A 72,089-nucleotide genomic window follows, 5' to 3' on the forward strand; every position below is an offset into this window, starting at 1 on the left:
TGTTCAAGAGCCATGACCTCACCATAGACACAAAACTAAGGCTCCTTAAATGTTATGTGTACTCAGTACTTCTGTACGGAGTAGAAACGTGGACATTGAAGGTGGAAACTCTATCAAAACTTCAGGCTTTTGAGCCATGATCATACAAAAGGATCCTAAAGATACCATGGACTGACAAAATCACAAAATGGATGAACACAACTGCGGATTTGGTCAAAATCGTGCAGAGCCGTAAGCTGCAGTACTTGGGACATATAATGAGAAATCAAGGCAGATATGAGCTACTTTAATGCATTTTGCAAGGTAACTTTAAAGGAAAAAGAGCCCCAGGACGAAGAAGAATATCCTGGCTTGCTAACCTGAGAGCATGGTATAGAAATATCTCAACACAGCTGTTTTGTATAGCAACCAACAAAGTCATCATAGCCAGGATGATCGCCAACGTTCGGAACGGACAGGCACCCTAAGAAGAATAATAATTCGTTATTTATTACGTATACGCTTATAACTGTTTACATCCACATAGCGTAAGACAGTACTTACTTCTAGCTTTCCAAGTTGCTATGAAGTTTCTTAGTCTTATGTGAATCATCAAACAAATTTCTTGTTGTGCTCTACATTCTATTGGTACTGTACTATACAAATGGTCGTATTTTCTTAAATTTTCAGAGCCTTTTTCTCTGTTTCAATAATAACTACTATATACATTTTGACTTCTGTTAATTCATATAATACTTTAGCTTATGTCGTCTTTGTTATTTCATCCTATTCAAACGCGTGAACTTTGGTATTTCACACTTTTTGTTTTTTTCACAAGTACTGAGGAGTTAGCCCAATGCTTACCGACCAGGTGTTTGAGTCTATATCTCTCTGAGACGGATTGTGGAATCTATCGCTAATAAGTTCCGTCCACCCGGTCTGTTGGTCTACGGGTGGTATATTATTTCCCACCAACCCTTCGTAAAATTCCAGTGAGAGCATTTCCCTATATTCCACCTAGGGACATGCTTCTAGGGGTTACGTGCTCCTAATTTATTAGAAGAGTATATAAAACAATTATAAGAAAGCATTCATTAATTTAAACATACAATATACAGCACAATTTTTATAAGAGTTTTTTAATGTATGTCTTGGTTATCATGTGATAAACATTTCTGTTCATCTTTGATTTTAAATTTATATTCTACTTACTCTGGGGATATTTTAAACCTTTTTAAACTTAAATTTTGTTTGTATTGATTCCAGCGCTTTCCCATTACCAATATAGTCGTTTGTTATTTAAAATCTTTCATTAAATTTCCTTAATTTTTAATAAAATCAATGCAAATTATCGACAGATACAAAAATTCCATTGAAATTAATAAACGAAAGCATCAAAAAAGTTCAACCCCGTTCATGCTCAAGGCAGGAATCGGCAACAAAAAAGCGCGTGAGAATTTGGAGAAAGCGGCCCGGAATTTGTATTCAGTCGTCTGTAAAAGTTTTCTCAAAATCCCCTGAAGCTAAATCAATACAGGTACGCTTGTGATGTAAATGGGGTAAGTTTTCAACAATAGTTGTGGCTACGGATGCGCCTCGGGCCCAACCACTTAATGGCATGCGGAATGCGAAGTGTCTTATTTTCGATATTTTTGCTTCTTCGGGGTTTACATTAAGATACTTTGATATATTTTTAAGTTAGAAAGGCAAAACTCGGGAAATTATAAGGAGATAGTGTACAAAGTGTAAACTAAGTTATAATAGTAGACGATACAGTGTATTCTATTTTAAAAGAAATTCAGGAGTTCACGTTATATAAAACATACCATCTTAGATTTCAAGAATATTTTTAGAAAAACTACATTCTGTGTAATAAGATCTTTATTTTATTAATATTTACACCTGCAGCAACTTTTAAAATAAAGGTTAAACAAATATATTAAGGACAAAATAAAGTACTTGCCAAAATAAACAGTACCGAAAGTGAACATTATATTCATTTTTTAATTTCTTGAAATTAGCGCTAATTCCTTCTTAACTATTGTCACTCCATTAGAAAGCTAAATAATTGACATAAAATTACAAAATTTTATTTTTTAGAATATTGACAAAGCTTCAAAATGCCGATTTTTGAAAGTTGAAAAGTCAATTTGTTGCTTCGCAAACTGCAAAATAAGTGACAATTGATATTTGTTAAAATCTTTTAGTAAACTTAAACTTTAAACTTTAGAGTTCCACCCAAAGTTGGGCATTGGAGTACTTAACAAACCCTCAAAATTTGGGACCGATATATTAATTAGTTTAAAAGTTATTGTATTTGTTTATCTCAGAGACCTTTTTTTTACAATAACAACAGAGATAGAAAATAATAAAGATAGGGTAATTCTGTGGGTGACAAATGAAAGCAAAAGACTTATACTATCAATATGCATTAAAAAAAATAAAAGAATAATTTATTATAGTCAAAAATCCTGATGTCAAATTTTTGAAATTATGTAGTTTATAAACATTTAGAATAACTTTAAAAACATTATCCCTACAAAAATTCTTTTTTTACATTCGAAAAGCTAGTATTTTCACCCGAATTTTCAAATAAAAAAATTTGGCCTAGGTTAATTTGGGCCAAAGTTAGCCATGTTTTTTTGTTAATTCACAGCTAATTTGATTATAATAATTAAGGAACCTTTGCTAAAGAATGGGATTTGTATTTTTTGTTAAAAAATTTGCTCAAACATTGTACCTTTACAGGACCCTCTACGAATTTTCAAAAATGTAGTTCAAATAGTGACTAGGAAGAACCCACAAATCCATGGCGTTTAAATACAGAACAAACAATTTTAAACTAATAAAATTTTCTATATCTCCAGATCTACTCAATGGATTTTGATCACTCTTTTTTTAATTTGTATGTAATTTCTACGTACATTACAAATATGTAATTTGTTTATATATTAATTAATTAATAAATGGTCTAGTTTGTTTAAAGTATTCGTGAAAAAATAATTTTCTTCCAAAAAATTTTTTTTTAATACCTATAATCATTAATAATCATAGAAAAAATCGCGTTTTTTGCATTAAATTGTTAATAACTAAAAAACGGCTTCAAATTCAAGGCAAGAAACAAGTAGGTTTTCTTCCTATAAGGTCTACAATAACTAAAAAAGTTGTCAGCGACCTGGATTATTGAGTGTCACGAACATGGTCTATTTTTTGCTTATTTCCCTGGAGTATATATTTGATTAACATCTGTGTAATTTTTCTGTCGCTTCCTCGCTGGTTTTGCATATTGCTATGATAGCAGTATCATCGGTAAATGTTGCAATTTTCTAGAACAATAATATAACACGTATACAAAAGGTAAAGACACTTCTTTGTGGCAGCCCTGCTGTAATTTCTTTCAGTTCCGTGCATGTATCTTTCTGTTTAATTCTGAAATATCTTTGGTAAATATAGTCTTAGTTTATAGTTATGGCGTCTTTGCCATACTTTATCATATACCTGAGTCACATCCTAAATTGTCCATCATATTATCCTTCATGATCCATGTTTCACATCCATATAGTAATACAGTATATTTACATGTAACAAATTAAATCCTTAGTTGTAAATTTTTGAAATAATTACTCAGTATACATCCAAGTTTAATAAATGCTCCCCATAAATCTCATAAGACATGGTGTAGACTCATAAGACATTGCTCCGCAAGCCTTGTAAAACACTACACCATGTTTCTCATGGTTCTATTAAAAATAGTAACATTCATTCTAATATTTAATTTTCTGGTTGCCTTTTCCAAGGCAACATTAAGGAGGAGACACGCCAGAGCCTCCCCCTGTATTTGACCATAATTAACGTCAAAGCATGTAGAGTTTTCTCCTTCAATTCTAACGCACGAGCTTACGTTTTCCATTGATAGGTGGGTCAACTTAACCAACTTCGGTGTGATCCCAAACAAAGTCTATCATTGCATTATATAATGCAGTTCTTTTAACACTGTCATAGGTTCCTTTGAAGTCGAAGAAGAGATAGTGTGTATCTATGTTATATTCTAGTGACTTTTCTAGAATCTGCCCATGTGCTTGCATTTGATGTATAGTTGACTTTTCAGCAGTAAATCCTCATTGATATTGACCAACAATATCCTTTGTAAAATGTTTAAGTCTTTCAAACAATACATTGCCGAAGATTTTATACGCAGAGTAATACCTCTATAGTTCTTACAATCCAGTTGATCGCCATTTTTATGCAACGCATATTATTTCATTTAGCCACTTTTCTGGTACCAATCCATTCTGCCATATAAGTACTAGGTATTAGTTTATGGATTACTGCAAAAAGTTGATCACCACCTTTTCATACATTTCCCAACAGATTTAATCGATTCCTATGGCTTTGAGTTTTAGGACGGCATTTGACACTTCTATTATTGTTGGGTCTTCACTGTGTAGTTGACAATGTAGATTTTGTTGATTGTCTATGTTGTAACCTTCTTCAATATCGTGTATATAATATATTATATAAATATATATAATATGATATAATAATAATGTACCCATAATATGATTTAATCCGTATAAAACGTCTTCCGACGTCCATTTTTCATTCAATTCGTTTGTTCCATTCTTCTTTAAGTTCTTTCGAGCTCATTGAGTTTTTTATTCCTTCCATCCTTGTTTTCTACGGTAGTCCTCTCTTCTGGATTCCTATAGTTGTTCATACAGGTACTTATTTCGGGAGTCTACTGTCTTTCATTCATTGGACATATCCGTACCATTTGAGCACCACTAATAGACGTAAATCCTTTAATTTTAATTTCATGAATGTTTTTATTCGCCACATCTCAACATTTTCCATTTCAGAATATTTATCGTCAAACTGTAATCTACGTTAAAAACCAATTTGTCAGTAAAAAAAAGTAACAAAAATAAACAAAAGAAAATATAAGACATAAAAAAATATCTTGTTACACATTATTTTGTAATAAAATTTTATAAAACTTTGTCTTCGATTTGATTGTTATGAATCATTTACAGGACGATTATTTGTTACCTGTATGTACCCTTGCTAAGTTGTGAAGTAATTATTTAATAAATAATATTACTTTGGTATACTCGTATTGTTCTAATTACCCCATAATCGCACTGAATAGAAGACCGCCCGATCGCTTTATTGTATAGACCCAAGACTTTTCACCACAGGGGGTTTTAAGTAGGTATAAATATAAAATCTAGTACAAGGGATGACGTTTAGAAAATTCTTCGTGAATGGATTTGGTTTATGTAAAGAAAGATATTTTTGAAATAGATATCTCACTGAATTTTACCGTTAGGATTTTCGAGGATAAGCCTTAACAACTGAAAACCATAACGTTTTGTGAATAACCCGGACGTTTTGCTACGTATGTGGCGAACAGTGCCAAAACTGAACATTATATTCATTTTTTAATTTCTTGAAATTAGCGCTAATTGCTTCTTAACTATTGTCCGATAAGTAAATAGTATTTTCTCTGAAATGACCTTGAGAAATTCTTATAAAGTCGACTGCATTCCATCGTAAAATTAAGTTTGAACTTGAGTTTCGTTGCAAGAGTTTGTCTTTAACAACTAAAAACCATAACGTTTTGTGAATAACCCGGACGTTTTTGCTACGTATGTGGTGAATACTTTGTAAAGGAAAGTAGAAAACCAGTTTGTGATTTTATAAAAAGGGCATATCAAGCCTATTAGCCTATTTTGGTGTTCATTTGGGAGACCAAGATAAATCGTGGGCTCCACATGCAGTGTGCAACCTGCCCTGTCTTGAAAACTTACGACGGTGGACGAAAGGACAACGAACATGTTTTAAGTTTGGTATTCCAATGGTATGGAGGTAACCAAAAAATAATTTTGACGATTGCTATTTCTGTCTTGTAAATATAAAGGGAATTAATCGTAAAAATTGTTATACGTGGACATATCCTAACCTGGATTCAGCAATAAGACCAATTCAACATCAGCTTGAGAATATACCCATTCCAATATTTAGCAGTCTACCTACGTTACCAAAGGATAATGTCAAAATCTGACGAAATACAGACTAATAGATTTAAGAAAGATGACAGTTATTTTGAAGGATATTCAACACGCCCTGAATGCTTTACTCAGGAAGAGCTAAGCGATCTTATTAGAGATTTGAACCTTCCAATGGATTTCTCCGAGTAGCTTGCCTCCAGACTAAAGAAAAATAATCTGTGTCACCCAGATACCCAAATTACATACTACTGTAATTAAAAAAAAGATCTTTTGCCTTTTTTTTTCTCAGCAAAATGAGATGGTTTTTTGTAACAATATAAAAGGACTATTAAAAAAATGGGTGTATCGGAGTATACACCAGATCACTGCCGTCTTTTTATCGACAGTTTCAAACAAAGTTTAAAGTGTGTTCTTCTACATAATGGCAACAAATATGGAAATATACCAATTGTACATTCTACAAAAATGAAAGAAGAATATAAAATAATATCGCTGGTGCTAAAAAACATCAAGTATGATCAACATCAAGGGCAGATCTGTGTTGATTTTAAGATGGTGAACTTTCTCCTGGGGCAACAAGGTGGCTATACAAAAATCCTTGTTTCCTGTGTATTTGGGATAGCAGGACTAAGGACCATCACTGTAGTAAAAGAAAATGGCGTTATATAGATGCTTTAGTTCAAGGAGAAGCTTACGTAGTTAACGAGGCATTGGTTGGCCGAAAATAAATAATATTACTTCGGTTACATATTAAACTAGGGTTGATGAAATAATTTGTAAAGGCCCTCGACCACGATCGTCCTTGTCTTGAATACTTGTCCACCAAATTCTCTGCACGTAGTAAAGAAAAATTGAAAGTCGAAATATTTTATGGGCCTCTGATACGACAACTTATAAAAGATTTGCCTGTTACATAATCAATGACTGAAATTAAATGTAATGCATGGTGCTCTTTTGTGAAAGTTGTGGAAAATTTTTTTGGAAACAATAAATCGGAAAACTATTGGGATATAGTGGAAGGAATTATCAACAATTTTAACAATCACGGTTGTCATGTAAGTATTGAAATTCATTACCTCCATAGCCACTTATACCGTTTCTCAGAAAATCTTGGGACCTTAGCAAGGTACAAGGCGAATGCTTTTACCAAGATATTAAAACGATTTAAGAAAGGTATCAGGGGAGATGGGACACTCACATGATTGTGGATTAATTCTGAAGTCTTTAAAGGGTTTGTCTGGAGTCTTCAAAGTGAAGTTTTTAGGTGACGCCGAATAACATATTTGTGCTACGATGATGGTTAGGTTAGATAAAAAATTAAGTTTTTTGACAGATATGTGTGACGATTTTTGTAAGTATATTATTGTACAATAAATATCTTACTTTTTATTCGTGTTTTGTTTATTTGATGGCTAACAGCACGACATATGTAGGTAGTGCTGCGTTAAATTATCCTTTATGTTGTATTTTCTGTGATCTGTGATCTGTTGTATTTTCTGAAAACGATCTGATGAAGCATATCTGCCTAGAAACAGTAAAAAAATTTTGGGCGGCAAACTGAGTGTTTACCAGTGTTATTTAACATATCTATAAATAGTGGCTGCTGCAGTTGTTCAAAATAGGTTAGTTTTTTGTCATAGTTCGCAAATATCTTCTACCGGAACTTCTGACTTAAACATTGATTCTTTCATGATGTCCCAAACGTATGCATCAGGTGTTGTCAGATCAAGTAAGTGAGCTATATACTTAAAGTTTGTTCCATGAGAAAATCTACATATGCACTGCCTGTGTATCTGCAGATTTCGTGCACAGCAAAAATTCTAACAAAATTTGTAATAAGATTTTCTCTGTAAAGCCGGGTACACACATGCCAGTAAATTGGAAAAGTAGCTGGCATGCTAGTTGCTGGCATAAGTCAGTTTTTGGCAAGCATAAAACACATTTGCTATCAATTTGCATGCCAGTAGCTCGCTTGCCTATACTGACAAGGCGAAAAAGCAAGGTAGACTTTTACACATGACCGTGCTAGTAAACAATCGAGTGGTTTTCAAAAGTACTTGTTTTGTAATTAATAAGGTATTCGGAATAAATTAAACAAGCAAATATTGCTGATAACCACGGATATTGTTAGAAATTTATTAATGAATACGAAACGGAAGTCAAAAAAGAAAAAAAATTGGGATTTGTATGTAAGCATTGTCACGGGCTATTTTATTTTTATATCGAGATGATTTAGAATTTCAAAGACACTCAAATTCTTTATATATAATAATAAATTGGATGGTTTTTTCATCAGCCTAATAAATAATTTTTTGAATTAACAAGTTTAAAAATAAAACGATTAATTTTTATAACTAACATAACAAATCTGACAATTCTCTGCTAGCTACTGGCATTCACACTGGCGTTCACACATGCCAGTTACACTCCCCACGCATGCGCTTTGCATCTTAATGCATGCTACTATAAAGAAAAATCAAATTCTTTTTGATTAGCTAGCATGCCAGGAACTAGTATGCCAGTTAACGTACACACTTGATAGTTTGGGGACAGTCGCTGGTGCTTGCTAGGTACTGGTATGCCATTGTGCTAGTAATAGGTATGTGTATCTCCGGCTTAACTCTCTTCGTTAACAGTTTTTAGTTGTTTTTATTCACCATTTTGAAAATTAGGAATAATTAAGAAAAATTAAGCAAGCCAAAGAATCCTGCCTTGAGAATTTATGTAAAGAAATAGAAGATCTCCAAAAAAAGCATGACAGTTTCAACCTTCATAAGAAACTTAAATATACTGCCGGAATTAGAAAACAGAACAATGCTCACATACTTAAAAACGCGGACGGAAAAATTTGTGATCACGAACAACAGTGCAAAGAATGGGAGAGATACATAACTGACCTTTTTGACGATGCTTCTAGAGAAATTGCTCCAAATACTGCCTGTGACAACCAGTTAAACAGAGGTCCCAGTATACTGAATTCGGAAGTCAAAAAGGCAATACAGCAAGCCAAAAACAATAAAGAACTTGGACCAGATCAATTCCCTGCTGAGCTACTTAAACTTTTGGATGAGGAAAGCATTGTTTGCTTAACCACTTTCTTCAACAAAATTTACAACGAAGGAAAAATACCAGACGATTGGTTGGAGTCTTTGTTTATAACATTATCAAAAAAAAGCAGGCCCACCAAATGCAGCGATTTTAGACTAATCAGTTTGATGACTCACACACTAAAGATACTCTTACGAATTATACAAAACCGAGTATTCCTTCTATGCGAAAGTAGGATGGGTAATAAGAAATTTGGATTTAGAGACGGTCTAGGAACTAGAGAGGCACTATTCTGTATGCGCGTTCTATTACAAAAAAGTTGTGCATTCCGAAACAATGATTATGTTTGTTTAATCGACTTCGAGAAGGCGTTCGACAGAGTACAACACGATACACTTTTCGATTGCCTACGGGCAGCAGGACTTGACCACTATGATATAAGACTGTTGAAATACTTATATTACAATCATGTAGCCTCTATCCAAATTGAAGACAGTCCGACTGAAAAAATATCCATCAAACGTGGAGTACGGCAGGGTTGTGTTTTGTCACCCACTCTTTTTAATCTGTACTCTGAAGAAATCTTTAGGGAGGCTTTGAATGACAGACAAGAGGGAGTAAGACTAGGTGGAGAAGGAATCAACAATATTGGATACGCTGACGATACAGCCATTGCAGAAAATTTACAAGATCTCCAAACATTACTATACCTAGTCAGTGAAGCAAGTTATCGGAGAGGCCTAAAAATCAACATTTCAAAGACAAAGTGGATTGCAGTTGGAAAGATCGATATAGATTAAGGTCTGATTTTTCTTAATGGAGAGGAGACCGAAAGGGTAAATCATTTCATATACCTTGGCAGCTGAGATAAGAGATAATAACCAGGATCGAAATATCACGTAAAGCTTTTATGACTTGGAAACCAGTTTTATGCAACAGAAACCTGTCGGTGAACATTCGTAAGAAGGTCCTGAAATGTTATGTGTGGTCCATCCTATTGTATAGTTGTGAGACATGGACGTTAAAAACTACAATGCTAAACAATGCATGCTCTTACACAATTTTTGTAATGCATTTCAATGCATATGTGTAGTACTTGAAAAAAATACGTACAATTCTCAAATGATATTGAAAAAAGTATTATTTTATTCTAAATTGGAATCTTTTATATTTACCTGCTACATATATAAAACGCATTATCATAGCGCTGTCTGATATAACTTTTTTCACCAACATGAGAAAATATAGGTAGAAATTCCAAAAAGCTGTCTTTAATACCACCCGAAAGAACATATTGAATAACGACGGTTAGATGATTTATGTGAGATATATATCAGGTATCGAATCCATAATTAGAGAGTAATATTTGGCTTTCTTTATTTTTATCACATATGAGGGGTGTAAAATCAAAGTCGGCAATCTCCCATTTCCATAATTTTGGGAAACCGCGAAAAACTGTAGAAACTAACAAACTTAAATTAAAATAATAAAACTGATGATGAATCATATAAAATTTGGTTTGTGGTCGGATGTACACATATAGGCGCTTAAAAAATTATTTATTTTCCTTTTTTTTAATATTTTAGTTTGGAGATTGCCGTTTTTGTTTGCAATGCTTGGAGATTGACGGATATGAAAATGATCTATAAGGATATTGCCAGTTTTGAAACTAATAAAACGTCATTATGTGAGTTAGATAATAAAAATATATTTTGATATTGAAAAATAATACAATATGTAAAAGTAATTTATATGCATATCACTTAAACTAAAATATCCGGAAGTTCAGGTATATATTCACAGGTTCGACAGACTCTAACTCTGAAACAGGATTCTCCAGGTTCTCGTTTTCTTCTTGTTCATAACGTTGAAAAAGCTCTTTATAATAGTTAAGCTGATCAAGTTGGGTTCAGTCTAAACCAAAATGTTTGGTCAAAAGATTTCGCACATCACGCAGTTTTAAATTATTTACTTTGTGAGCATCGGAGATAACTTTTTCTGGATTGATCATGCCAATCTGTTTTCCTTTTCGTGCAATACTGACAAAAGTTCCAAAATAATTTTTGTAATGAAGTTCACCTCGGATTAAAACATTTCCTGTCCTACATCGTTTTAAAATGTACCTTTTACAGTTCTTAAATTGAAAACCCCATGCTCCTACTAGTTTAAGAACCTCCTGAACAGCAGACTTCTAATCGTAAACACAGCTTTGCTTCATATCAACGATAGTAGAAGATTCGGAAATAATTTCCTTGTATTCGTCAGGTGCCGTTATTACTTCTCTTTTTCGTAAATTCTTTTCAATTTGTGTTCAAAATCAGTGTTATTAAGTCGATGAAAGACTGCAGAGGAAATTTCATTTGATCCTTTGCCAAACATGTCCTCAGTCCAACAGTATGAAAATACATTTTCCTTGAAAGTGGAGACTTTGAAGAACCTTCAACAACAGTAAAGTTATAAAAATAAAGCTGCCTTGAATAATAAGCACTCTGATCAGGAACTTTGGAGAGGACCAAATTTTTTTGGCAGTCAAACGACAAAGTAACTAGGTCTTCTCTGTTTTCTTGAAGAAATTGGAAAAATGCTTTGACTCGAAGTTTGTGGAGCCGTTTTTCAGTCACTAGTTTAATTTTAGATTGCTCATTTTTCTCGTATTTAATGCGTTCACTTAGCTCTAAACACTTTGAACAAACGTCTGCTCTTGGGGTTTTAAAGCTCAAATTGTATTTTCTGTTAAATATATAGCGAAAATACGATCTCTTTACAGTCTCAGATGGAATTGTCTGAGCAGTGTACATTGAATACAATTTAGAGACGCTGAGTTCAGATGGAAGGTACATTCTTTTCGTTACTGAACAGCAATAATGGGATTCAGTACATTTTAATTGGTTTATAAACTTTTGCACCCCTTCCAGCTTGTCCTGATATTTCGCAGATTTTCGATCACCACCTCTGCATTCAATCGGTATTTGGCCTGTTTCAGTAAATCGTTTTGTCAAGTAGGAAAGCCTATGTTTTGTTATTCCTAGCACGTTCAAAAAAGCTGATTGGCACACTGGAATTTTCTCCTTGGATAAAAAATTACTAATGAAACATTTTACCTGGTGCTTCTTGGAGAATGCTTTTCATTTTTCGACCGACGCCGGACAGTACGATTCACAGTGTAGTATTTCGGGCATCTTGAGTCGCTTTATCTTTGGTCTCATAGAATAGGCTATGAAATTTCTGTATATCGTTCATTTTCAGCAAGCAGCACTTATATGTTTTTGAATTGTGCCCACATGTTGGGTATTCTGGCATATTGTTCGCAGAATATCTACAACAAAAAATAGTTATGAACATATGTATTGAAGTGGGTTCAAATCTTAACAAATTTTTAAGAAAAATGAAAAAAAAAACAAAATTTACAACCGGTTTTAAATGGAATCATAACATTCACAAAAGTACTCACCGTAGACGTTTTGCAACATTTTTCTTCCATTTTTCAGGTTGTCTTATCCGCTTCCGTGCCTTTGTTGGTGTGACAGGAGATGCATTAACTTCCATGATAAAAAATTAATACTTTTTTTGTATGTAAAACTAATTTCTTAGACACAATATAGTTTAGGAAAAGCACAAAAACAATGTAACGTCTCCCAAAACTAAAACAAACTATAATATCACGAACACGATACGGCAAATCTAACTATGTGTTGATCACGTGCGAGCGCTACGTGGTTCTTATTGGCCGAAGCGGAGATTGTCGTGTTTGGTAGGCACTCAGCTATGGAGATTGCCACTTTTGATCCCAACACGAATTTTTCACTGCGATTTGTATAAAGATAAGACCGCTTTTGGTTCTTACAAATAGTTTTTCCTAACAGGTAATAAAAAAACGCAACAGACGGCGTCCCTAACTCAAAACAAGAAAAAGTGGAGATTGCCGCTTTTGATTTTACACCCCTCATATTGTACACGTCAAATAGTCTACTTTACAAAATAATATATTACCGATGCCAGAGTTTGCATATTTTTTTTATATATGTTCCCTATACTAACGTGTGGTAACGACAACAGTTTTCCTTTAATATATATATATATATATATATATATATATATATATATATATATATATATATATATATATATATATATTATCAATGGTCTCTGCAATTCAGTTTCAATGGTGTCATTAGCTGTATTTGCTTGAAAAATAATTTACAGTAACAGTAAAATAAGTTGTTGATTTTAGTATAAGCCAACCAATCTCTTTTAACGTCTTCTTTAGTATTAATTGTTTTGAAGAAGAAGGCAATAGTTAATTTTCTTGTGATTTTTTTGACCCATCGTTGCATTGGAAAAAAGATTCTTGCCATAATTCAATATCGTTTACAAAATTCTTAGTTTTATCATTAGTTTGAAACGATTTTAACTTTATATTTTCTCCTTTTATTTCATCTCCGTAATTGGAATTGCTTGATATTTCCGGCTGGTCTTTTTGCAGAATGACAACAAACAAATCGGACACAAATGATATTTATGAAGTTTGAGCAGGCGAGATTTATGAAAATGATAACGAGTGTTGAAATTGTTCTATATCTCCACTTAAAAATGTTTCCAAGATTTTTTTTACTTGTTTTGCCACTTTATCTCGATCTGCTAGCTACCTGAAAGAACATAGTGAATATTGACGGTTAGCTCATCTATGTGAGATCAGGTGTTGAATTCATAATTATGGAGTAACGTTTGGCTTTCTTTATTTCTATCTCATATTGTAGACGTCAAATACTTTATAGTACCGATGCCACAATTTGCATATTTTTTTGTTTTAATAATACCATTATTTTCACTAAAACAGGCTTCATTTTTATCAAAAAATGCTAAAGAATCTGAAGAAATAAATTTAATTGTCGTTACCACAAGATTAAAAACTTAAGGACAATATTTTCCCTTCAATATATATATTTTTTCATATTTCATTGGTCTCTGTAGTTCAGTTTCAATGCGTGTCATTAGCAGTGTTTGCTTGGAAAATAATTTACAGTAACAGTAAAATAAGTTGTTGATTATAGTATAAACCAAACAATCTCTTTTAACTTCTTCTTTAGTATTAATTGTTTTAAAGAAGAAGGCAACAGTTAATTTTCTTGTGATTTGTTTAGACCCATCGTTGCATTGGAGAGAAGAATCTGGCCATAATCCAATATCGTTTAAAAAATTCTTAGTTTCATCATTACCTTGAGATAATGCTAAATTTATACTTTCTTCTTTTGTTTCATCTCCGCAATCGAAATTGCTTGATCTTTCCTGCTTGTCTATTTGCAGAATAGTTTTGGACCCAAATGATGTTTCTGGAGTATAAGCAGGCAAAATTTATGAAAATGATGACGATTGTTGGAATTGTTCTATATCTCCACTTTGTCCAAGATTTTTTCATTTCTTTTTCTAGTTTTTTTTTTTCATTTTTTCCACTTTTTGCTTTTCGTTTTATTTTTTCACTTTCACTTAAATATGTATAGGAACTCATTTTAAAGACTACTAAAAAGACAGAAGAAAATTATCTTCATATAAATTTATGTTTATTCAATATTACAATTACAAGCAAAATACTAATTTATTATATATTATTTTAATTAAATAATGTAATACTATTAAAAAAACTTACATTTTTAATCTAGGTAATCATAGGAGTAATAAATTCGCATCTAAAACAATTTATTTACAATCAAATCTAGGTACTTAAGTCTTAATTGCACAATTTTTTTCAAAACTCACATAAGATGCAATACGTATAGTTCAAGAAATATTGTCTTTAAATACCCACGTTTGACTTGTTAATATCACGTTTTTCTGTTTAATTATAAAAATTAAAAAATTTAAGCCTAAGTTTTGGGCCTCAAACATTACGGACCCTAAGCACGTGCCTAGATTGCCTAGGCCTTAGTCCGCCCCTGCAGAGACCGATGTTAGCTTTGATGTTATTTAATCCTTCTGAATAACAGCATAAGATTAAATGGCTTTATTATGTCGAAATTGCTGTGTTGTTTCATTTCACACTTTTCTTTCAGAAAAAAACTACGTGCAGTTATGAAGCTGAACAAGAGAGACAAACGACTTTTTGACGAAGTCCTCTGATGTAACAGAGGATAGTGATTCCAGCTTAGATGACGACCACTTAGAAGTTTAACATGAAGTAGTGATTTTTAACAAGATATGTCCGAAGATGATGTGGCTTTTATTTTAACAGTTATTAAAACGACCCGTAAACTTTGTTTTGTTGAACGTGATGGTACTCGATGGAAAAAATATGTGGATCAACGTAAGAAACTGCGAACCCTAGCTGACAATTAAGTAACCCAATTGCCAGTAGTAAAAGGTAAAGCTAGTCACAAGAAAACAGCAGTGGAAATAAGGAGCTTACTTTTCACAATTCACAAATGAGATGTTAAAAAAAAATATTATTTTTTTACAGGACAGCAATGCTAACAGATATAAATATACTGAAATATTTTAACTATTACTTCAGAATTCGCGTTCCAACGACACTACTTCAAGACCAGAAAGATAATCTGTTAATAAACTGGCTGACAGACAGGAACTGTTGGACGACTTTAATGCAAATTAACCGATTGATACTTTTTTTACAAGCACTATTTCAGTGGATAAACTTCTGAAAGATTATAGGCCCATGATATTTGGAACGCTAAGAAAAAATATTTTTAAATTTCAGCTGTCATGAAAATAATTGTTCCGAAAAGTCTATCATGTTTGAATTTCAAGACAAAACAGCTTTAGTTTGATTTATTTCAATGAGTGATGATGAAAGAGACATGGAGGCCGGAAATTTAGATATAATTTGTGATTATAACAAGACGAAATGAGGTGTGGACACGATCCACATAGTCGAGTTCAGCTTAGAACTGTGGACGAATCACAAGACGTTGGCCGATGATGATTTGCTATGAAATAATACTTAGGACTAGTATCAACTCCTTTGTTATTAATTATGACTAGTAGAAATAATAATTATGACTAGTATCAGCTCTTTTGTTATATCTGACAATAACTCAACAGAAAAAAGAGTACCGAGAAGAAATTTTCCGAAGTATTTTGGGTACAGTTAGTTGATGTCCAGGTGAGAAAGCGCACTTACCTCACCGGTGTACTACGAACAATTAAGAATTTAGCAAGTATATAATATTACCAAAGTTAAAAATAAATCATCAAGACCCAAACCTTTAGTGTTTATTTTGTTCCAGTTAAAAAAAAAGGAAGACTAGATTAACATTACAAACTCCAGAACTCATAATTACAAATACCTTGTTCAAACTTCCTAAACGTAGACTATATACATGGAGGTCACTAGCTGACAATAACAACAAAATAGTCAGAAATCAAATAGAATATATCATCGTCAACAGGAGATATAGAAATTCTATAATATCATCTAAAACGTATCCAGGAGCGGACATATTCTCCGATCACAACCCGGTTGTTTTGTCGATGAGAGTGAAACTAAAGAAGGTCAACAGCCCTAGCACCAAGAAAATCATGGATACAAGACGTCTCAAACAAGACAATACATGTCATATGCGGAAATGAAATTTAAAATAAACAAGAACTTAAGAAAAGTCAAAGAAGACAATGCGGAAACTCTAAATATTGACCAAAAATGGGGAAAAATTCAACATTCCCTTGTGTCAGTTAAAAAGGAAACCCTCAAACTACTTGGAGAAAAAACAAAACCGTGGATGACAGTAGAACTTCTTGAACTTATGGAAGAACGAAGAAAACATAAAGCAAAAGACCTGAATAAATACAAACAAATTCAGAGAAACATCAGACAGAAAATTCGAGGGACAAAAGAGAAGTGGCTCTCAGACAGATGCATGGAAATAGAAGATCTGGATAAGAAGTATGATAGCTTTAATTTCCACAAAAAAATCAAAGAAATGACAGGTTCTAGAAGACGTACAAGAACGAATATCCTTAAAAATGATAAAGGGGATATTATAACTGATATGAACGAGAGAATATGTCACTGGATCAATTACATCCAACAACAATTTAATGATGAAAGAGAAGAGCTGTCATTAGAAATCACAGAGGATAACGGACCACCAATATTAAGAGAAGAAGTCATCTATGCCATCAAAAACACAAAAGAGGGTAAAACTACTGGACCAGATGATGTGCTAATCAAATTATTACAAGTCATCGATGAAGATGTTATTGATGTGATGGTTAAACTCTTTAATCTAATATATCAGACTGCCACAATCCCCAGACAATGGCTGCGATTGACCATTATAGCAATTCAAAAAAAGACAAGTGCAACAGCTTGCTCAGATCACAGAACAATATCTTTAATGAGTCACACACTTAAAACATTTTTGAAAATAATTCACAGCTGAATTGTTAAAACTCTTGAATATGAAAGTAGTGACACACAATTTGGCTTTAGAAATGGTATGAGTACAAGAAATGCTTTGTTCAGCTTGAATGTGCTGGCTCAGAGATGCATGGACATGAATCAGGACATGTACTTATGTTTTGTAGACTTTGAAAAGGCCTTTGATAAGGTTCAACATAAAAAGCTTGTAGATATATTAAAAAGCAAAAATATCGACAGTCGTAATATGAAAATTAGATTTAATTTATATTGAAATAAAACTGCCAAGGTAAGAGTTGACAACCAGTACATCCAAAATATCAAAGTACAGAGAGGAGTCCGCCAGGGTTGCCTGATGTCCACACTACTTTTCAATGTCTGCAGTGAAGCAGTATTTCAAAAAGTGCTCTCAGACTCAATAGAAGGTATATCTATCAATGGAGAAGTTTTGGATAACTTACGTTTTGCAGACGATACAGTAATAATGACGGATAACAACAATGATTTACAGAACGTAATGCAACGCTTTAATGAACGCTGTGATGAGTACAGAATGAAGACAAATTTAAAGAAAACTAAATGCATGATCATGACTAAATCTGCACATGCAAATATCCAACTGACTATTGAAGATACTGCAATTGAGAGTGTTAATATCTATAAATACTTAGGAACATGGATAACATCAGATCTAGACCAAACCAACGAAATTAGGACACGCATTGAAATAGCACGTGCATCATTTATTAAACTTAAAAAGTTCTTTGTTGTCGGGATATAAGGTTAGAACTGCGCCTGAGAATGCTTCGACATTACGTATTCTCTACTCTTTTTATGGCCTGGAAGCCTGGACCCTAAAACAAGTCCATCTGAATAGGTTGGCCGCTTTTGAATTTTGGTGTTACAGAAGAATCCTACGAATATCATGGATGTAAAGAATGTCAAACGTAGAAGTAACTAGAAGGATAGGAAATCAGGCGGAAATAATATTAACTATCAAAAGTCGAAAACTTAAGTACTTAGGACATGTGACGAGAGGGCAAAAATAGGCATTATTACAACTTATTATGCAAGGAAAAATCCGAGGAAAGCGAAATGTGGGAAGTGGAAGAATATCCTGGCTTAAGAACTTAAGGGAATGGTTTGAATGCAGTAGTGCAGAACTTTTTAGAGCAGCAGTCAATAAAGATTTCCAACCTTCGATAGAAGATAGAACTTAAAGAAGAAGAAGAAGAAGATTCACATTGTCATCGTTGTAAACACTTTATATGATTAAAATATGTGACTTGATTTTGTGAACAAAATGAATTCGTATAAGGTTGAATGCTCGAATAAATGAACTTTGATCAGATAAATTGGGAATTAGTGAAACACACTGGCAAAACTCTGGACAATGCGATATACTTGGATATAAAGTTTACTATGCTGGAAACGACACAACACATCACAGAAACGGCACCGCAATAATAGTTGCCCCACGTATTAATTCGGCAGTAAAATCTTTCACTCCCCATTCAGATAGAATAATGCTTTTACAAATTCAAGCAACACCGGTGAATATTAACATATTACAGGTATACGCGCCAACGGCAGATAAAGATGAGGTAACCAGCGAAGAATTCTATGAACAACTGGGAAGCCTGATGAAAATGACAAAAAAACATGAAGTAACAATAGTGATGGGAGATTTTAACGCAAAGGTTGGCAGAGGCAAGGTGAATGAGATCGTGGGTAACTTCGGCCTAGGAGAGAGAAACGATAGAGGTGATAGACTTATATGCTTCTGCCAGGAATATAACCTGCTATTAAGTAATACACTCTTCAAGCTCCCCAAACGTCGACTTTACACATGGAAATCCCCCGCTGACTCACCTGACAACATCATAAGGAATCAGATAGATTATATAGCAGTGCCAACAAGATATAAAAACATGATAAAATCATCAAAAACGTACCCAGGTGCCGATGTTCCTACGGACCACAATCTGTTGGTATGCAGAATGGTCATGAGAGTAAAACGGCTCGAGAAAAGATCTAATTTAAACACAATTGATATTAAGAAACTCACTAACCCAAAAACCGAAATAAAAGTACGAGAACAACTAGGAAAGAAAATAAACGACATTAACGAGAACACGTCGGACATAATAGAGAGATGGGATAAATCGAGGGAAGCAATCCAAACAACATGCGCGACTCTATTAAAGCGTGACAGACGAAAGAAGAACGAATGGATGTCTGATGAGATAATGGATATGATGGATGAAAGACGTAAATTCAAGAATAAAAATGAAGAAAAATACCAGCAGATCCACAAAATCATAAGAACGAAAATTCGAGAAGCCAAAGAAAAATGGTTTTCCAACGAATGCAGGGAAATAGAACAATACGAACGAAAATACGACAGTTACAATATGCACAAAAAAATAAAATCAATGACAAACAAGAGGAAATTCAATAAGTCACCCAACAGCATAAAAGATGGCGATGGAAATCTTATCTCGGAGCCATCAACGATCTTAGAAACATGGAAATCATACATAGAAAAATTATTTGCATCTGACAGGACTGATGATCACCTATATGGAGAAGGAGAAACAGGACCTTCAATCCTTAAATCGGAGATAGAAGATGCCATTGCAGCACTAAAAAACAATAAGTCAGCAGGTCCGGACAATGTACCCTGCGAAATATTAAAGATCCTATGTAAATCGGACAAACAGTTCCTTGATAATCTAGTTGAACTTTTTAACAACATATATAATAGCGGTAAAATCCCGGAGAACTGGCTGCAGTCAACATTTATTACAATCCCGAAGAAACCAAAGGCCCAGATCTGTGATGACTACCGGCTTATAAGCTTGATTAATCATGTCACTAAAGCGTTCACTAAGATCATTCATAGAAGAATATATGATAAATGTGAGTCAAATATTGATAGATCGCAGTTTGGCTTTCGGAAAGCACTTGGAACTAGAGAAGCAATTTTCGCTCTCCAGGTGCTTATACAGCGGTGTAGAGACGTTGATAAGGACGTGTATTTGTGCTTTGTGGATTTTAGAAAAGCATTTGACAATGTCAATCATGAACAATTGATAGATATTCTGCGAAAGACAGGTATTGACGACAAGGACATTCGAATTGTGGCAAACCTATACTGGGGTCAAACAGCAAGAGCAAAAATTGGCAACGAACTCACTAAAAGTGTGCAGATCAAAAGAGGTGTCCGTCAGGGTTGTATATTATCCCCACTCCTATTCAATATTTATTCCGAAGAAATATTTAATAAATGTATGGAAAATGCAAATGAGGGCATAAAAATAAACGGCGAGTTAACAAACAATATAAGATATGCCGACGACACGGTGATCCTTGCCAGTACCATAGACGAATTACAGCAGGTAATGGAAAGAGTTTATTTAGTTAGTGAGGAATACGGTCTGAGCCTCAACTTCAAGAAGACAAAGTGGATGCTGATAAGCAGGAAGCAACAGCCTGCTCGACAGTTACGGATAAGTAACATACTAATTGACCATGTAGAATCTTATGTGTACCTTGGCACCAACGTAAATGCAAAATGGGAACAGGCCACAGAAATTAAGGCGAGAATAGAACGAGCTAGAGCAGCATTTATCAATATGAAAAAGCTCCTCATAAGCAGGGATTTGTCTCTTCCCCTAAAACTACGACTAGTTAAATGCTACATTTTTCCGATCTTACTGTATGGTGTGGAGGCCTGGACGCTGACGGAGACGCTCACGAGAAAACTAGAAGCATTCGAAATGTGGGTGTACCGACGCATTCTTCGTATATCCTGGACCGAACATGTCACCAACACAGAGGTAATCCAAAGAATCGGAAAGGAGAAAGAAATCGTGAATACAATTAAACAAAGAAAGCTTGAATATCTAGGCCACATATTGAGACACGATAAGTACCGTCTACTGCAATTGATTGTCCAGGGAAAAATAGACAGTAAGCGAGGGCCAGGCAGGAGAAGACACTCGTGGCTCCAAAATCTGAGGAAGTGGTTCGGGCTCACATCGGTCGAACTATTCAGAAGCGCCGCAAATAAGATCAGAATTGCCATGTTAATAGCCAACGTTCGCAACGGACAGGGCACTTGAAGAAGAAGAAGATCAGATAAAAGGCATATATCGAGCACAGTTTAATTAAATCTTGCCCAAGTACTTTCGATCCCTAGATCATCTTCAGGGGCATCTGAAATAAGCCAAGAAACGTTTTTTTATAACCAAAGAAATTGATTAACTTCGATAAAGTTTGACTACTTTTTTATCGAAGTTAATCAATTTCTTTGGTTATAAAAAAACGTTTCTTGGCTTATTTCAGATGCCCCTGAAGATGATCTAGGGATCGAAAGTACTTGGGCAAGATTTAATTAAACTGTGCTCGATATATGCCTTTTATCTGATCAAAGTTAAAATGAATTCGATGAACTTACGTTTTTTACAGTGTATGGACTTATTTCCAATATTTTTCTTATTTGTTTTTTATTACTGATACCATTGAGAATTCTTGTTGAGTATTGTTATCTAAATAACTATGTTATAACAATGACCAGTTCGTTATAATTAAAATTGAGTTTATTTGTTTGGTGTTTTTAATGTTTACGAGGCTTAATAAATTAAAAATAGTGTTTAATCCCTTAATATCAGTCCTTTAGGGAGTAAACAAAATCCTATGCCCGAAAGTGTGTCAATCGAAACATTTTTTATGTCTGTCTCTAAGACCGATGTTAGCTTTAATGTTTAGAAAACGTATGTAAATATTGCGAAAGGTTAAGGACAATTAAGTTTAAGTAACAGCTCACTGTTTCGAGTTATATAGGCCAGTACTTGTACAAGAAGTACAGCAAATATTTACCTTCTTATTAATACTATAATAATTAAAGATTATAAAAGTATTTTTTTAATTCAATTTAAAAATTACGTATTTCATATTTTCATTACCACTAATAGAGTAATTTACTTTCGTTTCTCTTAGGCTGTACATTAGAATAGAGCATTGGCTCTCGAATGTCTAGCGATAATTAAAACAGCAGCAAATTTATGAAATATACTTTAGAAATATTTCAACGTAGTCAAATATGTTGTCCCTAAAACATATTTTTTTTTAAATAGAGATACTTACGACCCACAATTTACACATATATCTTCAACTTCCTGTCATTTACAATTTTATTGATATGTCTTTTCTACGTGAGATAACTTATATTTGAACAATGATATCATATTTCACAAAAGTTAGTCACTCTAGATGATCCTGTGGGAACGAAGATAGTAGATCCTTTGAGAGAAACTTGATTAAACATCCACAATTTATTCCACACCGCGCTGTTCATTTCAACTACCCTCATCTTTCTCTTGGAAAATTGGTATTTTAGAATTAAAACGTATTAACCAGGATATTACCGTAATATTTGTCTAGCTTACGGTATAAGTGGTGGCGTCAAATAAGTGATTTTTTTAATAATACATAATTTATGAAACCCGAATTTAAGGTCGTAGAAAAAAATTCTTAAACAATTCAAACAATTTAAATATAAAATCCATACGACATAAAATCTTAAAAATTTTATTTAAAAACTAAGAAAATATTAGAATTTACAGAATCGGTAGACATAAAACTAATATTTTTCGTGACCACTAATTTTAAAAAAAATATTTGTTATCAGATATATTATAATGTATCTTAGATACCACAGATGTGGTTTTTTTAAACAGATTCCAGTTTTTTAATACTTATTCCATTTAGTTAACCCTAAATAATATAATAACAAGCCCTTTTTTATAAAAATAATTTAATTCAGTCGGTCAGATGGCCAAGCGGGTCAGGTAGCCGAATTGCAATTATTTCATTGTAAAATGATCTAGTGGTCCGTGGCCCTGAACAGAAAAAATGCTAACGTAGTATTTAAAATTTCTAAGCAAATAATTATGTCACATAGTATGCCTAATAAACGGGTATATATATACAGGATGGTCCCTAAGTAATTGTACAAAAATAAACAGTAGATTCTACACTTTAAAATATTACGATTTAAGTTAAATTGCTTTAATAAAATGTTGATATTAACAAAGATACACGGTGTTAAAGTGGAAATTTAAAATTTTATCTATTTTCGCTATAACTTTTATGTTTGTGAACATTGATATATAAAAATTTACAACTGGGTACTATTTTAATATCAGGAATTATAATTTGATGCTTATTTTGATGTAGCTGATAGAGTGCGCCACATATGCCACATATGTGGCATTCATTTGCACTTAACTTTTTTGATCTTCAAGTTACCGGTATTTGTGATAAAAAATAATATAGATACATTATTTTAACAAAAAAAGGTATACTTGTTAATAATTTCAAAACTCAACAGTTTTCGAGATAATCGCATTTTACAAATCAACTGTATAATTCTGATTTAACGCAATTACTCCAGGCAACGAAAGAAAATTAGAGAAAAACATCAATACTTCTGAATGTTTGAATAAAATACCTGTAATGAAGTTATTAGTTAACAAAATATTAAATAAAATAAATATATCAGCACGATCATTAATAATAGGATTTCTCAAAATAATATAATAATTGGATTTTTCATCGAACAATTTACGTTTTGTAATAAATTAAAGTCAAAATTAAAATATTTTATTTATAAACCAAATTAAGAAATAGTTAAACTAAATACCGTTAAACTTTTGTCAAAGAAATCTTCGATATGTCCACCATTTTCTTTACCATGATACGCATGTTAAACATCACTTTTAAATAAACCAATGGTTTGGAACCAATGGTAATTATTTTTTACTGACATGCGAATTACCTTGTAATTTGAATGGTGAGATTTATTTACATTTTATATAAAATGATTTTATTGATTTATTGAAAGAAATGTCATCATACTTAAGGCGAAATATGAGGTTTATGGAAGATTGTACATTACCACATTATAGAGAGAGGGCAGTGAGAATATACTGTACTGCAGTGAGAAAGTACAACTTTCCTAAACGTTGGATTGTTCGTTGTAGTCATATTCCTTGGTCTTGTGGTGAGACATTAATATAATTAATTAAATTATAAAACTCCCAAAATAATAATTATTATTATACTGTTATCTTATTATTATAATAAATACTACAGCAGTGTCTTTAGAAACAATGATGATATTTAATATGAGACGATATTTTATGGAACATATTGACAAATGAATTAAAGAAAATGGTGGACATATCGACCACTTACTTTAATAAAAATTTAATGTTATTTAGTTTAACTATTTTTTTATTTGGTTTGTAAATAAAATATTTTGATTATGGCTTTAATTTAGTATAAAACGTAAAAATTTTTATGTAAAATCATATTATTCTGTTATTTTGTCAAATCCTATTATTATTTATCCTGTTGATATGTTAATTTTATTTAATAGTTTGTTAACTGTTAACTATATTAAAGGTATTTCATAACAAAATTCAAAAGAATTAATGTTTTTGTCTATTTTTCTTTCGTTGCCTGAAGTAATTGCGTTAAATCAGAATTATGCAGTGGATTTGTAAAATGCGATTATCTCGAAAACTGTTAAAAAGTTAGTAACAGGTATACCTTTTTTGTTAAAATAATGTATCTTTAAACATTTTTATCACAAATAGCGGTAACTTGAAGAGCAAGAAAGTTAAGTGCAAATGCCACATATGTTGCGCTCTCTATCAGCTACATCAAAATGTGCATCAAATATAATTTCTTACATTTAATAGTATCCAGTTGTATATTTTTCTCCTTCCTTTGGTTCTGACTTCGTCCTCGAAGTCTCTTTGAATATGGTTTCTAATATCGAGATTTGGGATGGCTGTAATTTGGGTCCATAGAGCAATTTGGAAATTCTCTTCCTTTTCTTAATTACAATTGTCAATAATATTGCTAAAACAGAAATTATTAGAAATATGGCTGTGGCTCCAAGTCCTGTTGAAATCTCCGGTAGGTTTTGCAGAGGAACAATGGGTTGAATTTGGCCATGAGTTTCTGGAATTTTTCTATTTTCAATTCTTTATCTGGCATCAATTTAATTGGAATGACTTCGGGGATTGGAATCTGTTGAATTGTTTTCTTGGCGTATGTAATTCCTTCTATAAGTATGGTTTCATTTGACATCAAAATGCTGCTTACTTGGACTTCTTTTTGTTTAATTTTTATTGGTCTAACAACTCCTAACAGGATAACTTTATCGATCTCTTGTACAAACTTTTCTGTAACTAATGCTTTAGTGCAGTTTTGTACATTAGAAATAAGACATTTGGAATTGACTGGTTTCGTACAAATGACAGAGTCTGCATGGCCGGTACAACTTTCGAACCATTTGTTGTTGGCAAAAAATTGAGCTGGTGTTAAAATCATAACGTGATCATCGTTAGGGATTGGGTAAATTCTAAATGTTAAATAGGAATTTTCGATAAGGATTGGTATTTTAAGGATACTGAGCATAGTCTTAGAAGTAACACAAATAATAGATTTAGAAGATTCAATGAGTTCATAAGGATGTTCATTATCAGATAATAAAGAATTCGTCGAATAAATTTTTACTAAATTTTCTTTTAAGCCTAAAAGTTCTTTTAATGTGAACAGTTCAAATTTGACGAGTTAAAATGAGATGACGAGTTAAAATGAGAAAGAGTTAATCTCTTAATTTTTGTGAAAAGTATTTGATTATTTTTTGTAATTTGTTCTAATAAAGTATTAAATCTCGTGGAGACAGTTTTGTCGAAGGAAATGCGGTTGTTAAACAATGTTATAACTTCATTTTGTTTATTTTCTAAAGCAATGATATGTGATTTTAATCGGCATCGTCTGGATTTCCGGTTACATATTTTATAGCGGTACCTAGAAAGTTAAAAAGTCCTCGTTTATGTCTCCTAGTTATTTTATGCAAATTGTCTTTGGTTTCGGTAAGTAAGTGGTCGTATTGGGATTTTAGTAAGGTTAATGGTCCCATTTTTGTCGGAGTTTGAAAATGGTCATCAGGGATGATGTTTAGAATGTCTTCTAATTTTTCTAAGTTGATATGTAGGATATGTCGCTGATAGTGGGAGATTTCTTTGGATTTTACAATTTTTTCGGAGTAGTATCCGTTATTCGGAATCGTCTGAATTTTGACAGTAGCCTGAAGGCCCAGGAACAGGGTCGTCCCGTAAAGAATTTTGGTTTTGACATAAGCCTGAAGGCCCAGGAACAGGGTCGTCCTGCAAAAAATTTTGGTTTTGTAAGCGTTTGTCATAAGTTTTTCTAAATCTTTTTACAAATTTTAAATGAGTGCTTGTTTCGTCATAAAATATGTCCGTGTATCTTTTGCATAATTTTAAAAATTTTTCTCTTTCTTCTTCATTTAAATGTTGCATACGTATAATTGAAGGGTTAAAATTTGTGGGTCCTTTACAAATTTCGTACTCATCTAAATTCTCTACATGAATCGCCTCCATTTGTACCGGGTTATCAAATGTGATATTAATAATATAGCCATTTGTAACTGTATGAATAGATTCAGGTAATTTTATATTATTTATTATAATTTCTTGAAGCAATATATTTCCATTATCAATGTCTACTGGAATTTTATTATACAACGTTTTAAAAGAAATCCTATAACTAGTGTCATACGTATTTAATGTTAGTGTCATATTTTTATAGTTAATGACCGCGTTTAATTTTTCGAGATCCGCATTACCTAGTAAAATATCAAAATCTCGACTGAAACTTGCAACTCTGGCGTCAAATAACACAGTATGTTCATTTCGCTAAGCAGTGGCGTTCTTATATTGTCATTTAAAGACCCGTTTACACGGGTAGAGTAATGATGCAAGTACTTGGTAGAGTAGAGTAACTCTACCCGTAAAAACGCTCAGCGCAGTAGAATAGCAAGTAGAGTGCATAGTACGTGGTAGAGTAGAGTGACTAGCAACATGTGGCAAAGTAACTCTACTCTACTACCACCACCACCGCCAAAATATCCACTCGCCTGCGCACTCTACCCATGGAACGTGGTCAATTCTGGTAGAGTAGAGTAGGTAGGAGAGTGCATAGGGACGCTGTCATTCCGTCTGGAGTTGTGTTTTGTGTAAATAGTGAAAATGAAGTTCACCGAAGATGAACTTGATTTCACTTTCCCTTTAAAACTTGTAGAGATGTATGGCGAATACCAGTGTTTATGGAATTTAGGTAGTGTACACTACAGAAATAAAAGTATGAGGCAAGCTGCGGAGGATAAAATCGTCGAAAGAATGGAAAAAGGGGGCTTTGGAGTAAACGAGTTCAAGCAAAAAATTAAGAATATAAGGTGCACTTATAATCAAAAGTGTTTAAAAATACAAAAATTAAAAAAATGGGGTTCAGGTTCAGCCGATGTATACGTTCCGAACGTGAAATGGTTCACTCCTATGGAAGCAATCATGAAAGGTGCAAAAAGAAACAAGAAAACTGAAGGCTCACGGGCAAGTTACAGGTTTTTATTACGTGTTAATAAAAATACAATAAGAAATAAAAAATTTATTCTTATCAAGATACAAGAGCTGAGGCCCCGTGTGTATTCCTTCTTTTAAGCCACTCTCTTATCCACTCTTTTCTTTGTTACAAAGCGACCTCAGTTACAAATGCATTTGCAACAGTAGCTAAACAATTTTAAATCAATTTTTTTTTTCTTGAATTCATTTTGTACTAAACAAAACATAACACCTACTTCACAGTATACTAGCATAAGTACTATACTTGTAACTCTCCTCGTGTGAACGGTATCAAGCCATTTTTGGTAGAGTAGCGAGTAGAGTCGACTCTACTCGCTACTCTACTCTCCTCACAACTCTACTCGTGTAAACAAGTCTTTAAAGTTTGCGTAATTTCCATTGCAGTTAATTTAAATGGTTTTTTGTATTTGTGGGATGGATTAAAATATTTGGTAGCGTTGGGTGAAATAATGGTATCTGATCCTCCGGAATCTATTAGGACTTTTAATTTAGACTTGGGTAAAATAAAATAAGGTAATTGAGGATAGTTGTGGATATTATTTAAGTTTATTGAGGGGGTGGCTGTTCTTGTAAAGGAACGCTCTGAAAATTTTGATCATAAACATTTTCTTGTTGGTATGGGTCGGATAAGAATTCGAAATCTTCGCTATTGTTAGCTTCTACATTAAAATCGTGAGTTCTCCTAGTCGAAATACTCATAGGTTCGTGGTTTCTGGACGAAGCCGTCTGTACGCCGCTCATGGGGGTAGGATTATTGTTTTGGCGATTTTGCGGAAAATATTGTTTATTAGTGTGTTGGTTGAAATTATTTCTTTGTGGAAATGAAGATTGTCTATTTAAATTCGTATTATTTTGCGGAAAATAATTATTGTTTCGGGTATAGTTATTTGGAGTATTTGGGTATTATTATTGTTAGGAAAGTTATATCTGAAATTATTTGGTCTGGGATTACTATATTGGAATGAGTTATTAGAATTAGATTGGTATTGATTTCGCGGCTGGTTGGCATAATATTTCAAATCATTAGGGTTATTTTTAGGATGGCTAGGCGGATTATTATTTGATTTTGGTATTTGTTGTCGTTTTAAAAAATTCATGTACTGCTGTTGATTTTTGTGATTGTCGTATGATATACATTTTTGGAGAGCTTCGTCTAAGCAATTTAATTGAAAGTGGGACAGGTACTCGCAGTAGGGTTCATTAATATCAGTGCAAAAGGTTTTTAGTGCAATGTTTTTAAAATACGGGGTTTTAAATTCTGCCGTTTCTGGATTGTTGTGTAAAGAAATATGTTGTAATAAATCATTAAGGTTATTTAAAATGCTCTGATGATATTGATCGTAATTCTCTTGTGATTTTTGTACAGTTGTTGAAAGTTGGGTGACTAAAATATCTTCTGAACGTCTGTCTCCGTATTTGGTTAAAAGTAGGGGCCTAATTTCGGTCCAAAGGGTTTTATTAGAATAATTTAAATAGTCTCTGGGTTCACCTTTAATTTTTGAAACAATATTTGCATTTAAAATAATTTGTTGTGGTACAGTAAGATTTTGATTAGAAAAAAAGTTAAGTAGATTATCTACGGATTTAATGAATGTGGAGAGGTTATCTCCTGTGGTAAAATCGGGTAATTTAGAACATAAGCTAGAAATATCACTATTGTTAAGGGCCATTTTTGAACGATTACGGTTTCGAAATTTATTTCGTGAACTATTCGTCTCTTTAGAAAGATCTTTAATTTCGTTACAGTTTAAATTACCATCAGCTAATAATAAATGTAAATTTTCTACAGAAGTATCAGTAAAAGTGCTCATTCAAAGAAAAAGGGAAAAACTTAGAGGATGATGACCAGTGGTGATGTTCTCTGCATTGCCTTGTGCCTTCTTCTCTTAGATTCTTTTGGATTTTCATCAAACAACTAAAGTTGACCAGGAAACACTAGTTTCTGTACGAATTCTCCTGTTCACAGCGCCAGAAATATTGGGAACACTTCAAAGTCACTTTTAAAAAAGATTTATTTACAATTCATAAAACTAACAATAATTTTGAACTACAAAAACCCAAAGATAACTTTCAAAATAAAAATGGGCACCGGGAACATGTGTCTTGCTAATTTATAATATTCCTTTGCTGTCTCTGCATTTTCCATAGGCGGCGACTATATTTCTATATATATATATATATATATATATATATATATATATATATATATATATATATATATATATATATATATATATATATATACAATTAAAGGTTAAAATCCGTTTATTGACGTTTCAATTTCCACTTCGGAAATCGTTCTCAAAATACAAACTAAGTTAAATTAAAAAAAATTAATATAAAATTACTTTAATTGGGAATCTTCCGGCGTTCTGTGTTTCTGTGTTCTTGCTGATTTATTTAATAGATTAATTTTTGATGTTTCTTCACAATAATAACATCTTAATGCTACAGATCTTTTAAAGGTAAGATCATTTACTTAATTGTTTTTCATATAGATGTATCGCTTATAATACTCTTTTAGATGAACTGATGATGCCAGATGAACATTGGGCGAAACGTCTTCAATAAATAGATAAAGTAGCACAACTCTTGTCTTTTTTATCTCCAAATTGACCGAAAATATCCCATTCACTTCTGAGTGCACATTTATATATATATATATATATATATATATATATATATATATATATATATATATATATATATATATATATATATAATATATATATATATATATATATATATATATATATATAATATATATATATATATATATATATATATATATATATATATATATATATAAATAAAAGTCAGGTAGTGACGCTTCTTGCTGATGCTTCGAGTAGACTTCTTGGGAGAACGAAAAACGCTGTACGAGAGACGTATGTAGTAATCAAAGAATTAGCTATAAAAATAGGTTTAATTATGAACACCAACAAAAACGAACTACATAACAATATGCATAATGCAGTTAACGAATCTGTATATTTGACAGCACTTGTTAACACTAAAAATAATAGTAACGCAGAGATAAACCGCAAAATTTCAATGGTGAAAAGTATATTTCAGTTATATGAAGTGGATAAAGATTAAAAGAGTACTTTCAACCTAATGAATGTTTTGAAGTTTTACTAATTATATATATATATATATATATATATATATATATATATATACAAATATATTGTTATGCTTTTAAGATATCCAAGGTATTCAACAATGATAATGAAAAATATCTTAATAATTGGTGGTGTTCAAGACGTTTCGTTATTTAAAAAGATGAATATGATAAAAATATTAAATGGATGTAGTGTTATAAAGGCACATTATAGTAATTAAATAGTTTTAAAATTATTTTATTTAAAGTTATGCCATTCAAATGACATAATTTTCAAAACAAATGACCCTGTATAAAGGATTCTGATTAAATAATATTACTTATAAAATTCTTTACTTTATTTAAAATTTGAGGAATACCAAGAAGAAATATATATATAAAATACAACTAATCCAGGCTCCATTCCAGATCAAATGGAATGTAAAACCAATGGCGTGATACAGTTATTAGGCTCTGCCATGTACTAAAATATCTAGGAGACCATATCTGATAGTATCATTGTCAACTTTCCATCCAGCAATTCTACATGAAAAATATTATTGTAAGTTAATTGTTTCATGTCGACATTTTTCTTAACTATTATGGTCTGCAGCCATCTTTTTATCTTTGGGCCTTCAGCCCATTCAGTTAATTTTGTTGGGCCTTCAGTCACTTTTCTTCTATATTTTCATCCACCTTGTATAGGACTTGCTGTAAAATAGAGATAAGTCTATGAATTTATTTAATAAAATTTTTATTTAAATTGTTGTGTTATGCTTTTATCTCCTTTTTAATCGTTTTTGCTACCATTGTTTGTCTTAGGGATTAGCTGAACTACCTCTTCTTGGAGATAGCCAGGGTAGGGATCTTCATAATTGTCTTCGTGATGGTGAAGAGAAGGTACTTTAACTAAATTAAACCTTGTGTATACAACACACGTGGGTAGAACCTCACACATTGGCTAGAATAAATCTGAGAGAGAAGAAAAGGACCAGATAAAATGGCTTGGTTTATTCCGTGACAACTACATATTGGAATATGTAAGGAATAGTTTTCTTTTGCAAGAAATAAAATTAATGTGACTTTCGTTAGTGCAGTGAACTGTGGATAAGAGTTGAAAAAATTTAAATTTGTAAGATTGTCACAACAGGCAAAAATAATAGTAAATTATAAACAGCTGTAAGGACCGAAATTATTTACATTGAAATAGACATGTTGCACCACCAAAAAACTACCCGTTTTAAGAGGTTTGCGTAGGTTGGATTCGGTTTTATTTGCTTTAATTTTACACCGAATACAGTATTACATTTACTGAAATATTATTATATACAATAATAACAAACTTACAATATCAACACACTAACATGACATTAATTGCCTACTTCATACTGTCTCTTTTTCGTGGCCTACCACCACTACGCCTTTCATCCAACAAATTGTTCTCATAGGTAAAGGCAATCTCTGATATACTCCCACCTGAGGAATATTCTGATAAAGTTAAATATTGCTCACAAAATCTAAAGAGATATACTATAAAACCATTATACAAAAAAATTAAAAATTGCTAATAAGTATACAGTTTTTGACAATCACTACTCCAAATAACGTTTAGGTACTTTAGAAGCCCGTCCCGTACGTGTGATTTTCACTTCAGAAACCTAGTCTGTCGTCGACTGACGTCTTCACATTATTCTAAAGCTCGAACTCAGGAACTGTACAACACTAGTGGGTAAAGACGCTGGACAGGTCTCAATAAATATTCCTTAGCTGTCTTAATTTTGCACAGTCGAACACTTCCATCTTTACCAGGAAAAAGTTCAACAACTCGTCCCATAGGCCAATCTAAACGTTTACTGCCATCGTTGCCGACAAGCACAATTTCATTAAGAGAGATCTGGCGGTGAGTTTTATTCGCGCAAACCAGTTTTAACTGTCCAAGATATTCCAAACGGAATCGCTTACGAAGTTCCTCTCGCAAAGTCTGAGCCCGACGCACTTTCCGACACAATGAAGCATTGTCTATAGCATCATAATCTGGTAGCCCGCAGTCCACCTGATCCCGCAAAAACATCGCTGGTGTCAAGGCAACTAACTCTTGAGGGTCCTCCGATAAATACGTTAATGGTCGCGAATTAATTATTGCCTCACACTCACATAACAAGGTTAGCAAAGTCTCATAGTCCAAACTGGTACGACCTAGTATTTTTCTCAACAACTGTTTCATTACACCAATGAGACGCTTCCAGAATCCTCCCCACCAAGCTGCTGTAGGTGGATTAAAATGCCAACGAATACGTTGCACAGACATCTCACGAGTAATAACGTCCCAGTCCAAACATGATAAGGCATTTTCAGCACCCACAAAACTCGTACCGTTATCACTATAAATCGTTTTCGGCCTTCCACGACGAGACACTAACCGGCGTAAGGCCTGAAGAAAATTAGAAGTTGATAGCGAACAACAGAGTTCTAGATGAACCGCCCTGAAAATCGAACACGTGAATATACAAATCTAAACTTTTTCACCTGTCTTAAGGAACAGCGGTCCCGCAAAGTCAATACCGGTTACTTCAAATGCTACAGCGTCACGCACTCTGTTATCCGGTAAAGGAGGAGTATGAACTGCTAGATGCTTTCCAGTGTACCTCCGGCACAATACACACTTGTAGATAACGGATCTTACACTACGTCTTCCTGAGAGAATCCAAAACTTTTCTCGGAGCAAACTTAAAGTACCTTGGATCCCAACATGACAAGACTTTAAGTGATAATGCCTAATTAACTTAATAGTTACCTCATGTTTAGATGGCAGTACGACTGGAAAATGGTAATACTGTGTATCTTCTCTGTTACAAACTCTAGATCTCAATGTAATCAAACCCCCTTCTTCATAGAATGGGTCAAGATGATTAATCCTTTTATCATTCACACCTGAGAAGCTTTCATGCTGCACTTTTGTCAAAATAAATTTCTCTGCAGCTACAAACTCTTCAGAAGTCAACTCACCTTTATACTTCTGGTCACCTTTGAGACAATTTTCTACAAAACGGTGAATCCAAGCCACCATTTATACCATCTTAGTATATTGTGAAAATTAGCTAAAATGCCAGTCACACGAATTATAAACATTAACAAGAGATGTCACCAAAGCCTTCCTACGCTCGGTATTAACTTCTTCTTCATCACAAGTAGCCGCACTAGATGGCCACTTATCACGGCTTTCATATAACCACTTCGGCCCCTCGCACCATCATCTTGACTGAAACAAATGTCTAGAAGTGCACCCTCTTGATGGCAAGTCTGCAGGATTCACCGATCCTGGTAGGTGACGCCAGCTTTCCATTGAAGTTAAGCTACAAATTTCTTTAACTCTGTTTCATACAAGAACTCCCCATTCTTCTTGGCGTTGTATCCAGGAAATAACAGTGCTTAAGTCACTCCAAAAAAAGGATTCTATATTTCCGGGCAACTTCTCTGCAACCTGAACATACAAACGGGCACTTATAGTTGCAGCTAGCAGCTCCAGACGTGGAGTAGTCATTTTTGAGGTAGATTTCTTAGTTGGTGCCAATCTAGCTCTCGAGGTCAATAGAGATACAAATACTTTACCAGAATAACTCACTCGCAAAAGATGGCACAAGCATAGGCCAGTTTGCTTGCATCACATAGAACATGGACACTTAAATTTTGTAATGTCTCACCATTCATGTGTACCCATCGAGGCAATTCAATCTTCTCAAGATAAGGTAAATCTTTCAACCAAATTTTAAACTCTTCAGAGATGACTTCATCCAGTGGTTCGTCTTATGCCAAGCTCTTCTCCCACATCTTTTGCAACATGAGTTTGGGCACTAATAGAGCTGGACATAAATATCCAATAGGATCAAATACTTTCTGGGCTATAGAAAGGATTCTACGTTTAGTCACTACCATATTTTCTAAGTCAGTGTCCTCTCTTAAGAATTTCAAATTAACTGTCAAAACATCTCGTACAGGATGCAAGTTCATACCAAGAACAGTACATATCTCTTCAGTTCCACTAACTTCAGCATTTATTGTACGCTCCCACCCTCTTAGTTCGAACTGTCCCTCTGCCATAATTGCTACAGACTCTGTAATGAACCTTGACACCATCTCTTCATCAGGTAAACTTGTAACACAGTTGTCCACATAGAAGCTTTGAATTAACCTCTTCACAACCTCTAAAGTATACAATGAATCTAATGTAGATCCAGGTATCTTGCTAAGTGGTACTCTAGTGTCATTCCTAATAAAAATGGACTACTGTTAACACCGAATACCACACGTTTATGACGAAAAACTACTGTCTGACCTTCTGTGTCAATCCATAAAAATTAGAGAAAATCGCAGTCCCTTTCATGCACACCTATTTGTTGAAATGATTTTTTAAAATCAGAAATCACTCCTATTTTGTTTTCTCTAAACCTTACAAACATTGAAGGAATTAACTGAATTAGATTTGGACCTTTCTCTAAACAGTGGTAAAATGTCCTAGACTGTTTTTAACATCATTTAACTTTCCAACTAGCTCAATTATACCCTCAGTTTGCCAGTCAGCAAAAACATCATCATACCTTTCAAAAAGACCATCACGTTTCAGCTTTTGAAGAGTGGAATTTAGTCTTTTCTCCGACAACTCACAATTACTGGGGAGAGGAGGGTGACCATCCAACCAAGGAAGACGAATTTTGTAGCGGCCATCTTATCTACACTTACAGTCTGCATAAAAAAATTCCTAGCAGCTAAAGCAGCCTCCTCTTTGGTATGTCTATCTGTAGCCTCTTTAATACCAATTGCTTCCAACTCCCAAAGCTCACTTAAGGAAGCATCCTTTATTAGAAGATTCAATGTGGACATGACAACATCAGAATGTTTACTACTTGTAGGTATTTTTCCCATAAGTGTCCATCCAATGAAAGTTTCTATAGCTACTAGCCCACAATCTAGCTTATGACGACCCCCTGTATACGGATAATCAGTGACATCTGCTCATAGCAACAGTTCAATTATTGGTCCAGGTTGGAGATCATAAGATAAATCAATATTAAGGTTCTTGGCTTGTTCCCTCCTTGGACCATGAAATACTGGAACCACATCACTACAAATTGTTAGTTGATCTAAGGCCTCAAAAGAATATGTAGAGTTCTTACCCTGTATTGTGACTTCATAACAGTTATGAGAGTTTGCAACATCTGACTCTCCAACAATTTTTAACAATTTTTGCTTGTCGTTTAACTGGATAACCTAATTTTAAAGATGTGTCCTTTAATATAATATATGATCTTTATGACCCACTATCAATTAAGGCACGAACAACTCTACTGTTACCAAAGATACCAGTTAAAGTGACTCTCAACGTTTGCAAAAATACATGACCTTTAGTTTGGTTAGTCAAAGCCTGGTCGTGTATGACATCCTTAGAAGACATGTTCTCATTTTGACTATTACTATGCTTACCTTGACTTATTGTTAAACTGGGGCACATCAAGACTACATGAGCTTGGCTACAGATAACACATCTTAGCCTTGTTTTACATCTTTTTGTCCGATGTCCTATTTTTAGACATCTAAAACAAGCCTTCTTCTCAATGAGAACATCCCTTTTTTGAACAAATGTAATTTTTTGTGCCTTAAAGCAATCTTCACTACCATGTGTACCTGAACAAAAGACACAAGCTGAAATTTCACAATTAATTAAATTAGCAGCAGTTGGAAAACCTGATGATCCCTTGACACTAGTTTTAGAGGATGAAGCCACTTCTTCAGACAATCCAAAACCTTCAGCAGCTAAAGCAATTCTTTGTTCATTCTCTACTTCATTTCTGAGAAAAGTCATCAACAGTTTCAACCTGTTTTCCAATGTCCCATCTCTACAATCAATATTTGTGGAGCGTTGCCATATCCTAAGCAATTCCTGAGGTAAACAAGATTCGATTATTGGAAAGAGCATTGCTGAACACTTGTCAGGTGTGATACCTAATGTCTCCAGTGCTCGCAGTTGAGTTTCAATGCTGTCATACAGTTTAGATATATCAATCTTTTGTTTAGATGCGGACTTACTCAAAATGAGTTTTTGTAACTCTCTAATGTATACTTCTATCTGTAAGTCTTCTCTGCCAAATCTGCTTTGCATACTTTCCATAATTTTACTATAATTGTCAGCCATAGCTGGATAGCTTCCTACTAGTTGACGTGCTCTACTACCTGGTACTGTGGCTTGAATTAAATATTCTATCTTATCATGGCAATCAATAGAATCATCCTCATGAATCTTTTTGAATTGTGCCCAGAATGCCAACCAACTTTTGATACTGCCATCATATTTTTTAAATTTAATAGTAGGTTATCTAAATTTTCTCATACCTGTTAACTCTGGCTCATCTGTATTCTGGGACACTGCACTATGCCTGCTGAATGCTTCAGTCTTCGTTTCTTCCATCAGCTTGTTATCTGGTTTTACACTTGGAAAACTTTCTCAAATACACATCACAACTCTCTATCTCTGCTTCTAGCTCCGTTTCAGTAGAGCTTTCAAATGATAATTCAGTAATTTAAAAATCAATTGACTGTAACTCCTCAAACTTACATTTTAACTGTTCCCAGCCTTTTAGGATCTTTATGGAAAAAATTGATATAGCTGCATTCAATGGCTATATTATATTTAGTAAATAGTTTACTGACTGTAAATTAAATGACCGAAGTTGAAAAAGGACTTTTAAAGATATAACTCTTATGCATTAAATTGAAAAGAAAGTAAATTTCTTGGTATTGCTCAAATTTTAAATCAAGTAAACAATTTTACAAGTAATATTATTTAATCAGAATTCTTTATACAGGATCACTTGTTTTGAAAATTATGTCACTTGAATTGCATAACTTTAAATAAAATAATCTTAAAACTATTTAATTACTATAATGTGCCTTCATAACACTACATCCATTTAATATTGTTATTATATTCATCTTTTTTAATAATGACATCATCAACCGATTGATCCATGGGTTGTATCAATGATGTTGTATTCGCAGGCAAAAAAGAGCACGTAATATTTTCATCGTCAGTTCGCAGCACACCAATTAGAATCGCCTTTGGTGGCAAATTTTTTGCTTGCAAGTATTGTCGAACGTCCGGTATAAAAACTTAAAAAACAAGACGTTAGAAAAATAGATACACTAATTTTGGTTTGCAGTACATACCTTTTTGAACCAGTCAGCAAATATTTCCTAGGACATCCATGCATTATGTTGTGTGTAGTAGTTAACGGAAAGCGCTTTCATATTTATACCCTTAAAAAAACGTGTTTTTGCTACACCAATCAATAATAGAAGAAGGCGATGGTCACCACTTGCATTTAAACATATCATTGCTGTGATTCCTTGCCTTTGCGTTTTAAATCCTGGTTTATATTTTTCAGACAGTTTAGTGAGTGATTTAGTTGACAATGCTTTGTAGTTTAAACCAGTTTCATCCGCATTGAACACTTGATCGCGTGTTAAACCATATTCATCGATAATATCTTGAAACTTGTGTTATATTCGTCAACGACTTCAATACTTGCAGCGCTCAATTTTTCACCTCCGATTTTTAGTTCCCGTATACCGTGGCGATTTTTGAACTTTTCTCACCAATCGCTGTTTCCTTTGAATGAAGGATCATCATTCAATTTCATGTTAAAAATCAACGCTTTTTCGGCAACAATTGGTCCAGACAAAGGAACACCTTCACTTATTTTTTGAACGAACCACAAATACAGAGTGTCGTGTCGTGCCGTGTTGAGTAATTCATTTGTGTCTTTTTTTCATCATCCGCAATGATTCCATTTGCGAAGCATATTTTTAAATTCCATCAGCATTTTTCTTTAAATCATTGATTGTTGTTCCCGGAACATCATTCTTTTTGCTTAATGTGACTAAGTGACAAAATCAATGTTCGAATTTGAATTAAACTGAATTATGTTGACACGCAGATATTGACTGTATTAATTATTGTGCTCTGCGTTTTTATTTTCGACTTGCGATTCTAAAAATTAAACTTTAAAAGCACGTTATCATTTATCTATTTATCTATTTATCTAGTTATCTATTTAAATTGAAATTTAATCCTGACCCCTGTATAAAAACAAAAACATTTATACAAACTGTATACATTTTAACGAATTTCGTTTGGCTTAGCGCAATGCTCAAACAAAATGAATTGATGATTAAACTTTTACTTATGTTGTCAATATAACTTATTTATGGACACTGGCGGTTAACAGAGATGACGGTTAATAGAGAGACGGATAATCGAGGTTCCACTGCATTTAGTATATTTATTATTATATTTATTTATTATATAATTATTACAGACGTTTTAGATTGTTTTTATTTCCATTTATGTAAATTATTTTTACGGTAGATACAATAAAATTTTTAGTAAATTGCCGTTATTGATTAATTTGCTATTTAATAATAGCACTAACTCATTTAAAGCCGTTAAGTCAAACTGATTTTCCTAAGAAACGAGAATTTATATAATATTATAATCAACCCTACATCAGTGTCTGAGAAAATGTCAGTACATTTAATTTGATCCTAAAATAATATCCTTTATGACTAAGACCATCGTCCTATTTGCATTAGTTGAGAATTGTTGTCTTAGTGTCCAAGTTCCTAACCATTAAATCATCCATGTAATCTACGGTTGACAACCCTTCTACCCGTAGATATGCGAGAACTCAGATGACCAGAAATAGGCCTTGAGGACCAACGGCATTATATTAATTCTGTATATACATATGTATTTATGATGTTTATATAAGGGGCGCCAAAGGTTTTAAGCTGTTAAGCTGAGTATGTAAAATTTGTAATTTTAACCGAAATCAAGGTTTAAATCAAAATATTTTATTGACTACAAAAATATATAATTTAAAGGAGTTAGAAATATTTACTTGTTAATTTTCAACACAACCGTGTTGAACAATGTCTGCAGTTTACTTCTTTCACAATATCGAAAATTGTTATAATAAAAAGTTGTTTAAAATTAAAAACTATGTTATAAAATGCAATTTCATGTTTCTAATTAACCCTCAACTACCATGGCCAAAAATAGTAACATTTGTACAATGGCAGGGTCAAATTTGACCCCCCATTGTTTTTTGTATCAAAAAATATTCTTTTTTTAACTTGTTTTATTTTAAATTATTTTGTTTACAGCTACTTTTACATTTATATAAAAATAAACGAATTTGGTTAATTAGATATAACTTTATTTAAAAAAAACTTTTGTATTCAGTCAAATTAACATAGCTATGCACTTTCTTGAATTATAAGAAAAATAATAACAATGTGCAGTTTTTTTTATATCCAATGGTGAAATCTAGGTATCATAGCACCTACCTAAAATAAAAAAAAATCGATTTAGATTTCGTATCTCAAAAATGACAAGCATGATTTTACCTTAATTTTCAACACAGCTTATGCATAACGTCTGTATGCGGGAATGATTTTTGCAAATAAAATCTCTACATTAATCGCACGATGAGCTTTCTTTCTTTTGGTTTTTGGAATATGGACATATTTTACACCTTCCCCTCTTTCTTCGTCCTTGTGGCTCTGGATTTGCGGCAGGCATTGGTTCCTGAAGTCCGGAAACTTTAAAAATGGCACTACGAATTTCTCTCGGTAAACAAGTTTGCTGCGCTCTACGAGTTAAAGGGGCCTTAATAAGTTCTTGACCTAAAGTGGTTAGAAACAATCTTCTTTCCATTATTTGATTTTGCTGAACTCCATTAAAAATTACGTTAGCATTTAATTCTGCAATGTCCAAATGCGAAACCATATTACTTGAGGCCATCTACGAGTTCTTCTGCCAGTTTTATAGCATGCACATCAATCCAATGAATTCACCTCACCTTTTGTCTCGTTGTAAAAATTTATAATCTCTGGTTTTCCATTAACTATTGTATTGGAATGATGCATAGTTGACACTAACAACACTGCACGATTTTTCTTAGGAACAAAAGATACAAGGCTCTCGCTTCCTGTAAAACCAAATAAGGCAGAATTAGGTGGCCTGTTTTTTTGGGGTTGAAATTCAGCAGGAACCTCTCTTTTATTTCTTTTAAGAGTTCCAATATATGAAATTTTATAGCTTCTCAGTTCTTTTATGAGCTCAATGGACGAAAACCAATTATCTGCTGTTATGTTTCTATTTGTACCAGAAATTGGTGGAATAAGTGTCAAAACATCTAGAGTGGGGATGAATAACTTTTTTGGATTTGCTCTGCGTGTATCTTTTCCATTATATATAAAACCATTTAGCAAATAATGTGTCTTAGAGTCTACTAAACACTGCATTTTCAGACCGTATTTCTCTGGCTTATTTTTTAGATACATCCTGAATTGGCACCTTCCTCTAAATGCAATAAGCATTTCATCTATTGTGAGATATTCACCACAGCTATAATTGGACTGGCAATTAATTATAAACATATTAAAAATATTGGATATAACTGGAACAATGCGTTCTTGTCTAGTAGCTGGGTCGTCAAAACAAAGGCTTCCAAGCAAAAAATAAAATCGGTTTAGTGACATGGTTGCTCGAAATATATCACGGCCAGTACCATTCGTAGCAAATAAAGACCTTAAATCTTCAATATTGGATTTAAATACCCCAGCTAAATATAATAAGCCTAAGAAGGCCTTTAATTCAATTATGTCAAGATGATTGGTATATTGACACGATAAATTGTGTAAATTATATTTAGAAGCCATATTAGTTATTCGTTCATTGGTTTTCTCAAGAATTTCTTGCAATATATCGTGGCTAATAATACATTCCCAAGCATCAGCTGGTTTCTCTGGCATACTAGCTCGAGCTTTTCCAATAACACCAGGTAAATGACTAATTAAATTATGCTTACGTGTACGAGAAAAGGTGGGAGAAGTTTTAGACCACTTGTACCTATTTTTGCCATAAAACACATCAATTGAGTCAGCTATATCACTTTCTTTACCCGAATATTCACTACCAGTTTCGGAATTATTAATTTGCCAATTTTTTTCGTCATCATCGTGCTATTCCTCTTCACTGTCTGTTTCGTGATCACTGTGTTCACTAGCCTGGTCTAAAAACTCACTGTCACTATCTAGTCCATTGTCCATAATTTTGGGTCCCTGCTCTTCAAGTTCTTTCTGTGTCAGAGGACGTTTATTACGACTACACCCCGCCATTTTAAATTACTCGTTAAGACACTAGAAACACTTATACCATAAGAGGGTCAAAATTGACCCTACGCGTGCCTAACTCTGCTGTAGTAACAGATAAACTAACGGAATTTTCGTAGATCGATAAATCACCTACCGGTCGAAGATTAGCAGAAAGAGCGCAATGCTCAATCTATGTATTCAATTTTTTTTTTTTTCAAATTACGGATGTTAAACTTGATTTTTACTTATTACGCATAATGATAACTTAGTTTATTATTTATTTTTGGAAAAAAAGTTAAAATATATAAAAAGCTCTGCATGGTATAGAACCTAATTTGCAAGCATCAGATATAAAGTTCTATCAATATTATACTAGGTAGGTAAAAAAATATAAATTTCGCTTAAATGTAAAGTACCTTTATATTTCACAATATCGAAAATTTATATTGTAAAAAGTTTTTTAGAAATACAAATGATGCTGTAATAGGTAATTACATACTTCTTACTGAAAAAAAATTGCAAATTTTTCTCAAATTACCGGTAACAATCATAATTTTTATTGATTACAAATATGATCTAGTGAACTCCTATGTGTCGGTAAAAAGTAATAAGCAAATTTTCACAAAACAAAATACATTAAAAATATCATTAACAACTTTTTTTCTAATGGAACGGAATATTTGTGTATAATAATAAAATTTTTTATAATATAATAGATTATTTTTTAATTAGAAGAGTGTACTTACATTTTAAAATATAGTTTTTAATTCCAAATCACTTTTCATAATACAAATACTCGATATTGTGAAATATAAATTTACTTTCCTTTTGAGCGAAATTTATATTTTTTGATATAACTCGTATAATATCAATAGAAGTATATACAAAATTTACCTGATTTCAAAAAACTCAGAGCTACAGCAAGATATCTCATAAAGAAAAGCAAAAGAGATACCTGGAGAGAGTACGTATAATCTATCAATTCGTCAACACCCTCCGAGTTTATCTGGACTAAAATTCGTAAACTTAAAGACTCCAATTCTTATAGACATATAAACACCTTAACACACAATAATTAATTAATCACTTGCAAAAATACAATCGCAGAAACTTTAGCTAATGTCTATCAACAAAATTCTAGCGACAAAAATATTTCTGACGAATCCCTAACATATAAGAAAAACACAGAAGCTTCTACAATCCCCATTAACAACTCTGACAGCCCCTTAAATGCTCCTATAACTCTTCAAAAGTTAGAATTTTCTCTCTCAAATATAAAAAACACCTCTCTTACATGTTGCATGTGCAAAATCCTAGAAAAAATTTTAAACCTCCGCCTTATATGGTACTTAGAAAATAATAACTTTCTTATTCCCTTTCAAAGTGGTTTTCGGAGAGGCAGGTCCACGTTAGATAATCACGTTGCATTACAGACTTCAATTAATAAAGCTTTTGCAAATAAACAAAATCTTATAGGAAATTTTTCGATATAACCCAAGCTTACGATAGAGCATGGAGACACTGTATTCTACAAACATTGAAAGATACTGGCATTCAAGGTAACATACTTGCAATTATAAAAAAAAATTTAAGAAATCGCTCGATTCACGTTAGAATAAATGGTGTTAAAAGCTCATCTAAGATACTAGATAATGGAATTCCTCCAGGTTCGATTCTTAGTCCAACTTTATTCTTAATCGCTTTTGATAGTATTATGGATGTAATTAAAGCACCCATTAAAGCTAGTCTTTACGCAGATGACATTGTTATTCATACTTAATCAAATAATGCAATGACAGCAACTAAAATTATACAGGGACGACGATTATTACTCCCGACGATAAAAACGGGATTTGTTTTTTCTACTGAAAAAAACACGATACAATATTTTTAGTAAAAATAAAACCCACCTCACAACTAGTCTAACATTAAATAATTTACCTTTAGAACACTCAAAAGAAATAAACTTTCTAGTTCTAACTTTTGAGACAACATTAAATTGGAATTCGCACATAAATAAACTACAGCTTTCCTGACAAAAGATATTAAATATACTTAGAATATTATCCAACAAAATTTGGGGTGCTGATCATAAAATATTAATTAGGCTTTACAAATCGCTAATTAGAACTAAAATCGACAATGAGTGCATAAGTTACGATGCTGCATGTAAAACCACTCTAAAAAAAACTAAACAGTATTCAATCTACAGCTTTGAGATAAGCACTGAGAGCTTTTAAAACTAGTCCGGTTAGTAGTATGCAAGTTCTAACTTGAGAACCTCCCTTATATATAAGACGACAGCAACTATCTTTGAACTACATTGTAAAGATATCATCCCAGAAACAACATCCTGTATTTTTCCACATTTGCAACCCTGGACTTCCTCCTAACAATAAGACCAAAACTCTACACTCCTCATAGAACGAATAAAGCTCACAACTTTCGATATGAATCATCTCAATGATTTGCTAAATATAAATGCAAACTATCCCCTATGGTCAAGCCACCCATTAACTATTGACGTAACACTTACCAGGTATCCCAAATCAACTACAAATTCCACAATAATTAAATCTCTATTCATGGAAATTCTAGACCACTATCCTAATTATTTGCAAATCTTTACCGATGCCTCTAAAACTCCGAATGGTCACGCTGCTGCCTACTACTGTAAAGAAAATTCTTATAGCATATCGATACCAACCAACTGCAGTATACTAACAGGTGAGGCTACAGCTATTTTGAAAACCCTAATCTTCTTCAAAAAGAATAGAACGATGAAGTGCATTATCATAACAGACTCATTAAATGCATTACTGGAATTGAAACAAATATGTACCAACAACCCTATTATACAGAGTATAAAAAACGAACTAGAAAAATTTCGATCATTAGGTAAGGAAGCGGCTTTTATTTGGGTACCTTCACATACAGATATTTACGGAAATGAAAAAGCAGACCAACTGGCTAACAAAAGTCGAATGAACTCAAAACATCCTGCAAAATTAAAGACATATCCGTACACCGATCTAAAAAAACCTGGTTAAAATCCACAGTATTAATACTTGGCAAAATTATTGGGAAAAATTAGATACTAAATTAAATGGAATTTGCCCAAAAATAACTAATGTCCTGGAGACTCCTTTAAACAGAAGAAACTAAGTCGTTATTAATCGTTTAAGAATTGGCCATACTGCCTTAACACACAAATACCTAATAACAAAAGAACCACTACCTATCTGCTCCAGCTGCTCTAACCCACTGACTATGAAACACATCCTGCTTGATTGTTCTCAATTCAAGGAAAAAAGAAGATCCCACGGATTCACAGATGATGATCTCAAGACAGTTCTTACCAAAAAAAATTTCGACAGTGTTGAACTATTTAAGAGACATTAAGTTATTTAATTTTATTTAATGTAATATTTTAGCGGTAGTAGTTTACCCGGGTAGCGGGTAGACACTCTTTACGATCCCGGTAAAGACAGGTCTGCTTCAGGGATGCGCCCCTGCCCACGCAAGCTCGGCTTTTTCTCCCAATCCTCTTCCGGGAGAGAAACGGATCCTAAGCCCTAAATCCTACCCACCAACCCAGACCTACCCAAATCCTTCCCTTCCCTCCTCAACCCGCACTGGACTAGCGTGAGGAGATAACGGTCCAAACCTTCAAGTCAATGTACAGGACAAAAAAGAAAAGGCCCCCAGGGCCCAGCACTTCCCAGAGACTTGATCACCGCAGCGATCAAACTATTACCGAAACGGTGAATAAAAGCCTTCTGCAACTGAAAAAACCAAAAACAACATACAATGAATTAGACAAAGAAATATTACAACAAATAAAAAGAAGGAAGATCTTAAATAAATCTAACAAAAGGTTAACCGACGAATATAGAGAACTTAATACGCAGAGTAGAAAAGTAATCAGACAACAAGAAAGAAAAGAAAACGAAAAATTAATAACAACAACTATTGAAACAAATAAGAGTATGAAATGCCTCAGACCGACACTAGGACGACGTCAGATGATATCATTAATGGGAAAAGACAAAAATGAAATCACAACTAGAGAAAACATATTGACACGAATAGAAGAATTTTACACAAAACTTTGCAGAACACATCAACAAGATGATGAGATGAGACCAGCACGGAAATTAATAAAAACTGTTGGATCAGAAATAATGCCAAAAGTAACAATTTCAGAGGTAACTACAGCATTGGAAAATATGAAGAGAAATAAAGCTGCAGGAGAAGATAATATTACCACAGATATGATATTAGAAGGAGGTAAGGAACTAACTGCAATTGTAACTAAGCTTGTGAACAGTTGTTTACATCAGGGCAAAGTCCCTAAGAGCTGGAACAACTCTAAAGTAATCTTATTAAACAAAAAAGGTGATAGTCGAAAATTGGAAAACTACAGACCCATCAGCCTACTGTCACACCTGTTTAAAATACTCACCAAAGTCATAACTACTCGACTAACAAGAAAATTAGACGAATACCAACCATATGAACAGGCAGGTTTTAGAAAAGGCTATTCAACTTTCGATCACCTGTTAACCACAAAAATATTAATAGAAAAATGTAACGAATACAAGTTTCCAGTTTTTCTAGCATTTGTAGACTAAGAAAAAGCTTTCGATACCATAGAACACACGGCCGTAATAAACGCAATGCAAAATTGTAGAATAGACAGCAGATATATTAACTTAATAGAAGAAACTATGAACCAAGCTACAGCTACATACTACCTAAATGAAAATGAACACACGAACCCTGTACCATTACTATGGTACCCTGTAACAGGCGAGTCAAACAGGGAGATACTTTATCACCCAAACTGTTCACCTTAGTTTTGGAGGACGTTTTTAAAAACCTAAATTGGAAATATAAGGGAATAAATATGAGGCCGCTACCTCAGTAATCTACGATTTGCAGATGACATAATCCTGATAGCTACTGACCTACACGAAATGCAAACCATGCTTTTAGAACTACATACCGAATCTTCTAAAATAGGACTGAAAATGAATTTAAACAAAACAAAAGTCATGCACTTCGAAGACACCGTGACAATAGTAAACGATAAAGTTGTAGAAAAAGTTGAAGAATATATATACTTAGGACAAAAAATAATACTAAATAGGGAAATTCAAACTGAAGAAATAAAAAGAAGAAGAAAGTTAGCTTGGGCAGCATTCTGTAAACTGAACTATATACTCAGAAATCAACAAATTCAATTACATCTTACATCTAAAGTTTTTGATGCATGCATTATTCCGATATAAACTTATGCGGCACAAACATGAACAATCACAAAAAAGAATATGAATATACTTAGAGTCACCCAACACGCGATGGAAAGAGCAATGCTAGGTATATCACTTAAGGACAAGAAAACAAACACATGGATAAGACAGAAAACCAAAGTCACCGATGTGGTGCAAAAATCATTAAAGTTGAAATGGGAATACGCTGGACATGTAGCTAGAAGCGATCTAAACAAATGGCACAGATCAATTTTAACCTGGAGACCATACCAACACAAAAGACCCAGAGACAGACCTCCTATGAGATGGACAGATGATCTGAAAAGGACTGCCGGGAAAAATTGGCTACAAGTAGCGTACAATAAAAAACAATGGAAAGGAAGACTTCAAGAGGCTTATGTTCAGATGTGGACGTGAATGGCTAGACGAAGAAGAAGAATGTAATATTTTATGTATTTGTTATATCCACTAATAACCCTGCGCGGTTGATGTGGTTTTGTGTTTAAATAAAAAAAAAGAAGTATATACATAATTCAGTTTAGATTATTATTTCTCAACTACAAGGTAATTTGGCACTGAGCAAATTATGTAACAACACTGGTACATTTCTTTGAAATAACCTAATTTAACACAAATAATATAACAATTTACAGTTCAAGTGCATGCTTCTTTACCCGTTCGTCATTATTTAAAGCTTACGAAATAAGTCAGATTTTCATTCCAAGTAACAGCAAGTTACAAAAAGTGGTTACTGCTTCGATCACCCTTCAAATAAATACTTTGTAAACTGTTAGTTGTCATTTAAAATTTTGGTGCAGAATTACAGCTTCATTTGAAGTATTTCAATAAATTGTTTTATTATCATTAGTAATTTATAAATGAATAATTAATTTATAAAAAAATGTAATTAAATATGCAATAATATTTACAGTGTGTTGACGTAATAGGTAAGAGTAAAATGATTTAAAGAACGAAACATTATTTAGCTCAAATAATATTGTTGCAAGATTTTAAACGTATGTTTTTCGTGTCTCATATTTCATTTTCATTACCTTCAAAATTTGAACTGTTAATTCCAATGATAATTATTACACACATTAATATTACACATATTTTCTTCTCTAATAAACCAATGTTCAATTAAATTGTTAGTACATATGTTCTACACACTTTGCTCAGGCGACACTCGTTACACTTTTGTTACAACATTAACATTTTTTAAATTTCGCATAAAGTAAAAACTAATTGAAGGCAATAAAGCAAATGTAAGTAAACAGTTTAATTAGTAGTAATTTGATAAATACAGAATAACAAGCTATGATAATTCTGTATTGAGAAGAGTGTATGCGACGTCTCAAATCACAGTTTATTATTGATCAATACTTTAATTTTGGATAAAAATATACTCGTACTTGAACTGTTTTTACTTACATTACGTAATACGTATTACTATGACTAAAGTCAACCAGCTCATAAGCTAACCTCTAAAGGTGGGAAACTTTCGATAGATCTAATGTAATGTAGAGTAAATTATAGGTTTATATCGATAATTTCTCACCTCTACTACTTGCATCTCTTTTTATTTCACAACGTATTATGTTTTCTATCTTTTGCATTATTTTGCCGGTTCTTAAGGCACTCATCCCTGTATTGTGTATTATAGTAAGTCTTGTAGACTGCCCATATTAATTCGATAGCATTAAAATCTGGGTAATACGGTGGCAATCTAAGCACTTCGTGTCCATGTTCACGTATCAATTCATCTACAGTATATATTTTCTTGTCGATTCATCTTGACCAATGGTAACAGTTCTCGTTTTAACTTATGTTTTTTAATTAACATTGTCTGCCTACAACTAATCTACAATGTCTGATATTAACCATTTAGCGGAAAGTTGTTGAATCGTGATTTCACTAAGGTAGAGTGGGTTAGCCATGACAATCAAAGATAGGTGTTCGTAATTAGGAAGTAATTGTGTACTTATTCATTTAATAAATATTGTACTATTCATTTCACCGTAATAATCTGCAATCAAGGGTTTGGAACAAAATAACAAACTGGCTTCTGAAGGTAAACCTTTTCCTGAACCGGCATTAACCGCAATAAATATTTTTCCATCATAACTACCAAATTGCCACAACATAATTTCCATTAGTTTTCAAAAAACCACATTTTGTCTAAAGATATAACTTCTCCTGGGTACGTACTATTTCTGTTTTTCTTGTATTTAGGTATGAAACACGCTTGTTATGCTGCGACATGAGTTCAATTAAAGCTCTTCGATTATTATCTTTTTTTTAAAGCCCAAATCTTTTACTATTCTGCTCAATGATCTTTAGCCTGCTAGCCCATTGATCAGCGATTCGCCGATCACATGTCTCTAAAAAGTGATTTATTTTAATATATTATTACAACAGTTAAGTCCTACTCGTAATTTTTAACAGAAAGTTGGTTTACCTATTATCCTGGTACATATATTATACATTGTATTGCAAACTGCCATTTTATTTTTCTCAGTTAAATCAGTAGTTTTCGTTTCTAAAAAGGTCTTCTTTTTCCTAAAAAAGATAAACAGGATTTTTGCTTTTATTTTTCGTATATTGTATACTGTTTTTCTTATCAATGTAAGTGCAGCTGCTACCCTGTAAAACAAAGTTAAAATATTATCAATATTTTAATTGAAATTGAAAAAAACCCAAAATAAGAAGTTCCTAATTATAAATATGTTGTTATGTGATAAAGTTGGCAACTCAATAATGTTAACAATATATACTCTTGTTATCACTAAAGCTTTATAATAGAGCACATTGGAAAATTGTATTTTATTTACCTCTTAAACAAATGACAACGATTGCAACGGTCCCCCATTTCTTTTTTCTAATTTATTAGACTCAGTTAAATTTAAAACAAGATCTTGCGATGGTGACGTGAGATTTTTTCCAATTTTTTTTATTTTTTTCACTTTTACGGAATATTAAACAAATCCATTCTTTAACTGTGTTAATAAGGTAACCCTTTTATGTAAATTATAGGCAAAATAAGGTACAGTTACAATAAAATTTTTAACTCTAAAATAAAATTCGTTGTGAAAACAACCGTTTGTGTAATATAAATAACTTCAAAATGCAAAAACAGGACAAAAAACAGCAAAAAACTCTACAAACAGACCACCACAAGTAAACAAGCCAAAAACGTTACAAATTATAATTGAAATCTGAGAACATCCCCAAGCGCTTTCTTGTACCTATCCCTTTTCGATATATTAAGTCAATTGCGTTCATAAAAATAACATGGTTCTTTACTTAACCCTGCGTTGGTGTGGTGGGGTATGATACACCCCACGCATGCAAAAAACGGAATTTCTCTCAAAAACAGCACCTTACCGCCCTCTATTGTTCAGTAGCTGTTACTAAAATATCATTATATCGAGTAGCATTGTTATTTTCATAATTTCTTCAACACTGATTTATATAGATGTATTAATATGCCGCAAGGGTATGTCACCCCCACCACATCTCTGCCGTCAGTCAGTTTATCATTGTTGATGCTGGACATTTTTTCCGAATTTCACGTGGTTTTTTACTTTTTACTCTGGTTGTTGTGCTCAAAATTTGTTATAAATATGTGTACTTATGAACAAGAGCAAGCGAGATTGCTAAGATTCTGGGAAGAGGTACAAAGCGATGAAGATGGGACTATTCCTGATTCCGAAGACGAAGTGCAGTTCGACAATGTTAGTGAAAGTTCTCATGCCACAGACACAGAACAAGATGGCGACGAAGATGAAAGTGAACAAGAGAATGGAGATGATGTGAGTACATTAGGTAGATTGCTGATATTGTAAAACATACTAATGAGAAAATCAATTCAGTAAGTGAACGTTACAACGATGGGCACCAATACGTAGTAAAAGAGACCTCCGAGCAAGAAATCAAGGCTGTCGTTGGATTACTTTATTTGGCAGGAATTCATCGATCGTCTCGGCGAAACCTTGAAGATTTCTGGGCAAACGACGACACAGAAATGCCAATATTCAAGAAAACTATGTCTCTAAAACGCTTTCAATTTATGCTAAGGTGCTTGCGGTTTGACAATGGAGCTACGCGCGTAGATATAATCAAAATCGATAAATTAGCCCCAATTAGAAGTGTTTTCGAAAGAGTCGTTAACAATTTTCAGTCTGCCTATACACCTGGCATGTATCTCACTATTGATGAAAAATTGAAGGCATTTCGTGGCAGGTGCCCTTTTCGGCAATACATTCCGAATAAACCGGCTCGTTATGGAATCAAAATCTTTGCTTTAGTCGATTCAAGATGTTATTATACTACAAACTTGGAAATTTATTGTGGTTCTCAACCGGATGGTCCTTTCAAACTGAGTACAAAGCCTACAGATGTAGTTTTAAGATTGATTTCACCAGTGTCTGGCAGCAAACGAAATATCACATTCGATAATTGGTTCACTAATTATCCATTAATGCAACAACTTCTTGAAGAACACCAGTTAACATCTGTGGGTACTGTCCGAAAGAATAAGAAGCAAATTCCTTCCACAATGGTCAATACAAAGAATCGAGAACAGTATTCTACACTTTTTGGTTTCCAAAAAAATACAACCTTAGTATCCTATATCCCAAAGAAAAACAAGAATGTTCTTTTGTTATCAACACTACACCATGATGACACAATAGACGAATCTACGGGAAACGCTAGGAGGCCAGAAATAATCACATTCTACAATGTTACTAAGGGAGGGGTTGACACCGTTGACCAGTTATCAGGTACATACGACGTTTCCCGTAACAGCAGAAGGTGGCCGTTGACGGTGTTCTATGCGCTCTTGAATATGTGTGGAATTAACTCCCAAGTGATCTATAAGATCAACAATAATAACTATACACTGAAGCGTCGAAAATATTTGAAATCTCTTAGTTTGTCACTCATAGCAGATTATATGGAAGAAAGGCAACACAATCCTCGGTTGCCGAGAAAATTGCGTGAGACACCGGGCTATAAGACTACAGATTGTGATGAACCGTTGCCTAAACGTCAGAAAGTACAAGGTAGATGTGTGGTGTGCCCCAGAATAAGAGACAGAAAAAGTCGCTACGTGTGTTATGACTGCAGGCATTTTGTTTGTTTAGAACATGCATGTTTCAAATGTGATACTTGCATCAACGAGGAAAGTCAGTAAATGATGTTGTTAATTGTGTTGATGTCCGTATTTTTCTTTATAATGTTTATTAATTTATAAGTAAATGAAGAAAAATGTGTTTTTAGAAGTCTTTAGTTTTTTTCATTTCAGAAAAATGTAATGGTTTTAAGCTGCTATTTCTGCTATTTTTGAACTGTGCAATAAATTGTTTGAGCTGATACTTTTTCAATTTTTTTATAATACACACTATTTCAAATGTTCAAATAAAATGTATATACTTTTAATGCAGATACTCAAATATTGAGTTTTCCAAGATGTATTCTGTTATGGGATATGTCACACCCCACCACACCAGGCACGTAAGTTTCAGGCACCACACCAACGCAGGGTTAATAACACGAGGAAGCTGGTTTGTCTTTAGTTTCATGCATGGAAGAGAATTATGCTTGATAAAAAGTATGTGTTTTATATTGCCAGATATTAATGACGCACGGGTAAAGAATCATCGACTTAACACAACGTCAATCACAACTATCAACTTTATAAACTCAAATATTACTATTATTCAAGCTGTCGACATCTGTTTATATACAGTGATGAGTGCCTTAAGAACCGGCAAAATAACGCAAAAGGTAAAAAACATAATACGTTGTGAAATAAAAAGAGATGAAAGTAGTAGAGGTGGGAAATTATCGATAGAAACCTCTAATTTACAATAAATTACATTAGGACTATCGATAGTTTCCCACCTTTAGACGTTAGCTTATGAGCTAGTTGACTTCATATCTTCTTGATTATTTTAGATATTTTTAATACTTCTTGTTTTTCGTCAAGCGACGTTTTCTATATACAATAAATTGCACACAATTGCCGCCCGCAAAACTGCTCTCCCCTTTATAGTTATTCGCATCAAATAACTGATTTATTAGCAACCGATTGAAGTCAACATGGTGGATCAGTTCCATGGTATGAAGCTAGTCTCTTGGGATGAACCTTTGGTTTACTTCTAGCCGAAAACTGGATGCGGTAGATTAAATCGTTTATTTTCTACAGGACTGTGTACGATTCCTCCTGGTTTCGCTAAGTTAAAGTTCCGAACAAAGACATTTCTTTATTATTATTCTTTAAATATCTTGTTTTTTTTTTAATTTTCTGGTAGTATGCATGTCAAAGCTGGCATTAGCGTTGACATTTTGAAGCTTTAAGTTTATTTTTTTTCTAATTTTTATTGATTAGAAGATTTTATAAAAGACTTTTTTTTTTTCCGGTGGTCATCATTTATTAAGAATAACTGTTGCTTTATGTTCGACAGTTCTATAGGCTAACAGAAATAGATGAATTAAAGTATCTCAATCCTTTTTATTTTCAGCAATTTGAACCATTCCGTTTGAATATTGATGGAGAGGCGCAGATGAGTTTTTTTAGTCATTGATACTTGTCATGTTTCTGATTAAAAATTTTGTTCTTTATCAGAATGTAACTTTAAGGGAACTCCATGTCTTGAAATAACGTGTGTTATGAATGCTTCCGCTACTATAGTTACATCTTGATTAGAAAGGGGTGCAATTTCAGAACATTTTGAAAAATAATCCATTGCATCCATTAAATACTTGTTTCTCCTTTCTTTCATCGGAAGTGGACCAAAAATATACACTGCAAATTATTCAAAAGGCTAGCCGGCGAAATACTGTGCCATTTTATCACGACTTTTTTTCTAGGTCATTTTTTACAGTTACATAAATCTTATTTCTTACACCAATTGTCTACATCTTGGTACCAATTTTTCCAGTAAAATATGTCTATAACTCTGGCCTATGTTCTTTTGACACCAAAATGTCTTTCAAAAAGGCTACTATGAAGTTTTTGCAATACACATTTAGTATGTAATTTTGGCCATACCACTTGTTAAGCTGTACTCACTCCATCGGGACTTTCTCAATTCTAATATAGTAGACCATTGGAAAGATACAGAGATTTCCATTGAGCCCAGTACGCCTATATAGTTCCCCTGTATTTGATTATTTTTTGCTAAATTTTACTTTTCCTCCGGTTTTACTTTATACATACTCGTATGACTCTTAAAATATTATCTTTTTTTTTTACTTCTTTTAAGCTTGTCCAGATAAGTCTGATCACTATCTTCTTTCTGTTAAACTTTGGTCCTCAGTAAAGTTACTTCTTTGGTTAAATTATCTTTCTCTTTAAGCTGACACTGTCTTTGCACCTGTTATTATTTTAAAGCATCTTAGAGGTCTTGTAAATGTTGATTTTGCAAAACTGACAACAACTGTTTTATTTTCTTTTTTATTTTATGTCATTATTTTCTATTTTATTTTTACTAATCGCTAGTTGCAGAATCCGATATGCAGTTTCAGCTTCCAGAATATCTTTTTCACTTTTGTGGTCACTTTTGTGAAATCGATTACTTAGAGTCATGAATCCACTAGTACTTCTATTAAGACTATGTGACAAGCTTCTAAATGTTTGATTCGCTCTGGGCGACCTTCTGAACTTAATATTTGATTCTCTTGTTCTTGTTTGGGATCGGTTTCTGCAAAAGCCTAAGTATCTCAATATGATATTCTGCAGTAGAAATGAAAATAAACTTAACAATATGTTTGACAAAAATACTTTCAGCTGTGTTTACTTAGTTCTTTAATGAGTATTTTGTATAGCTCTGAAAATATATACAAAATGTTTCTATTTGAGGATTTCTCTAAAAACTGCACATAATATTTTAATTTGTATTTTTCTGCACACTATTTGCTAAGAATTAATTTAAACCGTTTTTCGGGAAAGAAACGTATTTTGGGACTTTGTACTGCAATTTTATATTTAATTTTACATATTTGTCAAAGTAATTTGTAATAATTTTTTATTGTTGCTGTATTTGATAAAATTTTTACCTTATTTTCTCGAAGACAATACCTTTATATTAAAACTTTATATTTACAATGTCAATATCTTATTGTCACATAATTCAGCGAAAATTGGTAATTGACTACATTGTAGACCTCTTATTAAAACATCAAATTCACAGCCTTCTCTTGATAGTTTTTTTATTGGCGCTATAAAATTTTAATTTGCTATTAGTGTAATGGTCTTCTCAAAAAATTAACAAAATACTATATAAATCAAATATTATCCCAAATATATAAAATAATCACAAAAGTCAAAAAGCCTTTAAACACATCAATAATTTTATTAAATTAATATGAGGGTTTTATTTTTGTTCATACCTAATCCTTCTCATGTTATTTAATAAAGTTTTATGTCTGTTTATTTCGACATCCTTTGTATAATATTTTCTATATGTGATCCCATTTTTCACATTTTATGTTGTGTTCAATAACTGAACAAACATAATGATATCTATGATGTCTCCTTCCGTTCCCTCTACCATACTTCATCTTCCTTTCTAAAAACTTGTGATTGATTGACAGGAAAAAATGATTATTTCCGCTTGGTTTAATCTTGAGAAAATGCGAAAAGTCTCTTTTATTTTCTCTTTCAAACGACTTTGCTGTTCATATTTTAACGATAAAATATGTAAAGTAAATATGATACCGTGTGTAGACGTGTTTGATGTGCAAAACACAAATTTCTTATAAATAAATATTTTTATAAGAGATTGAAATAAAAAAATTACAACTCTTGAGTAACTTATATTAACTCCATGGAAACTGATAAGTATTAAATGAGAGTTCTGAAATGGTGTTGAATTTATCTAATAATTATATTTGTACCTTTAATTTTCGTTTTTATCGTCTTCTGTAAATTTAATATTTAGACGTAATAGATAAGTAAATATGTAGTCACTAATGATCATATAGTTTTTAAACCCTTTAACAGATTCATGCTCTTATAGAAAATACATGATTTATTCGGCCACTGGTGTTGTTATTTTTACCGACCCTATTTATTCATAATCTGCTTATTTATTGTATTGTTTGTACGGTTGGTGTAGTCTTAGTTTTTCTTAATTTTATTTTGGTGTCAATCATGGTTATAAAGCTTATCAGGAAATGTACTAGCCATAAGGAAAAATTAGTTCATTAATTCTTAAACTGACATACTAAGTCTCTTAGTCCTTTAGTGTCACATTAAGCTGAACTTTGGTCTCTCTGTTTGAGCTGAGGTTCTACGCTCCCAAATATGCTTCCAACAACTACCGAGGTACGTAACACGCACAACCGCGATTATTATTATGTTCTGCAACTGTGCAGAATAAGGTACAAGTCGGTATTTCAAAATGCTCTAATTCCACAGGCCGGGTATATACATTACGCCAGTAATCATACAGGTACATAAGGCCGGATGTTTTACATTTTGTGCTTTGTACATAATTAGTCTTGGTGGTATTAATTTCAAAAACGCTTTATATTATCTTTAGGGCACATTAACATGGATATTTATTCCACGAGCAGTGGTAATGCATCACAACGACTAACCAGATAAAGAGCTAAGTTCGGAGAAAAAGATTTTAAGTATCGAGTTATGAAGTGATATTAGGAGAAAGACGATGAACTTGATAAGTGAAAGGAGGTTGACGACTCTGATATAGATCCGGAATATGTACAAAGTGATTAAGAGCAGCAGGTATCATAAGGAAAAGTCGAAATACGTGAAGAAAGAGACACTCGTGTTGAAGTAGATATCTTTCTTGAAGTTAAGCAATAACCTATTGGTAAAAGAGAAGACCAATATGAGGAAGAAAATGACAGAGAAGCACAGTTTTTGCAGAAACACATTAGCAAAAAGAACAAGAAGAAATATAAATGGTTAAAGAGTACATCATCTTCTGTCCAAAAAAGCCAAAACATGAAATTATTCGCCGATCTCCCTGACTTACCAGAAAAGCTACCCAAATAGTGAAGTGTGGTAAAAAATTTTTGAATTTGCTTATTTCAGGAACTAATGATTGATAAAATTGTCCAATGCACAAATGCTAAATAAATTTCAATTATAAGCAAACTAAAACTTAAAAGTAGTAAATAAATTATGGAAATACTGATATTGTGAAGGTACACGCATTTATCAGCTTGCTTATGCTCACTTAAATTTTTAAATCTGGCAACGAAAATATGAATTAGCTATTTACAAAGAGCCTATCTCAAAAACATATTTTTAGATAAGCCATGTCCGCTAAGCGCTCTGAAATATTATTGGATGCTCCTAGGTTTGAAGGTGCCACAACTCGAGAGGAGAGAAAGAAAACGGACCGTGCTGCCTTAATCTCAGAAATATTAAATTCTGTCTTCAAAACTCTAAGGAAATGTTTTGTCCTAGTGATAACGTAACAGTGGATACAATGCTTGTCGGTTTTAGATGTAAATGTTTATTTTGGATACACATGCCGAAGAAACCAGCTATGACATAAAGATTTAATGCTTGGCTGACCCGTATAGTTTTTACCTCTATAATGCTAATATTTACATAGGAAATGATATTGACGGAACTGTACTTTTCAATGAAACACGTAAGCTTTTGAAACCCACTCAATGGGTTTTAAGTCCATGTAAACCACTTGAAGGATCAAACCGAAATATTACGGCCAACAAATGACTGACTTCACTGTAGCTGGTAGAAGAACTTAGAAAAAGATCTATAACCTCTATACAAGGTTCTTGAACTTCTAAGTGGAGTATAGAGCTTCAGTGAAAACTCGCCATTGGGTTCTATTTTGTGCCTTTCACCTCATTCCAAGACTTTCATTGACCTCTTATCTCGTCCATGGTGGATCTTCTCCAAGTTTGTACTGGGCGACCTCTTTTTCTATTTCCTTGGGGATTCCACTATAGGGCAATCTTTGCAATACTGGAATTATTTTTTCCAAGTGTGTGACCAATCCAACACCACTTTATTTGATGTTCTACATCTTTTTGTTCAGTCAGGTGTAGTAGATCAAAATTTGTATTTTCCTTTTTTTTTATTTAAGAAATATATGTTTATTACCGTCTTCTCTGTACTACAGCAATGTTAATTTTAGCTAATTTATACTACTACATACCATCTATATCCACTTTTTTGTTTTTTATTAGAATTGGGGCAAAAGCTTTGAAGTCATAAATTTCTTCCTGTCCAATCTCGTGTACAGTGCATTTGACCCACTGGAGTCAAATTTGTTCACATTTTTTTATGCTTTCTCAATATAACCATGGACCGAGTCACACTCCATCATCGAATAGCCAGGTTCAAAAAAGCAATGGTCAATTTTTGGAATCTCTAATGTCTGAAGAGCGTAAATCAACAGCAGATACATTTACTTTGCGGTTTTGGCCACCACATGTGCCACTTATTCTTAATAGTCACCAAAAAATATATCCTCAAATTGTTCATATCCTGATACATTAGGTTCACTAGTAGAAACATGGGAGGCACTGTCTGAATATGTCACTTGTTGTGATGAGAGCGATAAATTTTATGACTATACTTACTTATCTCGTACCGATTTCTTAAGAACTAACAAAACTAACTTCTTTCCTCTTGAATCCATTATTGTGTAATAATACAATTATAAAACAGTAGTATAACGATTACTATAACAATCTCTACAACAATTAACTTAAAACTAATTCAACGTATTAACGTCTTCACAGTTCTAACAGAACTGGAAATGCAACGGACCACCCTGCTAAATATAATAAACAAATTATCAAGTTCACAGTTGCTACCTTCAACCACCATTCAGTGCAATAAAATTTATGCCACAAAAATGTAACTGAATATCAGCTTATTTACAGTACGAAAACATCTCTCTCTCTTGTCGTTTCCTCATTGCTGAGGATCGTGATTTCCTACAATGCGGGCTGTCAATTATCTCCATCTCTTGCGATTTTGGGCTGCTCTCATGGACTCGGAAAACGTCTCTCCAGTGGCTTTCTGTACTTGATCTGACCATCGGATAGGTGAGCGTCCTCTGCCTCTACGTCCTTCTACGTTTCCGCACACAATTAGTCTTTCTAAGTTGTCATTGTCTCTTCTCGCAATGTGGCCAAAAAACTTTAAAACATTTGCAAGACACTGAGAGTAGAGTCTGGTCTGAATGTTTAGCTCTTCGAGAATCGACTGATTGGACCTGTGCTCCGTCCACGAGACGCGTAGCATTCGTCTTTAGCACCACATTTCGAATGCGTCAATCCTTTTCCTATCCTCTGATTTTATTGTCCATGTTTCGGCACCGTAACTGAAGATTGAAAAAATGAGTGCCCGTACCAGTCTCATTTTGAGTTTTTTGGATAAAGAGCGGTCCTTCCATATTTTTGACAGTCGACTCATCGCGTTCTTGGCCATCCCTATTCTTCTGCGAATTTCCGTATGGGAGGAGGCTGCATTGCTTAAGGAAGATCCTAGATACGTGAACTCGTCTACTTTCTCAAATTGATTTAGGGCGCCTGTTGTTTGGAGGATATTCGCGTGGTCCACAATCATGATTTTTGTTTTCTGATTATTAATCTTGAGCCCACACTTGTTGCTTTCGATTTCTACTCTCTTTATCAATCTCGACATCTCCTCTTCAGATGTTGCTATCAACGAAAACTAAAACGAACGAAAACATAGTACCATAGAAATGTAACAGGACTTACATTTCTGTGACACTAAAAGATTGCTAAGAAATGTAGTTACGAAAATTCCTTACTGGGGTTTTAGGTGTTCGGAGAGATACAGTTTTGTGTCACTCAATAGAACTCACTAAAGTAAGTTCAATGGTGTAGATATCTCAAAACGGAAAAAAATGTAGTTACATCTTTGTGTCACTAAGCCGACGAATGAATGTGTAACTTTATTATTATACGAGTATTATTGAAAATTGGTAATTCAACTTTAAATATTTCCAAGTATTTTTAATATTTTTGTAAGAATCCCTGTGTTAAAAAATAAATTTTTAGAATAGTAGCAGCAGTATTTTCTTTTATGAATAAAAATATAAACTTTGCATCCAAAATCAAACTAAATGTTTCTATGTAGATATTTTTGCTTCGAGTCCCGAGACCATATTTTTCCCGGTATGTACTATAAACGCATGTTTTGTTTTAAGACCGAACACTCAAACTACCCTTTTTTTCGGTAAGATAGTTTCGAAACAAATTCAGATTTCTGCTTTAATCTGGAGCCTTCTAAAAATTGCAAGGCATAGCCTGGCGTTGATAAAGATGTTAATAGAGACATGGGGAATCTAAAATTTGCATTCCACGACATGTCTCCTCAACTAAGCAGAAATCCTTAAAGAATTTGTCTCTTGTACTCATACAGAGTAGATCCGAATAAAATGAAAAAGACAGAAAAGATTTGATTTCACGCTCAAAGCGTCTATGTATCTGTTGATACGTATTTCGACTTAATAAGTCTCATCAGAACAGTTATTCATAGCCGTTCTTAACGTGAAAAATAATCTTCTCTGTCTTATTAGGAAGCAACAATAAAATGGCTTCGTTATGGATATAGATGACATCTGATAGAAAAATCGGTAAGATAGTTTCGAAACAAATTCAGATTTCTGCTTTAATCTGGAGCCTTCTAAAAATTGCAAGGCATAGCCAGACGTTGACAAAGATGTTAATAGAGACATGGGGAATCTAAAATTTACATTCCACGATATGTCTCCTCAACTAAGCAGAAATCCTTAAAGAATTTGTTTCTTGTACTCATACAGAGTAGATTCGAATAGTAGAATAAAATGAAGAACGGCTATGAATAACTGTTCTGATGAGACTTATTAAGTCGAAATACGTATCAACAGATACATAGATGCTTTGAACGTGAAATCAAATCTTTTCTGTCTTTTTCATTTTATTCGGATCTACTCTGTATGAGTACAAGAAACAAATTCTTAAGGATTTCTTCTTAGTTGAGAAGACATGTCGTGGAATACAAATTTTAGATTCCCCATGTCTCTATTAACATCTTTATCAACGTCTGGCTATGCCTTGCAATTTTTAGAAGGCTCCAGATTAAAGCAGAAATCTGAATTTTTTTCGAAACTATCTTACCGATTTTTCTATCAGATGTCGCTATTGCGTCCATAACGAAGCCATTTTATTGTTGCTTCCTAATAAGACAGAAAAGATTATTTTTCACGTTAAGAACGGCTATGAATAACTGTTCTGATGAGACTTATTAAGTCAAAATACGTATCAACAGATACATAGACGCTTTGAACGTGAAATCAAATCTTTTCTGTCTTTTTCATACCCTTTTTTTGTTTTCCTCTATTTTTTTACTAGTAAATATTAGTATTTATAAATAAAAACTATACTTACTATAAAAAAAGTTATTTTTATGCTCATGCTAACTTGCAAATATGAACGTTCAGTGGAACAACTTTGCACAAGAGCGCATTTATAGTATCAAGGTCAATAGAGTTAAACCTGATGTGAGAGTAGATAAAACAAATTACGTAGGAAAGCACCGTAGTACGAATGCACCAGAATTAAGGACCTTGCTGAACGAAGGATTTTTGGGTCATTTTAAGTTAAAATGAAGGTGTTATGTAAAAAAAATGACGAATCGACTGGTCAAAAACGATACAGATCCGATAGTATATCCCGAAGTCATACGGAATTTTGTGTCTGCATCTTATAGGCAACAAATGATCATGTATGTTTGTTGGTCAATACAGTTTACAGGTCGTTTAACCGGTTGTGAAATTTAATATTGTCACCGTTTTTTGCTCGCACTGTTTCTTTATTAGTTCGTGCTTTTTTAAAATGAGGGACACACAGTCAGATCCGTATACTTCTAGTGGCTTAAAATATGAGGCTACAAGCTTAAACGAATTTTTCGATCCATATGTGGCCGGATATTTATCCAGAAAACAGAATCTAAAGAAAAAACATTTACAAAAGCCACTAACTGTGCCAACAAGCTATGACGAAAGTCTTGATAACGTCTTGCGTTTAGTTAAAACAAAGAAAAACCGTTTTAGAAAAAGAGACCAATATAATTCTTGAACCTATACAGGCACTAGAGGATATACTTATAGGCTTGTACCCAGAACGTGCTTCAGGAGAAGTTTACAGTGCCTGTAATCAGAAATAGAAAATGTCCCAATCCTGCTGCTTGGCAAAGAAATTTAAGGAAAAAAGCTATTGCAGGCGGAAAAATGTATAGGAATTAAAAAGGAATACAGAACGGACCGAGGTCTTCCAGGAGGTGCTTTAGGAGAAATCTATAGTGCCTTTAGTTAAAAATAGAAAAAGTCCCAATCCTGCTGCTTGGCAAAGAAATTTAAGGAAAAAAGCTAATACAGGAGGAAAAATGTATACGAATTGGAAAGGAATACAGAAGGGACCGAGATTAACTAGAACGAATTCTAACTGCAGATACAATTATTTCCAAAATGTAGATGAAGAAAAAAAATGCTATCGTTGAAAAATTTAAGAACATGTGTGACAAAAAATTGCAAAATACATACTTGGGAAGGTTGATTTAAACCACTCCTATTCAAAAAATTCGCAAAAAAACTAATCAATGACGAGGACGTACTTGTTTTCATATTATATTCTGTTGGTTCAGCACTCAAAATGAGTTAGTGGACATGCTTTTGGTTCGATTCGCGGTATATCAAGAAATGGTATCGACCACATTGCGCAAAATTTTTATGCCAGAGATTTTTTTATTACCTTTTGGAAAAAGCCGGTCAGCTTTTGCTTCATCATAGCAAAATCCTCGTTGCATGACATGTAGGAATGTCCCCTTATGGGGAAATACTGGTTCACTCTTTGAAATCATTTAAGTGTATTAAGACTTAGCACATCTTAAGAACTGTTTGGTTTTTATCCTGACCCCCAGATTAATCAAAAAAGAAATGAAAATGTTTAATGTTTTGTGAATATAATATATATATACATATATATATATATATATATATATATATATATATATATATATATATATATATATATATATATATATATATATATATAAATGTTTTGGATGGGTTGGAGTCAATAAAAGCGGCTATTGGTTAACTATTTAGTATCTCGAGCTTTGAATTATGTTTACAATTGTTATCAAGAGCTGCTTAAAAAGACAAAATATCTTACAAAGTTGAACTGGAAAGAAAAAATTTTTTGTTAACTCACCAAATAAAATTAGTTTGGTTAATAAAATTGCTGCTAACACATTTTAAAAAGAATTACTACAAAAATGTCCCTTATCTAATAAATGTTTCTCTGGAATTTTAATATATGTTTGAAAACATTTTCTTAACACAAAAACAATTGAATTTTTGATCTTTTGTTTATATAAATTTATTTATATAAACAAATTTATTTAAATTTTATTTAAATTGATACAAATTTCTCGAGATGCTTTAATAATGAAATCCTGTACGCTCATGCCTATACTCCTAAACCAAGTACACATACAATGTTTCCATTTAATTTTTGTATCTCTCTAAAGGTACCATAAATCTAATCACTAAAAACGTCTAGACGTTTTTGGATAGAAGACGGTTAAAAAGAGTATGCAAATGAGAAAGTCAACGGAAAAGATCTTAGTCTTTGGAAAATATATATGTTACAAACTGGCTCTTGCTTATCTTTCAACAGTTAGACTGTAACTGGTAGGGACGGGGTCGCGTTAAGTTCACTGTCTTTGACATCTTTATAAAGACTTACTTTTTCTGCTAATATTTATGTGTATTTTGTCTAGACAATTTAATTTGGTTTTTATTTTTGATGTCTGAAATACAATTTATTTATTTAGTAAAGTATATTATAAGGTGACGTCATAATTATAGACAAAATAACACAAGCTGTATAAACAACTATTAGTTATACTAACATTAAAGTAGGTTATACAATTAATTGATTGGTTTACTTACCTGTTAAGGAAGGACAATTATAATTGTCCTATCTTACATTTCGAACATTTGTACTAATGGTAGTGGTATTTTCTGGAGGTTGACCACAGTTTAAAGAAGGAGAAGACAATAAAGAAGATATCCAGCTTCTTGACAGGTGACTAGGCGCGAATCACTGTATTTTTTTTTGATCGCACAATAAATGGGTGGGTTCTAAAGAATCAATGGGAGGAGCGTAAAAATGTTCGAAATGTAAGATAGGACAATTATGATTGTCCTTCCTTAACAGGTAAGTCAGCCAATCAATTAATTGTCCATCACATTACATTTCGAACATTTGTACTAATGGTAGGCTGTTGAAAGATTAGACAATATTGTGCGATATAAATAAACAAAATTATATTGCCATCTCCCAAAACTTAATAATTTACACATTTTATTTATTTTTTTTTTCAGGTTTCCAAGACACATACCTTGCACATTTTTTGTTAAGATATGTGGCAAACAAATCTATATCTGGAATATGAAGCTGCTCAAAAATTATGTAAATATAATTATAACTTAAAGAATACTCTGTTTCTATTCTTAAAGATCTTGACTCTGAATCAGCAATAATATTTTCTTTTGTACTGATATAAGATGCAAATATTTTTAAATTTCTGTTTTCACAATATTGCCAGATTTCTCTAGAAATGCTATTTAGATTAGAGTACTGCACACTCCTCATCTTGTTAATACAAGATACCGCTGTTGTATTATATATTCTTAGCAAAATGTTACAATTCCTATATCCCTTGGAAAAGGATTTCAAGCCATTATAATATGCTACCAATAACTAAAGTGCATTTATATGTAGTTTGTGCTGTTCATAACTCCAAAAACCATGAGTTTTGTTATCATTACAGCATGCTCCCCAGGCTAAAAGAGATGCATCACAAAATATTTTAAGTGCAATAATTTGATTCTTTTATATTTTGCTTACTAATTGGTACGTTATTTAACCACCAATTGCAATCGTTTTCCAAGTAATTAGGTATGGTCCTTTTAGTGTTATAACTATTAGTTTTAGCAAGAACAAGCCACTTTTCTCTTTCTAGTTTTTTTATGTATAATTTACCATATTTAACTGAAGGACAAATCGCTACCAACTAACCGATTAAAGCTGCAAATGATCTTATCCTACATGTACTTTTATTTTTAATTGTCTGAATTCTGTTACCAATCTTTTCTTTATTGTCAGCAGGTGCAAAATATATCATTTCTCTGGAATCAAACGTAAAACCAAGAAAAGTTATACTTTGCATGGGTGAAAGTATGCTTTTTTCTTTATGTATAGTAAAGCCTAAGCGGAAAACATAGAACATGTTTCAGCAATATTTTACATTCTACATATGATTTTGAAATTAGTAAAGTGTCATCTGAAAAAATGACAGAAGTAAAACCTCTTGTTCTTAGATTATTTAGAGCTGGTTTCAAAGTCTTTGTAAATATAAACGGCGAGATATTTAAACCAAATGGTAAGCAGTTCAAATGATACAGAATATTTTTGTATTCAAATTTTAAATATTTTTTAGAATTTTCATGAACAGGTATAGCAAAATAGGCATCTTTTAAATCTACCTTTGCCATAATAAACAACCCTTGAAAATGAGCTTAAGAACTGACCTATAGTCTTCTAGCTTAAAATGTGGGGCTTCTATAAAGCAGTTTTATATTCAAAACAAATCTGTGACTCCCATCCTTTTTGGGCACTAGAAAATATGAAGAAATATATTGCCCTTGTGTATATGAAGAGGGAAAAATAGCTCCTTTTTCAAGTAATTGTTTTATAGCTAAGTCACATGACTCATTTGGGTCTATCAAAACTTTTGGTGCTCTCTCTTGAGAGGGCATTGTTTTAAATAAAATATAAAAACCTTGGACCCAACTTAAAACTTCGTTGTCCGCAGTAATCTTTTTCCAGTTTTCAATATAGTTAGCCACATTACCTGCTAATTTGTTATTTGCCTTTAATATGACCTCTTGGTTATTCTGCTCTGGTTCTGGTACTGCTGCCTGTTCAACTGCTTGTATCTTGATGTTAGTTGCGGGCGATTTGGGTACTGGCTTTGTCGAAATCTCGGTCTGTTCGAGGCTGGATTGTAGTTTAAACGCTGCTGTTAAGCTAAAATAGCAGCTTGGCGTTGAGGAGCAGTCCTAGGGTAAAAATTCGATGTTTGTGGCTTTATAATAAAGCGACGTGAAAGGCTGCTGATTTTGTGTCCTGGTTTTCTTACAACCTTTCAACCAAATCCTCTCCATATAAATATTTATCTATAGGTTGTTCATCTAATAATTTCTTAAATTTTGAATTTAATGAAAAACTGAGCAAAAACCTTCTGGGCAAGGACATCTTATAAAACACTTCTATATTGAGGATTATGGAGTTGGCACTTGTTTCGATACTCCTATTTTCATTTAATCCGAATTCGACCTCTTTATAAAGAGCCATAATACTTGCCGCTAAAATTGTTTGCATAGATTGCAAGTACTTATCTTCCCTAATTTTACTTTTATCCTTTATTGCAGATAAAATCTCAGGATTTAACTGAGGTGGGCAAAGTTTCTCGCAGTTTGTAGCAGGTGGGAATTTTTCTGTAAGCTTACCGACAGTGCTTTTGTCAAAGCCTTTGGAGAGATAATTATTTAGCCTCTTTGCTACATCTGGTAACATTTCATAAGCATTAAGGTTAGTTTTTGATGGGTCCTCCCCAATTAAGTTAATAATATCTAGAGAAATATTTTCTTTTTGGGTAGATATCTCTCCAATGAAAAAATCTTCTGCCTGCTGTTGGGGCTCCTCAATAGGTACTGTCTGTTGAAGCTCTTCACTTGCCCCCAAATCTTCGATTATGCTCAAATTGCATCGCATATCATTTTCTGTATTATTTAGCTAGGCTGGAGGGCTATGCACCTCCACAATGGTTTTTATAATATTATTTTGACCTTCAGTTTGCATCTCCTCATCGAAAATTCATTGAATAAAAAGGACTTTAATATTTTTGACAATACCAAACAAAAAATTTAGTATTGAAGGTAAAAAAGTATGTAAACTTGTTATGGTTGTAAAGTAAAAACCAGGTGAAATGTACAAAAGTAGTTAAATAAAATCTATTTCTTTTCTAAACTTTTGGGCTACTGTAAAGTACCTATGAGAAATGGGAGCAGGTCAAATAATCATAAAGATGTACCGGGCTACTAAAAAGTACCCGCTGCTCTAGTTTTTGTTAAGGCGTTAATTATTTATTCTGCCTTACTTTGGGTTACCTAAAGGCACCCTAATTGAGACAACCAATATAATATCTTTTTTTCAAAAAGCGTGTAGAATGTATAGCATAACCTATAAATACCTTGGTCACTTTCTTCCAATTTCTCCCTTAACCTTGCCAATTTCTGTTGTAACTTCTCATATTTACGCCTCTTTCGGGATACACTATCCTTCTCTGATAACCTTTTTGGCATTTTGAACACTTTTTATAACAATATTCGAAAAACACTTGTAATCAACACTGCACAGAAAAAAACAGTGATTCGAGTTAGTCACCTGTCAAGAAGCTGGATATTTTCTTTTTTTTCTTCTTCTTCTTCTTTAAACTGTGGTCAACCTCCAGAAAATACCACTACCATTAGTACAAATGTTCGAAATGTAATGTGATGGACAATTTGCTAAATCTGGGGTTACAACATATTGGGGGTTACCTTTAAAGAGTATTTTCTCTATAATAATGTTGCTTGAAAACTATCTGTCGCACAAGAAAGTGAGTAAGTATGTCTTGTATTATGAAAAAGTGCATACTGACTGTTTTACGTCCTGATAAGATCTTATTTTCTACTAGGTTTTAGCGTGCTAAGATCAAATTAGAAGAACTTTTCGTTGTGTAGGACATATTTTTAAAAGCTTGTTTCTCAGACCATTTGTAGACCTGCTTGTTGGATTTCTACATCTTTTTCGTTTATGTTTTACGTGTATTTTCAAATATTATCCCAGAACTACCACTTGTTTGTTTTTTTTTACATTTTATTTCGATCTTCCTTAATTCAATTAGATCTGTAAGTGGCACCAAAAAATTTAAGATTTTTGTAAACTTCTTTTTATGCAAATCTAATGTACATAATCCAAGAATTAACAATACCGTACATAGCTAATCTATAAAAAACGTTTCGTTACCATTTAAAATTTTTGGTTATAGCATGTGTAATAACAAACTCATGTCAGCTTTTAGTGTGTTTACCAGGATAAATGAAGTAAAGAATATAGAAGAATATATCAAAGTATACACGCGCATCTGGTGTAAGCTACAGTTTCAACAACTCGTTTCCTAATACATACATACATATGGAATAATGCTTCGAGTGATCCTAAAAGAAACTTCTTATACTTAGATTTAATAACTAACAGTGTATAATATTCACTTTACCTTTAAACTTCCGTTTGCTTTGAAACAACGAGCAACAGCCATTTGGAAAATTACAGTGAACAATATTGTAATAAATTCGCAACTAACTTTTTGGTGGCGAATAAAACTACATCACAAATGGAGGATAATTTATCAAAAGCGACCCTCCGTCAAGTATTTTCAAAACACTTCCATTCTACAACATCTAATTTATATTAAACGGACAAACACTTTAGGCAGTTGTGGTATGTTTTAATTTCATCGTTTCTGTTACGGTATAGATAAAGCATATACCGAGCCACTATTTCTGTTAGTATATAAAAAAAACTGTTATAGAGACTGTGCTATATATATAAATTACTGACTTAGTTCTGGTCATCATCAGATCACCAGTAAAGTTCAATTTTTAAAATTTTAATACATATACATATTGTAATTCGAACAAAAAACTTTCATAAGGGATGGTATACAAAGTGCCCACATTACTTAAGTTTATTAAACGGGAGGGGGGGGGAGGAGGGGTTTAATAAATAGTAAATTAAAAATTAAACTAAAAGAATATAAATATTACTTAAATACCAGTACACGGTTTGTTGTTAAGATGGCGTTTATCGAACGCTCATTTATGATAGAATTTTGCACACACACACGCAGTGATCAACCCTGCCCCTAGGAACATGTGTATACCAATCTAAGAATGGGATCCATATGTCCGAAGATCAATCCGGTCACACTTCGCTAGTCGAAGTGGTACCTATCTGACCCCCAGGTTTATCCTCCACCAATCCTCATCGTGTGACTTACGTGAGGAGGCTTATGATCTGAAAGTTACTTAAGGTGTCCTGGGTAATGGAACACCCTCTGTTTTTAATGACTGTAAGGTTATGCCACCTAACTGTAGGGGTAGCCACATCTAGGCTTTTCTCCCTATTTACATTACTGACTCTATTGAAGTTACTCTATCATGACTTCGGGACTTAAGTCCCTAAAACAAAAAGAAAAAAAGCGTGTGTTCCGTCAGCCCCCAGCCTTGGCTGACGACTCTATGTTCGGAAAAGAGTGTGTGCTCGGTCACTCTTCCACCGATTTGGCAAAATAAATTTTGTTCTCCTCGCCGGCCGAGCACCCGAGTAGGGTCTGGCCACTGAGCCCTTGTATGCCGCACAATACCTCAGTGCTCGGATTTCGCGAGAATATCAGTATTCACCTGATCTGCCTTAAGGGCCTAGTCCGTTGAAGCGGTATATGTAGAGCCAGATGGGCCCTCCATATTTGGTCTATGATGAAAGTGAAGGATACAATAAATGTAGAATGAAAAAGATTTAAGTATTGGATTTTTTTTGTGTTTTTTGTTTTTATTTTGTTTTTTGTGGACTTTCTTGGAGCTTCGGAACTATAATATTCCTGGGCAACAATTCTTTTCTTTTTTTTTTCCTTAATCCTATTTGTGTGCGTGTGTTGGGGTGAGCATTCCCAAGTGTATACTGCTCTCACTCACCCCGGTGTATATTGGACTTATATCTACCTATATATATATATATATATATATATATATATATATATATATATATATATATATATATATATATATATATATATATATATATATATATATATATATATATATATATATATATATAACAAGCGAGTCGTCTTCAGCTGGCGCCGCTTCTCGCATCCTAATTTCCAGCGTTTTCTGTTGAAGCAATCTTCAGTTGTTAAATCTCTGGCGGTCATTGCATCGTCGACATCGTCTCTCCAGGATCGTGTTGGTCTACCTCGTTTTCTTCTAGTTGGTGGAGTCCATTCTTCTATTTTTTTAGGCCATCTATTTTCAGGCATTCTCTGAAGTTGTCCATACCAGTTAAGTCTTTTGGCTTCGATTGTGTCTATTATGTCTAGATCATGTAGATATGAAATACAGATTACTGAAGGTAATCCTACAGGGTAAAGTATTCGGAAAGCGAGGAATTGGGAGAAGGAGAATATCATGGTTGAAGAACCTGAGGAAATGGTTCTCCACAACAACAACGAATCTATTTAAAGCATCAGTCAATAAAATAATTATAGCCAGAATGATTGCCAATATTCGGAACGAATAGGCACTGAAAGAAGAAGAATGTCTAGATCGATTTCCATTTCTCTCCGAATATCTTCTTTTCTCACCCTATTAAGTCTAGTGAGCTGGTAACATCGTCTCCAGTAGTTCATTTCCATGGCCTTAATTTTTGATTTGTTTCTTTGGTTTATTTCCCAGAGTTCGGCGCCGTACAGCCCAATACTTTCTATTATTGTTTTATAGATTCTTCTTTTATTTTCTTTTGTTATTTTTTTATTCCATAATAGTCCGTGTAGCTGTCTGGTGGCTGATCTTGCTTGGCAAATCCTGGAGTGTATTTCTTCGCTACTTCCTGCTTTTGATGTTATTTGGACTCCCAAGTATTTGAAATTGTCTGTTGGTTTTATAGTTCCCATTTCGATTTGTAGGCTTTCTGGTTTTTCTCCTACAACTAAGTACTCAGTTTTTTGTATATTAATTGTGAGGCCCCATTTGGTATACTCATCTTCCAGTTTTCTAAGCATGTAGCCTACATCACTCTCGTCTTCAGCTAGAATGGCTTGGTCGTCAGCGAAGTGTATCGTGTACAATCTATTATCTCCGATTGGGATGCCCATATTGCAGCACTTTCTTCTCCACACTGAGAGTGCCTCATTTAGATATATTTTGAAGAGTGTAGGTGCTATGCAGCAGCCTTACTTTAGGCCCTTACTAATAGGAATTTCTCTAGTTAATCTATTTCCAGTTTTAATGTTTGCCGTCATATTTTTGTAGAGTTGTTGTACTGCTTGTATATTTTTTTTTGCTTATTCCTTGTTTTTCCATTGCTACCCAAAGCATTGAATATAATATATCTACCTAAAAACCTAAAAACCTAAAAGAAAAAGCGTACCCTCTCACCAGAGATGATTTTTTTGGTCGGTTTCCTATCTTTCTTCATCTTAAGGTTTTGACGACTATGCACCATTACATCCTTTATTGTTCGTTTGGAATCTCCCTATATCTTGAATATATATATATATATATATATATATATATATATATATATATATATATATATATATATATATATATATATATATATACAGATGGTTAAAGGTAACCG

General features: G+C 33.1%; 3 protein-coding genes across 3 annotated transcripts; all 3 read right to left on the bottom strand.

Moving 5' to 3' along the window:
* Positions 1-32,743: 32,743 nt before the first annotated feature.
* LOC140438853 (uncharacterized) lies at positions 32,744-33,346 on the bottom strand. Its single transcript, XM_072528497.1, has one exon. The coding sequence runs from the start codon at positions 33,344-33,346 to the stop codon at positions 32,744-32,746; it is 603 nt and encodes a 200-aa protein (XP_072384598.1).
* Positions 33,347-33,550: 204 nt separating this feature from the next.
* Positions 33,551-34,105, bottom strand: LOC140438854 (uncharacterized). The gene has a single exon (XM_072528498.1). It carries the CDS (start codon positions 34,103-34,105, stop codon positions 33,551-33,553), a length of 555 nt encoding a protein of 184 aa, XP_072384599.1.
* Positions 34,106-36,343: 2,238 nt separating this feature from the next.
* LOC140438855 (uncharacterized) lies at positions 36,344-37,225 on the bottom strand. The gene has a single exon (XM_072528499.1). It carries the CDS (start codon positions 37,223-37,225, stop codon positions 36,344-36,346), a length of 882 nt encoding a protein of 293 aa, XP_072384600.1.
* Positions 37,226-72,089: the final 34,864 nt, after the last annotated feature.

The sequence above is a fragment of the Diabrotica undecimpunctata genome, chromosome 4 (assembly GCF_040954645.1).
Source record: "Diabrotica undecimpunctata isolate CICGRU chromosome 4, icDiaUnde3, whole genome shotgun sequence".
In the NCBI taxonomy this organism is placed as follows: Eukaryota; Metazoa; Arthropoda; class Insecta; order Coleoptera; family Chrysomelidae; genus Diabrotica; species Diabrotica undecimpunctata.

Excerpts from the sequence above, each read along its gene's own strand:
- LOC140438855 (XM_072528499.1), bottom strand. The coding sequence starts at position 37,225 with ATGGCTGACAATTATAGTAAAATTATGGAAAGTATGCAAAGCAGATTT.
- LOC140438854 (XM_072528498.1), bottom strand. The coding sequence starts at position 34,105 with ATGGTGGCTTGGATTCACCGTTTTGTAGAAAATTGTCTCAAAGGTGAC.
- LOC140438853 (XM_072528497.1), bottom strand. The coding sequence starts at position 33,346 with ATGTCTGTGCAACGTATTCGTTGGCATTTTAATCCACCTACAGCAGCT.